Here is a 72,089-nt window from a genome sequence, read left to right on the forward strand (position 1 = left end):
CACCTGGGTATGAGTAGACGGATCAAGATGAGGGTATGGGTGGATCCATATATGCAGTAGCGTCTGTCAGGGAATGAGGGTGGAGAGCGGGGAGAGGAGAGCTGGGGGGACATAATAAAAAAAAAATCACACTTACCTCTTCTGCAGGCGTCTCTCCTCACTTCTCCGGCGAGTCTGGGAACCAGGAAGCACCCAGGCTCCCAATAGCCAATTATAGCGTTGCATTGCAGCAATGTGATTGGCTGCCCTAAGCAAATCACAACACTGTAATGCAGCGTGGTCCGAGCGCCGTTAATCGGCACACAGATGGGTACTGGGGACCTGGACATGTTTACGACCAGGCTGTATAATGCAGCCTGGTGAGGAACATGCTAAGTGTGCATGACTGTTTGGCCAGTCCCAGACGGCTGGCCAAACAGTCATGTGCACTTAGTGTGCATATACAACTCCTCCCCCTGTACCTCCAGCCCTGCCCGCCCTAACCCAGCCCTTAACCAGAGTAAAATTAAATGATAATAACTATTATTTTATTTTTCCTGCTCATAAAGTAGTGGGGCCACACTCCTTCACCTTAGCGGAAGATCCACCCCTGCATATGTGCATGGTAGAGGGTGGTTGATAAATTGATGGGTATGGATGGATGGATGGACAATCATAGGTAGATTAATGTGGATGAGTGAACTGGTAGATAAGGATGCATGCAAAGATGGCTGGACAAATGACTGCAGGTGGATAGCTGGGCATATGGGTGTGTGTAGGATGCCTGGATGTAGTTATATCTGTGGATGTGTGAACTCATATGAGTGGGTGTGGCTACCTCCTTAAACTTTGAATATCGATACGTTCTGATTTGCTGATGAAATAATGGGCACTGAATAGCTTACTCCCTCAACCATTAAAATAATATTTAAACGTATACCTTTCTGTTCAAATAGAGAAATCCAAACAGAACATATTTTGTAGATGGGGCAGCCTAAATGTTCAAAGCTGCACGATTTCTGTCAAATTAGATATATGTGCCACCCAATTTTCAAAATTCAGCCTAACACAGCTAGAAGCTGAAACAGTGAGTGACCTGCTGTTGTGTCTGTAAAATATGAGGGTGGCGTGTGCTGTTTTCTGTAGACAATCCGGTGGGTTGTGGATGACTGAAGGGGTTTGGAGAAGGTTGTTTGTGCAGGTCTGGGTGTGTGTGACGTTGTTGGTAAGGAGGTAGATGAATTATTGCTTAAAGGGATCTTTCTTCATGGGTGGGATGTATGTGAATCAAACCTATAAGAAACCAAAGCATTGGAAGTTGCCTCTATACATGGTCCATAGAATTTGATTAGTGTGAGGTGTTCTTTGTGACAGATATGTGTAGGATGGCCGTCAAGATATTGGTTGGGAATGCTTGGTCTGGGTGGGGATGACCAATGTGTGCACATCGATGACAGGCTGTGGCTGTATTTTCCCCAACCATATACTAAACTAATGGGTCCTTGATGTAGGCAATTTTGAAGGGTTTGTGACTGCCAGTTGGGGGAGGGGGGTAACTCAGTGGTGGTTTGTGAAACATGTTAATGTGTTCTCTATGACATGCTTGGTCATGTTCAGTGTAATGTCTGGAGGTAGTATACAGTATCAGATCTTTGGATTGAAAATTCAACATGTCTGGTGCTTTCAGGCTGATGCTATGATTATTTTTATTGCAAGCACATGACACAGAAATAAAAATAGAAATAAAATATGCTGCCACTTTTACTGTCTGTTACATGCTTGAAATTAACACTCTAAATTTAAAAAATAAACTTTGCTTTGAATTTTAATAGAACAGTACATGTATTTTGCAGCAGGCAAGTGTATTTGGAACAGGTATAGAACCCACAAGACAATATGATTCTTATAAACACAAAGAAAACGTTCTATTGACTATGAATTTCTGTGATCTGAAGGCACAGGATAAGAACACAAGTATCATTAAAAGCAATAAAATAGGATAGAGAATTAGAGAAAAAGTATTGGCAAAGTGTAGTATTGAGTCCCTAGTAGGTAAGAGAACCTATTGTTAGGCATATGGGCACCGGTAATCAGACAAAATGTGGTCACTCGTTCAAGAGATCCAGGGGCTTAAGTGGGTCGACCCACTTCCCCACACTTGATGCATGGGGGGAGAAAGTAAAATCTGAATGGCAGGTTACAAGAGGGATTGTGCAGGTACCGAGCGGGTGCCTAGCAGTGAAGGGGGTGTGCCATTTTGCTACCACCTCCCTCCTGATACCCATGGTGTAATTAGTGATTATACCCCATTGTAAACTCTGTTCCTCCCAACACGAGGTTCACTAAACTAATATTGTTTTTAATATTTTTCACATTGATAACCTAAGGTTAGGATGGGCCTTAGTGCTTCCACACCACCGAGATATACCTTTCCCTGGTCCTGACGAATGCCTTATTAATCATTACACATAGGCAGAAACATGTTGACCACACACTAGTGGATATTGCTCAACAATTTATTCAGTATCTATATCCCACACTCTATTTTTATACATGTCTGATTGGCTATTAAGACAATTTGTTTTTGAGACAATCAAGACATTTTTAAGTCACTCTCACTTATCACTGAACATACAATACCAGCTCTGCAGTAATTCTGGCATTGAAGCACACCAGGGTGGCATTCATCCTATCCTGGTGGGGCCCGATGATGAAGCATGTCACCAACCAGGTTGGTGAGTGAGGGCTTTATTAAGAACCTAGTTGGATTCTTCATTTGTGCTCTACTCTAAAAAAAAACCAAAGGGGATGATGGATGGAGCGCTTGCGCAAATCAAACATTAAAACCCCAGTCGACTGATATGGGTTTAATCCATCATCATTATTTAGCTCACTCCACCACCCCAGTTCAGACATGGCCATATGCAAATCAGTCTGACCCTGTGCCCCATGGGACAGTTCAGCCCGAACTGACAAGCCATGTCTTCCCATGACCAGAAACAAGCATCCTGGGACCGGTTTCTGGCTGTTCAGCTGTCATCAGCCAGGCTAGCTTGAATCCAGTGGCAACGTGAGCAAGAGACCCACGTCTGGGCATACCCTGCCAACTTAGGGCGAATGAAGCGATAGCAAAGGGGATGATGGACGGAGTGTTTGAGCAAATCAAACACTCACCCCCGGTCAACTGATCTGGGTTTAAACCATCATCATTATTTAGCTCACTCCACCACCCCATTTCAGACATGGCCATAGGCAATCAGTCTGACTCTGTGCCTCATGGGAAAAGTCCAGCCTGCACTGCCAAGCCAAGTCTTCCCTGGACAGGAAACAAGCATCCTGGGACCGTTTTCTGGCTATTCAGCCATCATCAGTCAGGCTAGCTTGAATCCAGTGGCAAAGTGAGTAAAGGACCTACGTCTGGGCAGACCCGTTGATTCCCATAGGAAACTTTAGACACAGCTACAGCCCGAACTGCTGAACGGAATTACACCAAATTTGGCAAAAAGGTAGTGCTTGGTTCAGAAAGCAACCGTTTTTTAAAAATGGTGTCAATCCATTCAGTAGCTGCTGAGAAATTCGAAAAATAAAAGTGAAAAAAACAATTTCCCATATGAAACTTTAGCCAAGGCTACAGCTCGAACTGCTGAACGGAATTACACCAAATTTGGCAAAAAGTTAGCCCTTGTTTCAGAAAGTACTCTTTTTGTTAAATGGATATTAAAACACCCTGGAGGAAAAATATAAGGTACGGTGTGTAGTGCAAAAATAACACTTTCACTTTCAGAGGCGTCAGTATTATATGGAAGCATCTTTCTAAAGTGCGTACTCTGAGTCTCCTTTTCAAGGATAATAATTAGCACACAGCAGGCCAGGGCCATGCAGACGGTCAAGGCAGGCACCACTGAGTGAATCAACCTCCATGTAGCATACCTCTTTGACACAGACAGACAAAGCAGATCTAATTTTACACAGCAAGCCACATAGCCGCAATTTTACATGGACTGCTGACTGGACTCTGGCATAATAACACTACACTGGCTCAACCATTCCATACCACGACTAGACAGAAATGTAGTTCTGCTGTGGTTTTTGTTGACTTGTTTACCTGTTTGCCACTCACAAAATGGCCATTGTTCTTCCGTAAACCGGCGATGATGATCCATCCATCCCAGTGAGTGACTGTAAAGATATTATGTAACTTTGATCATCAAGACTCATCATCATCATCATGGTATTGGCAAACTCAATGTTGTTCATGCAGTCACAGTCTACACACAGTGAGTCCAAGGACATTTTCCATATTAAAAAATGCAACATAGTGGCCCCTGCAGTAGAAGTACAATTTGCATAAAACAAGGTAAAAACAGAGTAGACTTGAGTTACATTTAGTGTGTAAAAGATTAAATAATAACAGAACACATAGGATTCATTTCATGCACAGCAAACAAACAGCAATTGCTTTCATCAGAGCCAGACAGCCAGTGTTGTCCACTGCATGCCATCTCATCATTCATTACCTGTTCCACTTTTTGTCAGCATCTTATTCTTAAGTGAAGGGCCACAGGGCAGCCTCTCATGTCAATTTCAGAAGTAACAGTCAGCATAGCGACAGTTTCTTGATTCTGCGTATTCCGGCCATCTGCCGTGAGGGAAACAAATTGATAGGGGGAGTGTTGGACTTGGCCCTTTTCCCGGAAATGTTTCGCTTTTTGCTCCCCCTAATTCCAGATGTCCCCCCTTGTACTGTAATTGTATAGGCCCTGTGAGGTTAAAATGCCCTGGGTTATATTAAAACCCATGCTAGATGCAGGTGCTTGACTTCCCTCAACATGGCTGCCACTGACCCCTGCTACTGCAGCGTGGTCTGAATAGGCGCACTCTAGTAGCCAGGAGCTGGCTGGAACCCTTAAACATTGTTGCCATTCCAGCCCGCCAGCCTGCCCATAGCCAGAATGGTGGAACCTCCTAGAAGCTCCTGGAACCTTCCAGAACAGGGGAGGTGACACCAACTGCCACTGCCAACTGCCAACTGACGCTATATGAGGAAAAGGAGGGAAACCTTCTAGTCAGTTAGGGCAACACTGACCTGGGGAACCCACGCAGGGGTTTTAGGCGGGAGGGGCGGGAGGGCCTAGTGAGGAACCTATGCTACTGGGAGTGACAGGATTTAGGTGCTGCCTCTTAAGCTGGGTGAGGTGTCCTAAGCTAGCCCCCTGATCTGGCCCAGTGGTAGGGAACCCCAGGGTCCATCTGAAGTGACTGAGGAAACTCCTTAGGCCTTCAACTCATCACCCCCCCCCCCCTCAGTAACTACAAGAAACAAGCAACCAAGGGCGCAGAGCCAACCAAGCGGCAAGAAGACTGCTTTCTGGGATCAGGTACTGGACTGTGCTGCCCTGCGCATTCCCTGCCTACAGTTGGGCTGACTTGTATGCCCCTGTCAAGCGCTGTGAAGTAATTGACTCTACCAAGCGCTGTGAAGTACTTGACTCTGCGAAGTGCTATGAAGTAATTGCCCTTGTGAAGCGCTGTGAAGTAATTGACTCTGCCAAGCGCTGTGAAGTACTTGACTCTGTGAAGCGCTATGAAGTAATTGCCCTTGCCAAGCGCTATGAAGTAATTGCCCTTGTCAAGCGCTGTGAAGTAATTGACTCTGCCAAGCACTATGAAGTACCTGACTCTGCAAAGTGCTATGAAGTAATTGCCCTTGCCAAGCGCTATGAAGTAATTGCCCTTGTCAAGCGCTGTGAAGTAATTGACTCTGCCAAGCGCTGTGAAGTACCTGACTCTGTGGAGCGCTATGAAGTAGTTGACCCTGTGAGGCGCTGCTTGCCGTCGTCGCGCTGCGGCCTGAGGCGCTGATTGCCAGGCCAACTCACCGATACACCGAGTTCACCGGGCTGTGCTAGGCCCGAAGTCAGGATCCCCTCATCACGTGACGGGGGACGCGTGCCGCGTCATCGGCCGCGTCCCCGCCTGAGACGCGCAGCATTCGGCTGCAGTCCCTGTGCCTCTGCTTATACGCGGGGAAGCCCAGGATCATCGCGGAGGGGGGCCGAGGAGCCTGAGAGCCCCCCTCCAGTTTGCCTGCATCACGGATCCGCCTTGCCCCAGCGCCGGTGCCTGCATCCCCTGAGCACCGCGCCGGGCGGCGAGAGGTCCCCCTAGCCGGCGGAAGCTTCTCCTGCCAACTCCAGCCGACGTGAGGGCCCCGGAACGCTGAAGGTACCAGGTAACCCCCGGGGAGGAGGGCGGTAGGCTGAGTGTGGCCCGAGGTCGCCCCTCCCCAGGGGTGGACTGAGACTGGGCCCCATTGCCCCCTTTCTGAATGTGCCTCCAGAGTTTGGAGGTTGGAGGGTTAAACACGTTCCCCTCTACCATATTTACAAGCCTGAAATGTTCCTAGTGCACCATATTTACAAGCCTGAAATGTTCCTAGTGTACCATGGTTACAAGCTGAAATGTTCATAGTGCACCATATTTACAAGCCTGAAATGAGAGGGAGTTTCACTCTACTGTACTGAATTTTCTTGCAGAGGTGGGCTTCCCTATTATTCTGAGGATCTGTCTTAGGTCGCAAGCCGACCCACATTCACAAGAAGAAAGGCTTCTCACAAATGATTAAAGGCTATGTTCTTTGGAGTTCCTTGTTAGACTAATAAGTACTTGCCGTAATGTTGTATTACCTTCTAGGAAAAGCGTCCATGAGAGGTTTGAGGTGTTACTTCAACGCATTGCTATAGTCGCTTCTTGTAGGATCCTCCAGGTTAATACAAGTACCCCTTTGCCTGTCAAAGAGTCTGATGAGACAGGCGGGGTTAGTTAGCGTTTCACTGCTAAATGAGCTGGTTATTATTTTAATGAAATGCTCACCTATTCATCAGAAATGCATCCTGAATATGATCCATGAAATGTCTTAATGAAATGCTTACCTGAAATGTTGATGAATTAATACTGCATCGCTCTATTTGAAAGCCTATATAAAAGATCTTGATTCTTAAAAATACAACTACTGGTATGGTCTCCATTATTGCGCCACTGTGTGTTTCATTCGATGTGTGCGTCAAGTAGCTGCTTTACACACAAGCCCCTGGCTGCATTCCTGCTCGTGCCATGCTACCCCCTTGAGAGCTGGTGACCCCAGGTCTCACATTGCTGGCGAGCGGTGGGATCCAGGACCTGTAGCTACTTGACACCCTCCAGTGGAACAGGGTGTGCTGCAATTAATTGGACACCTATCGTGCTTCAAGCAAACCCAATTACTTACCACTGTTTAGCCTGCAACAAAGTGTGTTGAACCAGAATTGTTGCCCGCATCCTAGAATTTTTTCTTCCAGGATATCTAGGTCCTCACCTGACAAAATGGAGTTCCAGCTGGCTGACCTTGATAAGTACACGGTAGTGCAGTTAAGGGAGTTTTGTCAGGGGATGGGGATGCCTGTGGGGACGAGAGCTGTTAAAGAAGAGCTCTGTGCCGCCTTGAGGGCATGGGTAAGGACCCACCCAGAAGAGGAGGAAGAGGATGGGGAACAGGTCACACACGGGGAGGCGGACACTCAGGAAGACCCAGACCTACTCAACATTGACATGTCAGACCATGTATTGCCAGGAAGATGTTCCGGGGCGGGGAGTAGTGTATCTAGGGGGAGTGCATCGTCGCAGGAGTACGAGGACAGGAAGGAGGAGAGGCAATTAAGGTGGGAGCTTGCCAAGTTAGAGCACGAGAGGGAAAGAGAAAGGGAAGATAGAAAGTTTGCTTTGGAGAGAGAAAGATTAGCAATGGAGGAAAGGAAGCTGGTGCACGAGCTTCAGCTCAAAGAAATGGAGCTGAGGGCATTACAGTTGAGTGCGCCAAGGAGTCCTAATGGTGGCAGCATACCCGAGGTTCAGGGGAGTGATCCTGAAGGGAAGGGTGCAGGGATCTTCCGACCCAGCGAGGCGGGAGAGGTGAGGAGTAGCCCAGCTAGGTCCCAGGAAAGTGGGAGGGTTGTAGGGCCTCACATCCCATCTACAGGAGGGAGTGAGATGGGGAGGTGTCCCCAGGTGCCCCAACTGCAGTCACAGGGCCTGGAGAGTTCCATAAGGGGACCCCAGGTTGGGAGCCTAGGCTGTCCTGTTGTGCCTTCCAGTAAAGAGGATCCCCTCATGCCAGAAGAACCCGGAGCATCAGTAACCAGAGCTCCAGTGGTTCAGGGTTCTGACAAGTCGCAGGGTTTAGATCCCGGACTGGGGGTTCAGGTTCAGGAGTTGCCTGACCTGGAGGGTGGGGTACCTGTAATTAAGGTCCCTACCGAATTGACTTCCAGGGGTACTTCTCCCGGTGGGAGGGTGCAGAACTCTGAAAGGGGGTGCGGAGGGAGGAAGGACTCTCCTCTGTCACCGGCTCAGCCACAGGGCGCAGATCCCGGGTTGGGTGGCCAGGTTAAGGATTTGCCGGACCTGGCGGGTGGGACCTCTGTAACCAGAGTCCCCCCGGATGTGACTCTCAGGGGTACTTCTCCCGGTGGGAGGGTGCGGAACTCTGGGAGGGGGTGCAGGGGGAGGGAGGACTCGCCCCTGTCACCAGTGCAACCTAAGGGTCTAGACTCTAGGTTGGGAAGTGAGTGGTGTTCTGAGGGGGTCCCGCTTAGTAGGAATGGGTGGAACCCCAGAAGGAAAGTTAGGGGGAGGAGAGCCTCGCCCCGGGTGGCTGGTCAGCCTGAGGTTTCGGACTCCAGGTGGGATGACCAGTGGCCGTTTGGACTGCAAGGAGGAGAAGGAGAGTGGTCCAATGGTACTACGGTCCTGGGGCTCCTGCCCCCCACTCTCTGTCTGTGAGAGAGCTAGGGCCAGAGACTTTTGGACTGTCTAGAGGCCAGTCCTGGCCACATCCCACTAGGGAACATCAGTGGGGTGGTTTGAATGGTGAAGAGCTGGCAGATGCCATGGAAGTTACGGGCCCACGTCCACCTTTTTCCGCCCCAAGCAGGGAAGGCCATCACTGTGATGATTGGTCTACCCTGGCTTTTGGCTGGGGGGGAGTTTTGTTGGACTTGGCCCTTTTCCCGGAAATTTTTCGCTTTTTGCTCCCACTAATTCCAGATGTCCCCCCTTGTACTGTAATTGTATAGGCCCTGTGAGGTTAAAATGCCCTGGGTTATATTAAAACCCATGCTAGATGCAGGTTCTTGACTTCCCTCAACATGGCTGCCACTGACCCCTGCTACTGCAGCGTGGTCTGAATAGGTGCACTCTAGTAGCCAGGAGCTGACTGGAACCCTTAAACATTGTTGCCATTCCAGCCTGCCAGCCTGCCCATAGCCAGAATGGTGGAACCTCCTAGAAGCTCCTGGAACCTTCCAGAACAGGGGAGGTGACACCAACTGCCACTGCCAACTGCCAACTGACGCTATATAAGGAAAAGGAGGGAAACCTTCTGGTCAGTTGGGGCATCACTGACCTGGGGAACCCACGCAGGAGTTTTAGGCGGGAGGGCCTAGTGAGGAACCTATGCTACTGGGAGTGACAGGATTTAGGTGCTGCCTCTTAAGCTGGGTGAGGTGTCCTAAGCTAGCCCCCTGATCTGGCCCAGTGGTAGGGAACCCCAGGGTCCATCTGCAGTGACTGAGGAAACTCCTCAGGCCTTCAACTCATCACCCCCCCCCCCCCCTCAGTAACTTCAAGAAACAAGCAACCAAGGGCGCAGAGCCAACCAAGCGCCAAGAAGACTGCTTTCTGGGATCAGGTACTGGACTGTGCTGCCCTGCGCATCCCCTGCCTACAATTGGGCTGACTTGTATGCCCCTGTCAAGCGCTGTGAAGTAATTGACTCTGCCAAGCGCTGTGAAGTACTTGACTCTGCGAAGTGCTATGAAGTAATTGCCCTTGTCAAGCGCTGTGAAGTAATTGACTCTGCCAAGAGCTGTGAAGTACTTGACTCTGCGAAGCGCTATGAAGTAATTGCCCTTGCCAAGCGCTATGAAGTAATTGCCCTTGTCAAGCGCTGTGAAGTAATTGACTCTGCCAAGCACAGTGAAGTACTTGACTCTGCAAAGTGCTATGAAGTAATTGCCCTTGCCAAGCGCTATGAAGTAATTGCCCTTGTCAAGCGCTGTGAAGTAATTGACTCTGCCAAGCGCTGTGAAGTAATCGCCCCTGTCAAGCACTGTGAAGTAATTGACTCTGCCAAGCGCTGTGAAGTACCTGACTCTGTGGAGCGCTGTGAAGTAGTTGACCCTGTGAGGCGCTTCCCGCCGTCATCGCGCTGCGGCCTGAGGCGCTGATTGCCAGGCCAACTCACCGCTACACCGAGTTCACCGGGCCGCGCTAGGCCCGAAGTCAGGATCCCCTCATCACGTGACGGGGGACGCGTGCCGCGTCATCGGCTGCGCCCCCGCCTGAGCCGCGCAGCAATCGGCTGCCGTCCCCATGCCTCTGCTTATATGCGGGGAAGCCCAGGATCATCGCGGAGGGGGGCCGAGGAGCCTGAGAGCCCCCCTCCAGTTTGCCTGCATCACGGATCCGCCTTGCCCCAGCGCCGGTGCCTGCATCCCCTGAGCACCGCGCCGGGCGGCGAGAGTTCCCCCTAGCCGGCGGAAGCTTCTCCCGCCGACTCCAGCTGACGTGAGGGCCCCGGAACGCAGACGGTACCAGGTAACCCCCGGGGAGGAGGGCGGTAGGCCGAGTGTGGCCCGAGGTCACCCCTCCCCCGGGGTGGACTGAGACTGGGCCCCGTTGGCCCCTTTCTGAATGTGCCTCCAGAGTTTGGAGGTTGGAGGGTTAAACACGTTCCCCTCTACCATATTTACAAGCCTGAAATGTTCCTAGTGCACCATATTTACAAGCCTGAAATGTTCCTAGTGTACCATGGTTACAAGCTGAAATGTTCATAGTGCACCATATTTACAAGCCTGAAATGAGAAGGAGTTTCACTCTACTGTACTGAATTTTCTTGCAGATGTGGGCTTCCCTAGTATTCTGAGGATCTGTCTTAGGTCGCAAGCCGACCCACATTCACAAGAAGAAAGGCTTGTCACAAATGATTAAAGGCTGTGTTCTTTGGAGTTCCTTGTTAGACTAATAAGTACTTGCCGTAATGTTGTATTACCTTCTAGGAAAAGCGTCCATGAGAGGTTTGAGGTGTTACTTCAACGCATTGCTATAATCGCTTCTTGTAGGATCCTCCAGGTTAATACAAGTACCCCTTTGCCTGTCAAAGAGTCTGATGCGACAGGCGGGGTTAGTTAGCTTTTCACTGCTAAATGAGCTGGTTAATATTTTAATGAAATGCTCACCTATTCATCAGAAATGCATCCTGAATATGATCCATGAAATGTCTTAATGAAATGCTTACCTGAAATGTTGATGAATAATACTGCATCGCTCTATTTGAAAGCCTATATAAAAGATCTTGATTCTTTCAAATACAACTACTGGTGTGGTCTCTATTATTGCGCCACTGTGTGTTTCATTGGATGTGTGCGTCATATAGCTGCTTTACACACAAGCCCCTGGCTGCCTTCCTTCTCGTGCCATGCTACCCCCTTGAGAGCTGGTGACCCCAGGTCTCACAGGGACTCTGGAGGAGGAGGATAGAGGATCATGACTGAGTTGTGAACTTGTGAACTTCAGAAATGCAGACAGCGTCACCTTCAGTATGGAAATAAGACGAAGACAGTGCTGCTGATGGATGTGTTGTGATTAGAGTTTTGTTGTGCTAAAAGTTGCAAAACAAAGAGAGACACACAGAAATAAAAGTGAATAAGGGTGGGAAAAAAAAGTGGTCCTCAGCTGCTTCCGGGCCTTAAAAGAATGGCTGAAATGTGTGCAGATTCTTCGGCAGGTGGTCAGTAACTTGCTGACTGTGTTTTCTTTTTACAAGAGATCTTGAACAACAATGTTAATACTGTGCGCTAAACACGGCACTCTGAAATAGCCACCATCAGACATGGTCTTAACTATATTACTGCCATTATCCGTGGAAACATAACCAATCATGCGCTTTCTTGGATGCAGCCATTCAAAGACCTTACTGTTAAACTCCTACAAAATGTTTACTGCAGTATGAGATTTCTCCATGGCAAACATGGCTACTGTTGCATGTTTTCGAGTAGCTTGAAAAATTGTGACACTGTCAACACCTGCAGCTATCTTCTCTCTAACCCCTGCAAAAGAGACCCAGTGGGCAGTAATCAACGGCTTGGCAACTGGTCCACATGTCTGTTGTCAGGTGGATAGTTTGAACAGCACTCTTCTGCAAGCTGCCCCAATCACGTCCAGCACATCGTGATGTAGTGCTGGAACCACAACTCTGGCAAAATAGGACCGGCTAGGAACCTTCCATTTAGGGCAGACTGTTGACACAAATTCTAGAAAACCCACCCCTTCCACGAAAGGAAAAGGTAGACGGTCCAGTGCTAACATTTTAGCCAGCATTGCAATATACAGACGTGCTGTTGGATGGTTGTGTTCAAATGGCGCCTACGACCAAAACATGCTTTTAATGGTGGTCTGGACAGTTTTCATATGTGATGAGGATCCAGACTTCTTCAACCCAGTTAGGCTCATTGATGTACTTTTTCTCATCGGTGTCTCTACCAGACTACTGTGCCTCCTAGATGTTGCTGGGGTAGAGGAGGGTGTGGGCGCTACCACTGCATTGCTGCTGCCAGGGGTACTATGTGTACCAGAAAAAATGTCTTTCGGTTCTTCACCTCCCCCCTGCATGATCAGCTCCTCGTCATCAGGTGTAATATCAATGGATGGATTTGGATTTGTACTTTTGGCTTTCCGGATGTTACTTAGGTGCTCCTCCCACTGGATAATGTGGGTTTTTTGGAGATGACCTCTCTGGCCTCTGGTACCATAGTTGGTACCAAGCTTACCCCGAGTAACTACTTGTTTACATATCGAACAAATGAATAGGTTTTCTGCCTTTTTGCTAATACTAAAGAAGTCCGAAACTGTGGAGTTGAGATTTCTGGTGGTGGGGGAGGTGCTACTTTCAATGCCAGATGAAGTGGAGGATGGACGTGGTGGAATTTGATTCTGTTGTGCACTTACAGCACCATTACTTGAGGTAATGGAGGTGGAGCTGGATGAAGGTCCCTGCCGGCCCTCCTGACAAGAAAATATGGAAGCTCTAGGTCGTGTTGGTGTAGTACAGGGGTCTCCAACCTTTACGGTAGTGAGAGCTACTTCTGATCAGTGAAAATCGTCGTGAGCTATTAAAGGTGAAGCAATGCGCAAATTTTTTCGAGGGACCCCCCACACCCAGCTTCATTGAGTTTAAGTCTAATTTCTTTGGAGCTCATACTGTAGTTTGAACAAAATACTTAGAGTTCCCTAGAATATATGTTCATGTGGTAAATTTTACTCTAGGGCACATGAAACGCTTAAAAAAAGTCTGCTTTATTTCAATGTTTCCATAGTACTCATCCCATCTTTGATTTCTAAAACATCGCAAGTCTCTTTCACACTCAAGTGGTACACTCTCAGTCCAGTTGATCCACAAACAAAGCAGAGCGTGTTGGAGGGGAAAGGAAAACACCTGGTTGCTGTTATAAAGGGACAAAAGCTCCTCCCTGATTAGACTGGGCAGAGGAATATGGGGTTCGGATCCCTGGAAATAGGAAGATGGAGGCTGGTACTGAACGTGTTTCAGTATCCCCATATTGAGTTCAATGTGCTCTTAAAAAAATACCTTTGAGCACAACACTTATTGAACAGCAGGAGAAACAGGGTTTTCCATGTACCCCTCAGGTACAGCCTCATGCGTATTACAAACCAACAATGAGCCTGATCATTAATAGTTACACCAAAATCTATGTATCCAACACTAGAGGGGTAACCTAAACCTTTTGTAACTCCCTCCCAGACATATCTAAGTCGCTGTGTTGTGGTGTATCCTAATTAAAACATTATACTAACCCTGGGCGAAGAACTACGCTCCGTTCGCGGAGTTTGCGGAGTTTCGGCAACTCCGCGCTCTGCGGAGAACGCGAAGTTGTCGAATACTCCGCAAACTGCTGCGTAGCGTAGTTCTCGCGCGCTCAATAGCATTTTCGCGTGCGCGAGGATGCTTGTCGGTAAGATCGAGTTGCCAAAGACACGCAGAAACTGCAATCTGGCACAGAATAACTCGCGAACACGTTAGTAGTGACCGGAAATAAGGGGACGCGAGCGGGCGGGACAAACCTCATGGGTAACTTCGCGCGCTACACATCCCGAGCATGCAGGCAATCAATCAATCAATCAGGATATTTGTATAGCGCGCTACTCACCCAGAGGGTCTCAAGGCGCTTGGGGGAGGGGGGTCCGCTACTGCTCGAACAGCCATGTCTTGAGTTGCTTCCTGAAGCAGAGGTGGTCTTGGGTCAGGCGGAGGTGGATGGGGAGGGAGTTCCAAGTCTTGGCTGCCAGGTAGGAGAAGGATCTTCCTCCCATGGTGGATCTTCGGATGCCTGGCACGGCGGCGAGGGCGTGGCTGGTCGATCGTAGCTGGCGGGTGGGAGTGTAGAAGGTCAGGCGGTTGTTGAGGTACCTGGGGCCCCGGTCGTGGAGGGCCTTGTGTGCGTGGGTGAGGAGTTGGAACGTGATTCTCTTGCTGACGGGGAGCCATGTGAAGGTCTCTCAGGTGTCCGGAGATGTGGCTGTGTCGGGGGATGTCCAAGATGAGTCGTGCGGAGGCGTTCTGGATGTGTTAGAGTCTTTTCTGGAGTTTGGCTATGGTTCCGGTATAGAGGGTGTTTCCGTAGTCCAGTCGGCTGGTGACGAGTACCTGTGTGACCGTCTTCCTGGGTTCGGTGGCGAGCCATCGGAAGATCTTTCGGAGCATGCGTAGGATGTTGAAGCATGATGATGAGACGGCGGTGACTTGTCTGGTCATCGAGAGGGAGGAGTCCAGGATGAAGCCCAGGTTGCGTGCGTGGTCCGTTGGTTTGGGTGCGCTGCCCAGGGCAGGGGGCCACCAGGAGTCGTCCCAGGCGGAGGGTGATGATCCAAGGATGAGGACTTCCGTCTTGTCTGAGTTCAGTTTCAGGTGGCTGTTCCTTATCCACTCGACTACATCTTTCATCCCTTCGTGTAGGTTGGTTCTGGCGGTTCCTGGGTCGTTGGTGAGGGAGAGGATCAGCTGGGTGTCGTCAGCGTAGGAGATGATGTTGAGGTTGTGTTGGCGTACGATGGCTGCGAGGGGGCTCATGTAGACGTTGAAGAGGGTGGGGCTGAGTGATGATTCTTGTGGTACGCCGCATATGACTTCGGTGGCCTTGGATCTGTACGGGGGGAGGCGGACTCTCTGGGTTCTTCCGGTGAGGAACGAGATGATCCACTCCAGTGCCTTCTCTTGGATTCCGATGTTGCTGAGGCGCTGCACTAGGGTGCGGTGGCAGACCGCATCGAATGCTGCGGAGAGGTCCAGGAGGATGAGGGCCGCTGTTTCCCAGTTGTCGAGCAGGGCTCGAATGTCGTCAGTGGCTGCGATGAGGGCGGTCTCGGTGCTGTGGTTGGCGCGGAAGCCGGACTGCGAGTGGTCGAGGCTGGTTGGGCGAGGGCAATTGGTGATCCACTGTGTGAGGTTGTTGGCTGCTTGGTTGGGGTCCATTGAGCTGGCGGGAGGGTTCTGGCTCAGTGAAGTGGTGAGCTTGTTGGTGGTGATCTTGTTCCAGTTCCTGCGGGGAACCTGTTGCGGGTGGTGGTGAGTCGTGGTCTTTCTGAAGCTGAAGTGGACGCAGCTGTGGTCTGTCCAGTGGAGTCCGGTGGAGTGGCTGAAGGAGATGTACTTGCTGGAGGAGAAGACTGGGTCAAGCGTGTGTCCGGCGTAGTGGGTGGGGGTGTTCACCAGTTGCATGAGTCCGAGGTTGGCGAGGTTGTCCACCAAGGGTGGTGGTGTTGTCGTTGTTGTTCTCCAGGTGGAAGTTGAGGTCCCCTAGGAGGATGTAGTCAGCAGAGGCGAGGGCGTGCGGGCTGATGAAGTCTGCGTTGTCTTCGCTGAATTGTGTGCGAGGTCCTGGGGGTCTGTAGATGAGGGTGCCTCTGAGTGTGGTCTTGGAGTCGGTGTGTATCTGGAAGTGAAGACGTTAAGCGGCTGTGAGGGTGTCGTCTGAGTTGGTCGTGATGCGGATGGTGTTCTTGTGGACGATGGCGATGCCTCCTCCTGTCTCGTTGACGCGGTCTCTCCGGGTGATCTTGTATCCGTCCGGGATGGCGACGGCGATGTCGGGCGCTGAGGAGGCGTTCATCCATGTTTCCGTGAGGAAGGCGACGTCTGGAGATGTGGTGTCAAGCAGGTTCCAGAGTTCCACGGCGCTCCCGAAGACGAAAAATGGCTCGCAAACGGGTCAAGCAAGCTACTACGCATGCTCGCGGAGCTATGCGTAGTTCGCGGAGTGCAAGTGCATCTTCGCGTAGCTCCGCGGAGTGCGGCTACGCGAACTACGCCCAGGCTTACATTATACCATCATAGAACCACCCAAGTATCGAATGAAAAAAATGAAAAAATGTGTGGAACAGAGAGAAAGCACCTCACGGTAACACCACCAAGGGGACCAGTGACTGGTACTCGTCAGCAGGTCCACTTATCATCATCGGTTATATTCTCTCTGAAAGAGAAAGAAAAGTAATGTGTGTGTGCGTCAATAACAAAATCTCAACCCCATGAAATCAAAATCACTATAGAAACCTAAATGTAGATAATCCTCACATCTAAAAACTGGTGAAGCTAACTAGCTAGAGATACCTTTATTCAGTGCTGATAGCTTCCCAAATTAAAAATGGTTCACCCCGACTGATTGTTGCAGGTATGCAGTATGGACACAACCAGATGGTTTGATGTGAACCTCCCATGAAGGATTGATTTGGAACACCAGTAGCCCTGACGAAGTTCCCGAATTGTATTTGGCAACAAAACATGTTGGCTCTTAAAGAATTGATCATGGTTTGAAGGGAACCATTTTTTTAATTTGGGAAGCTAGCAGCACTGAATAAAGGTATCCCTAGATAGGGGGCGGGCGGCCTGACCATTTTATCCCCCTGTAGCTCCTATTGTGTGGTTGACAGCCTCGTGCGGGCCTGCTTCCTGCATCTCACATGTGATGTCATAAGTTTGATCCCTGTATCTTACATGTAGTCGTCTGATTGCTTCCTGCTCATCGCACGCAAAGCAGGTATGCACCTGTTACAACGCATTTTTTACTCCGCACTACCATTACAACGCGACTTTTACAACGCATACCATTACAACTCATTGCGCTGGGGGGGCGCTCTAGGATAGGGAATAAGTATAATTTACTATCCAACACCTTCCCTAGGGTCCACGGGGACTGGAGTTAGAATAGTAAATTATACTTACCACTATCCAGCACCCCAAAGCGCTATGCGTTGTAATGGTATGCGTTGTAATGGTCGCGTTGTAATGGTAGGTAGTTGTAACGGTATGCGGAGTAACGTCATATATCCCGCAAAGCATCATGCCAGTTTGTCCTTGTACTTCAAATGCACAGCCTCAGGTATACCTCCCTGCTTTGCACATGTACAGCCTCTGTAGCTGCACCTCATTCACTGTCATGTAAATTTGTTCCCTGCACCTCACATGCACAGTGTCATCTCTGCTTGTCATCATCATATGTGCCAGCCCCTCAACGGCAGATTCTTAAGTGACCCCCTCCCTGTGCCCCACATTTGCAATATCAGAGTGTTCCCTACACTTCACACAGCTCATGTTTATCTGACCCTTCACCTCGCATTCAGAGCTCCCGCCCTCTGCAGCAAATAATCAGCCATCATGTCTGCCTGTTTCAGAAGCCAGCAGCTCAAGTGCAGAGTGGCATGTCTGCCTATTCATTGCATACATTTTTTTAATTCACGAGTGCATCATCAATCTCTTCTCCCCCTCCTCACCCTCTCCATGACATGCCCTCTCCTCTTTATTGACAGTGGCTCTGGAAAAGAATATATTTGGTGCCTGGGGCTAAGAAAGACTAAGGCTAGGGCAGGGGCTAACAATTATTTATCAATTAATTCAGTGGCCAGGGTGCAGCAACTAGTTCAAGACAGGACTTACCTACCAAAATACTCGGAGTCGGATTGGAAAAGACAAGTGGTGCAGGCACTGATAGGGGGGTAACAGTTTAATCCTGCCTGTGCCACGCCCCTTGCACTGCAACAAGCTTTTCAGCCCCTGCTGCTCCGCACCGGCAAAGGGGACGTCGCGCTGGATGTAAGTGAGGAGCAAGGCTCCTAAAGGCAGTGGGAGCAGCTCCATTCCTGCAGTGCACACGTTGCGCATGATGAAAAGCAAGGTGCCAGGCTCTTAAAGGCTGGGAGTGGATGGGCTATGTCGATGACTCAGATACGTAAAACGTCATCCTCTTCAGCCCGCCCCACCCGCCCCAGCTAAGCTCTTAGGCCTATCACAGCAACTGGTTAGGGTGAGGGTGGGCAACGACTCTTAAGAAACGGCCCAAACAACGATAAAGACTTTAAAGGGTTAAAACTGAAAATGCCATTGCGAGCTACTCACGGGGCCTCAGGGAGCTACCGGTAGCTCGTGATCGACCGGTTGGAGACCCCTGGTGTAGTAGTTACCTGTGTTGGTGGTGGTTCTAGTGGTGCCACACTGCACACATCCTGCACAGCAGCATTTTTGGATAGGGTAAAAATGTCTGTCTGCTGCATGCCCACTGGGGCTGAAGTGACGACTGTGATGACTGGGTTGTCATCGTCAGACTGTTCATCAGCAGCAGAATACACCACTTCTACTTCTTCTTCGTCATCACCCATAACTGAAAGCCTTGCGGGAACCTTCCTTTTACCTAGCTTTGTCGGCTCATGGCGTGCCTCCCTCTCAGACTGCATTGGTGGGTGCCAATCAAGATCTAGATCATCAGAAGGAAGGGGGGGGTGAAGAAGAACTTGTACTAGCCCTCCTTGACCTTTTCCTTGCTGGGGATCTGGAAGACAATGGATCATCAGGAGGAGTGGCTTGCTCAGCTGATATCTCCGCATGAATCTCGATTTCCTGATGTGCCCCTACTTCTGGAGGAACAAGCATTGTGGGCAGTTGTGCCTCTCCATGCGCCTCTCCATGCGCCTCTCCTTGCGCCTCTCCATGCGCCTCTCTATGCGCCTCTCCATGCGCCTCTCCTCGTGCCTCTCCATGCGCCTCTCCATGTGCCTCTCCATCAGCCTCTACTTGCGCCTCTACATTTGCGCCTCTCCATGCACCTCTCTTTGCGCCTCTCCTTGCGCCTCTCCTTGCGCCTCTCCTTGTAGCACCTGTGGTTCTCGTTGCACCTGTGGTTGAACACTCGTCAGATGAGTTACACCCTGCGTTGATTGGATGCTACTTTGCGATGAGTCAAAGCTAATATCACTGGTTGATGGTGAAAGAGCAATTAAAGTGGGAGCCTTTGCGGCACTCATGGGCTTGGGCCTAACTTGGCGTGGTGGCACTGAGACCAATGAAGCGGAGGTGCTGGTCCCAGCTTGGTCCTCGGGGGACACCGCTGCTGCAGGTGTAGTTTTATTTCCCCAAAAAAAGTGTCTGTCGGCACACCAGTCTCCTTGGTAAGTGGCACCACTTGCTTCTTCAGCTCCTTCTTACTGGCAGTGGCACTGGCAACTTTCTTGGTAGAGGAGCTACGGCCACCTTTCTTTGGGCCCATCTTCTTCAGATGTCAGCAGGACGCAGTTGCACGAGTTGCAGAGTTGTCTGTGGCCACGAGTGACGTCAACTGACGTTGTGCACACCCAGCAGCAGGACTTCTTCCTGGCACTACAACAAGTGATGATGATGAGGATGATTCCTGGTTCTCAGTCTTTGTGCACCTAAAAGCAAAGGAAGCCAGAGGAACATCAGTTAGATAAATGTTGCATATGTCGTGCTTCAATTAATATTTGCAACTAGGCATTTATTATTATTAACACAACACACCCAAAAACGGAAAGAACCAAAATAAAAATTGCAATTCTAATCCAAAATGGATGTTTAAATTAATAGAAGAGAGACCACACACAGAGAGTTGTTTCATGCACCACTGAGTACCCCTGGGCATAATGGATGAAAGCAAGGCAGACTGGGTGCAGGCCTATGGCACAAAGCACACTGCCTGGCTTCAAAATAGGCCCCAAGACCCCCACCCACATGGCCAGGCCCTGGAGGAGGCCTCAAAATGGCCCACACCCACATGGCCAGGCCCTGGACCAGGCCCCAACAACACCCAAAAAATCGAAATACACACAAAAATCACCCCAATCCAATGGCATCCATGCCCTAAATGATGTATACATCCAAGAGACCCCACAGAAAGACTTGGCCCATGCACCACTGAGTACCCCTGGGCATAATGGATGAAAGCAAGGCAGACTGGGTGCAGGCCTATGGCACAAAGCACACTGCCTGGCTTCAAAATGGCCCCTAGACCCCCACCCACATGGCTAGGCCCTGGACCAGGCCTCAAAATGGCCCCCACCCACATGGCCAGGCCCCAACACCTACCCAAAAAGTCGAAAAACACACAAAAATCACCACAATCCCATGCCATCCCTGCCCTCAATGATGTATAAATTATAGAGACCCCACAGAAAGACTTGGCCCATGCACCACTGAGTACCGCTGGGCATAATGGATGAAAGCAAGGCAGACTGGGTGCAGGCCCATGCCTGGCTTCAAAATGGCCCGTAGACCCCCACCCACATGGCCAGGCCCTGGACCAGGCCTCAAAATGGCCCCCACTCACATGGCCAGGCCCTGGACCAGTCCCCAAAAACACCCAAGAAATTGAAATACACACAAAAATCACCCCAATCCAATGGCATCTAACCCCTAAATGATGTTTAAATTCAAGAGACCCCACAGAATGACTTGGCCCATGCACCACTGAGTACCCCTGGCCATAATGGATGAAAGCAAGGCAGACTGGGTGCAGGGCATCGCTAGAACTTTAATTAGGGATAGTGTGTGTATATCAACACCCCTTTTTTCCATTTCTTTTGTGTAAGAAACATTATAATATGCAATGTGCCGAAATAAATATGGCAATTGCCTTTCACTTTAAAGTAATGTGTAGTCCATTGTTTATGTTGATGTTTGCTATCCTAAGTATGTTTATTATGAATAAGCATGGGCGAATTTTGCGAATCTGGCGTTCGCGAATTTGCGTATTTGCGAATTCGCAATTCGCAAAATCCATGAACTCTTGTGAATTTGCGGATTTTTTTTTTGTGTGTTCGCAAGGGTTTCTGCCAGTTCGCGAGGGTTTTGTACCAGTTCGCAATTGCGAACTTACTTGTCGGCTCGCAACGGTCGCGACTTTGTTGTTTCTACGTCTGGTTCATCATCACAGGTTCACAGCACCTTCTGTTTCACCACTGCCACCCACTGATTCACCCATGCCACCCTCTGGTACATCACTGCCACCCTCTGATTCATCACTGTAGATTATGGGGGGGGGGAAGCAAGCACACCTTACCTGCTTCAACTGACATGAATTAATTTCTGGTTCATCACTGTAGATTATGGGGGGGAAAAGCAAGCACTCCTACCCTGCTTCAACTGACATGAATTAATTTGGGGTTGATTAATGTGTCACTGAATTTAAACTTCCTGTCTGGCACCTGCTTCCTTATCTGTAATTTGCTTTCTGTTGCAGTGCAATTTTTTTTCCCAGGACCTTTGTGGCCTACTTGTAGCTATTCTATGAGCCTGCTGTGAGGGTCAGAGCAGGGTCATAGAATAGTTGCAAGTAGGCAACTGAACTCTGGAGGGGCCCCTCAGGAAGCACTACAGGGAATGGTTACTAATGATGAGCTTGAACTTTTGCACCTGCTGAGTGCTTTCAGTTTTGCAAAACTTGTTTTTCTGTGGGGCACTTCCTTCCTCCCACCCCCCCCCCCCCAATGGACTCCTTGCAAAAAAAGTGCAGGCAAATGTCAACCTGAGGAGTTATTCTGATAAAAATCATTATTTTCAGAAGGTTTATGCTGCTTGCTGGTGGATTTCTTGTGCAGAATTGCAAATTTTGTAATTTCGCGAGTGCGAGATTGTTGCTGCCCGCCGCATCAACATGTTCGCAATTGCGAGCTCTCGCGATGCGTTGTCAAACTCCCGCGGGATCCCGCAGCAAGATCCAAAATGGCGCAGCACTCGCAAAATATCGAGAAAAACAACTCGGCAAATGCTGAATGACGGAAAGTGAACGCCGCACGCCGCACGCCGCAATATTGTATCACCAAGCAAAAAAATCCGCTGCGTGCGAATTTGCAGATTTTCGGTAAATTCGCGAGAGTTCGCAGATTGCGAATTTACCGAAAATCCGCAAAATCCCCGAGCGGAACGGATTTTCCGTCCATGCTTAATTATGAATAAGTCACGCTGACGAACATACTGGTATGGGGGTCATGGGGCAAGATATGCTGAAATGACATTGTGTGCATATTAACACTTGTTTTCTTTTCTTTATTGTATCAATTCCTGAATTTTGACATCATGACCACCAGCTTTTTGGATTAAAGTAATATGTAGTCCTTTGTTAATGTTGGCAACTGGAGGCATTTGTACATTTAAATAAGGATGCTACAATTACGTCTTGTATCATTATCAAGGTTCGGAAGAGCCGAAACACGTGGATCACGTCCTTTGCAGATTAAATACTTCCAAACTACAACCTGAGTGCTGATTCCTTCCTTGTAAGAGTGAGAGGAGACTAAATGCATATATATAAAGTTCACTGAAAAAAACACAAATTTAGGGACATTATAGTTAGTTAGACATTTCACTCATACAAAACAAGAGAAATTCGGCCGTTATGGGTAGTTGTGCTAACTATAACTCGCACCCCTGCAATGCACTGCTGATGACGTCACCTATTACATCCCTCATGACATGGTCAGTGACATCAATGATGACATCTCAAATGACATCACTGATTACATCATCCACGTGATCATCTGACGCACCTCCTCACACCCTAGAATACAGACTCCCATTCTCAAAACCATAGACACACCCATATCCTGTGCACTATGCATGCAGACCTCTAATCAGCTATATAGCATTGATACAGTCATTTAAATACTCAGTTAGTACCTATACAGTCTAGGAATCCTTCAGTCTGTCCCATGCACTTCTCAATTCAACCATCCAGCACCATCTATGTATCCCATCACTCCACCAATACCTAAGCACTTACAAATTCAGCATGCATTTTCATTGCAACACTGAAATTACTCCAGTTATTAGTCGTATACTTAAGGAATGGTGCAGTCACTAACACAAGTGCAGGTACAATATTTTTTACACTATGCATGCACACCTCTAACCAGTTACAAACTATTGATACACTCTTCTAAATACCCAGTTAGTACCTATGCAGTGTAGGAATCCTCCTGTCTGTCCCATGCATTTCTCCAATCATCCATCCAGCACTATCTACTTATCCTATTACTCCACCAATACCTAAGCACCTATAAATTCACTATACACTCAGTTTGTAAAACTGTAGTTATTCTAGTTACTAGTCATGAACTTATGGAATGGACACGCTACTAACACAAGTACAGCTATAATAGTTTGTGCACTATAGCATAACATGTGTATTTGTAAAATGCACATTCACCCATAGGTCTCTTGGCGCTGAATAACAGATGTTTATTGTTACCCAACTCAATGGTACTCATTTTATCAACCTCAGATGGATGAAAGGCTGAGTGGACCCGCCAGGATTTGAACTTGTGAGCATGAGGTCAAACACAGGCCCTTGGAGTGGATGCATTAGTCCACTGAGTCAAGCAGACTTCTAACTAGCTACATACTACTTATATATTCTTCTAAATACCCAGTTAGTACTCATGCAGTGTAGGAATCATCCATTAAGTGTTCACTCTGTTTACAGCACTGTCATCATTCCAGTTACTAGTGGTATTCTTATAAAATTACCTAGGCACCAACACAAGTACACATAAAATATTCTGTGCATAATCCCTACACATTTCTAAGCTGATACATACTATTGGTCCACTCCATTAAATACTGAAGTAGTACCCATGCAGCGTAGGATATTTCTGGTAAGTCTCATGTGATTCTTGAATCACCCATCCAGCACTGTGCTCCTATTGTATCAGTCTGCCAATACCTAAGCACTTATGGGAAAGATTTACAAGCACCCTGTGCCACCAGTACGTCACTTTTTGTAACGTAGTGATGGCGCCAGGCACTCCTTCATATTTACAAGGAGAGGAAAACCCACTCTGCTGGACTTTTCCTCTCCTTGTATATACAACCCCTTCATACACAGAACTTTGCATTGAAGGGGCATTCCATAGGGGTTGCTGTGGGTGTTCCCACGCAACACCCATAGAACAAGACACATCTCCAGATTTATGAGAAATCGTGAATCTGGAGATGTGTGTGAATGCTGTGCCATCCTAGAGTTGGTGTAGCAAGGCACAACAAGGAGAATTGTTTTCATCGCTCCTCATATTTTACTCTTTCAATGCATGCTGCATTCCACAGCATACATTGAAAGAGGAAAATGCCTTTACTGATTGTTTTTGTGCAGGAAGGTGTCCCTGGAATAAAAAAAAAGAAAATAATATAAATATATTAAAATAAAAAAAATAAAACAAAAAAATTCAACAATATTTCAGTTTGAATTTATTTGTGTTTTTTTTCCAATATTCAGAAAAATATATAATGGTATTTATTGAATAAAATATTTATAAACAAACAGTTAAAAAAACTGTAGAAAATCAGTACAAAAAATAGGTATAACTGCTATTACACTTAAAAAGTAGCAGTTAAAAAACCTTTGAAATTCACTGAAAAAACCAGAGGTTTCAGAGACGTTATATTTAGAAATGAGCATTTACAAAAGCTTTGAAATTCACTGAAAAAAACATAGGTTTCAGAGATGTTACAGTTAGAAATTAGCATTTAAAAAACCTTAGAAATTCACAGAAAAACCCTTAGGTTTCAGGAGTGTTATAGTTAGCTGGACATTTCACTCGTACAAAACCATAGAAACTCCTCTGTTACAGTTAGTTCTGTTAACTATAAATTGCACGCCCGCAATGCTCTGCTGATGATGTCACATATTACATCATTCATGACATGGTCAGTGACATCACTGATGACATCACAGATAGCATCTCAAATGACATCACTGATGACATCATCCACGTGACAATCTGATACACCTCATCATACACTAGTATAACCTTTCATCACTCACTGTAAAATACAGAGCACCATATTTGAAACCATTGACACACCAATACTAGTTACTACATACCCACCCACTGTTTCCTAAGTCTACACACGCAACTACCCATTCAACAACAGAATCACTTATACATGCAGTCACTAATTAATAGAACACTATCACTTATACACATATATAGGCATTGACACATCAGCAGTCATCTTAGTCAGTTATGCAGTCATCCTACTCACTCATGAAAAAAATTAATCACACTTACATTTACTCACTTACACAATTATACACACAACACCTCATTTATTAAAACACATAGTAACTCATAGTTAATATGTTAAAAAATCACCATTACAATTATACACTCATTCATATAGTTACTCTCACGATCACTGACTCTTACATATACTTATTTATATACACCAACTCTCACATACAATGACTTTTATTTTTTCAGTTTGTTGATGATGTACAACTAAAACATATATTCGCTAACCAACACACAAATAAATACACTCAGTCACCCAAACAACTGTTTCCACATGCGCTCTTAAACCTATACACTTAGTCAATCAACCATTCACACATCTATGCATAAAGTTAAACACACCCCGTCCAAACGCACACAAACTCAGTGTCCCATACAAATACTCACCCAACTAATCAATAACTAATATACACACTTATGTAGTTAGTGACCAACTGGTGCAGCATGTTATACAACACCAGAGACAGTGATGCACACATTCACATAGTTTAGTTACTAATCCATGTATTGAGTGAGACACTTTTAATTACTCACTTAAACAGACAGTTACTAAATCCTCCATCCAGATAGTTATATTTACACTCAATCTTCAATACAGATTAGTATATATATAATACATATTTAAATTTCAAACTAAAACACATTCACTGTATGATGTCATCATTATGCCATCAGTGATGTCATTTGAGATGTCATCAGTGATGTCACTGACCATGTCATGAATGATGTAATATGCGACATCATCAGCAGTATAGACACAGGCAGAGATAGCTGAGTAATGGCTGTTGGGTTGAATGCATGGACAACATGATTGCCTGTATGTGCATATGGTGGTTGATGGCTATGGTTGCATTTCCAGCTCGATGCACGTGTGAATTATAGATGAACACCTGGGTGTGAGTGGACGGATCAAGGTGAGGGTAAAGGTGGATCTATATATGCAGTAGAGGCTGGCAGGGAATGAGGGAGGAGGGCGGGAGAGGAGGTCAGGCGGGGATATAATAATAAAAAAAACACACTTACCTCTTCTGCAGGCGTCTCTCCTCACTTCTCCGACGAGGATGCCTGGATGAAGTTATATCTGTGGATGAATGAACTCATGAGTGGGTGTGGCTACCTCCTTAAACATTGAATATCGATAAGTTCTGATTTGCTGACGAAATAATGGGCACTGAATAGCTAATACCCTCAACCATAAAAATAATAATTAATCATATACCTTTCTGTTCATATAGAGAAATCCGAACAGAACATATTTTGTAGATTGGGCAATCTACATTTTCAAATCTGTACGATTTCTGTCAAATTAGATACATGTGCCACCCACCTTTCAAAACTTAACCTAACACAGCTAGGAGCTGAAACAGCGAGTGACCTTCTGGTGTGTCTGTAAAATATGAGGGGTGGTGTGTGCTGTTTCCTGTAGACAATTGGGTGGGTTGTGAATGACTGAAGGGGTTTGGAGAAGGTTGTTTTTGCAGGTCTGGGTGTGTGTGTGAAGTTGGTAAGGAGGTAGATGAATTATTGTTTAAAGGGTTCTTTCTTCAGGGGTGGGATGTATGTGAATTAAACCTGTAAGAAACCAAAGCATTGGAAGTTGCCTCTATACATGGTCCATAGAATCTGATCAGTGTGAGGTGTTCTTTGTGACAGATATGTGTAGGATGGCCGGCAAGATACTGGTTGGGAATGCTTGGTCTGGGTGGGGATGACCAATGTGTGCACATCTATGACAGGCTGTATTTTCCTCAACCATGTACTAAACTAATGGGTCCTTGATGTAGGCAATTATGAAGGGTTTGTGACTGCCTGTTGGCGGTGGGGGATAACTCAGTGGTGGTTTGTGAAACGTTTTAATGTGTTCTCTATGACATGCTTGGTCATGTTCACTGTAATGTCTGGAGGTAGTATACAGTATCAGATCTTTGGATTGAAAATCCAATATGTCTGGTGCTATCAGGCTGATGCTGTGATTATTTTTATTGCAAGCCCATGACACAAAAATAAAAGAAAGAAATAAAATATACCGCCACCTTTACTTGTCTGTTACATGCTTGAAATAAACACTCTAAATTTAAAAAATAACCTTTGCATTGAATTGTAATAGTACAGTACAGGTGTTTTGCAGCAGGTAAGTGTATTTGGAACATGAATATAACCCTTTTTTGTTTTAAGATACATCACAAGACAATATGATTCTTATTTCTACAAAAAAAGTTCTATTGGCTATGAATTTCTGTGATCTGAAGGCACAGGGTAAGAACACAAGTATCATTAAAAGCAATAAAATAGCATGGAGAATTAGAGAGAAAAGTTTTGGCAAAGTGTAGTATTGAGTCCCTAGTAGTAAAGTGAACGTATTGTTAGGCATATGGGCACAGGTAATCAGACAAAATGTGGTCACTCGTTCAAGAGGTCCAGGGGCTTAAGTGGGTCGACCCACTTCCCCACACTTGATGCATGGAGGGAGAAAGCAAAATCTGAATGACAGCTGAACAGGCCAATGAATGAAGAGAAATGACCAAAATCACCTCTATGAATTTATGCATAAAGTCATCTCAAGAAACGATCTGTTGGATTCCACTATTAAAAGTACCCTTAAAGTACGATTTCCCCTGTACTTAAGTGAGTAATTATACAAGACATACCGTACCTCAGGTAAAAAAAAATACTCTCATAATTTTGTTTACTACAAAATACATGCCGACATTTCAAAACTGTATAGTTGGAGAAGTAAAGAAAAAAAATCAGAGGAATGTATTTTTCCCATTGACATATGAATGCAGGGGCAATTTCAGGTGGGAGACACCTAAAAATAAGCTAGTTGTGGCTTAAAAATCGGTAGTCTCGTGTCTGAATCGAGTCTGTCGGCATGTATGTAAAAGCACTTTTGAGAGGTCCAGCAGGGGCGTAACACAGGCCCCCCGCAGTCAGGGCGGTGCCGGGGGCCCCTCACGCTCCAGGGGCCCCTCACTCAGCAGAGGCAGCAAGCAAGAACTCTTCAAGACTACTAGTGCAAATTAAATGGTGCGCACATGGGGCCTCATTTATGAGGCTGTGCGTCACTTTTACGCCACCGGTGCGTCACTTTTTGTGGCGCACCAGTGGCGTAAAAAATTTGCTTGTTGCGCCATATTTACAAAGTGACGCATCTAGGTAGATGCGCCACTTTGTAAACCCCTGCACCACATTATACCTGTGCCAGGTATAATGTATGCAAGGGGGGCGTATTGACGCAAGGAAGGGTCGTAGAATTGACGTAGTGAAATCTATGAGATTTCACTGTGTCACTTTTAGGATGCCGTTACGTCAAAATCTTGCGCCTGCCTCACAGCTGGCGTAAAACTGACGCAGGCCCTTTCACATGGGGCTTGCCCCATGTGAAAGGACGCATTGCTGGAGTTGCTTCACTTTTGTGACACACTCCAGCAATGCGTCACTTTTGCGCTTACAGATACGCCAGAAATACTGACGTATCTGTAACTCCTTGCGACATGATGCGTCATAGATTAAATATGACGCATCAGGAATTTCGCAAGGAGTGCGCACTGAGAAGTGACGCATCGCTGCTTTCACGCAGCAATGCGTAATTTCTCATAAATGAGGCCCATGGTGCTCAGAGTTGCGCAGGGCCTAAGGCTGCAGTCTCCATAAATTAAATAAATAGTGTGCAGGTGTGCGGTGCACACACGCCACAGCCAGTGGCGCACTGCCCTTCATTAATTATATACATAGTGCCGTGCGCACTCCCGGGCCGGGCCTCTGATGCTCTTGTGCTCATTATTTAATGAAATGGTGCGCGTGCGTGGAGGCGCGCAGTTGTCACCGCCGAACCGGCGCGGGTGGGGCACTATGCTATTATCATGCGCCTTGCAGCTATAAGTGCCTGTGCGTAATTAAGGACTCGTGGCGAGGTGAAGTATCCCAGAAGACCCGACCCGACCCAGCCCAGCCCGAGACCACTACTGGAGTGTACCGTCATCACCATGCGGCCGGGCCGCCAAGCATAATTTAATTATTATAGTGCTAGCCCCTGCCTGGCGGGCTAGCCTTGTCCTGCTGTCCCCTCGGGGCTTGTGTCTGCCTTTGAAGGCTGAAGCCACTGCCAGGCCAGGCCTCAGGTGAGTGAGTCTCAGTCGGTTTTTCGATACGAGTCAGAGGTCGGGCAGGAGACAGGCCTCCACTCGCCCCTGACCCCCTTCAATAGACACCAACAGCAACAGCCCTGGAAACTCCAATGGCATTTTGTTAGGAGTAAGCACTTGCGTTTCTTGAGTGCTGAGGTTGTTTAGCTGGGGAACTGTTTATATTCATGAATGCATTTCTTTAGCTCAAACTACTGCAATGAATTCCACACATTTACACATATAATGTAAAGAAGTGTAACATTACATTGTATCCTTATGTCTACCTTTGAACTATTGACAGAGACTAAAGAAACCAAACACTCCCAACTGTTAATGAGAGTTAATGGTGTATTTATAGCAGGCCTGGGTGCAGTGCTTAATTTATATAATATTAAGGGCCAGGGCCCTGACCAGGAGGCCACTGCAGCTTGTATCACCCATTGCCACTGTCATCACTGTCAATGACAGTATCAAAACAACAACTAACCACCTCTCTCCTGCAAGTGTGACCGTTCATAGTATTCCAGGGACCCAAAGTATATGAATGGCTAGGGATGTAGGTATTAATATTTTTTAATGTATATTGTATTTATAAACAAAAGTTGTTGTGCTTGTCTCTAAATTAGAAGAGCAGCATCACAATTAAGGGCTGGGCAATGGAAATGCTTTTTTTGTGCCTTGCTTCTCTTTCTCATGCACGGTAAGGTTGAGAGGGAGGAATATTTTAAAGTAAGCTGCCACCACCCCAAACAGCACCTTACGGTTTATGGAAATGTAAAGAACCTTCCATGTTGAAGATGGTTCTTTCCAGCACTTTAGGAATGTGTGAGACGGTCCTCTGCACGTGCGCTTCTTTGTTTCGCACAATTTCATTTTCACAAAGCAGCACTAAGACTAGTCACCTCAGAGAAAGGTTTGTGGACTTTGAGATCGTCTAAATCCTCTCTGCTAAAGATTCCTGGGTTTAGACTAGTTAAAGGGGGCATTTACCCACCTGTCCGCTAACACCTGGGACAGTATCCAATCTTCATAGGTCCATCTTCCTAAGAGTGAGACTTGCTTCAGAAAGCAGCTGAGAACATGCCTTTTTAATGAAATTTCAGTAATAGTGCGTTATATAAGTTGCTACTTTACATAAGCGCTGGGACAGGCTTTTGTGCCGCTATTCTGCTTTAGAAATGTGGCTATTAATTCATTCATTCATTTTACTTGTACAGATACTACAATCCTCCTGGACACAAAATTAATGGGATTGGAAATGGAAAAACTGAACAGTGACCTGGTGTCGGTCAGTGGCAGCAACCATGAAAAGAGACACTCTGTCACCTACCTTTAATCTAACCAAACCCTGTGATGGGCATTCTTTTCAGAAAACATCTTTGTGGGAAAGATATTAAAACCTGGAAAAGTTTGGAATAGTTGCTAGATTTTCATGAAAGTAAAGATTGTAGATGAACTGTTGATCTCAGGGCCTGTGTATGCACCTTACTATAAACCCGACGTGAGCGGCCAGTGAAAAGAAGCAGGTTTGCAGCACCTGCTTTATTTTATCTATTAGTGCTTCCTGATGAAGCTAACTTAGTAACTATTTTAGAATGGCGCTGGCAGCTTGCTGGCGCCATTCTAAAAAAAACAGGAGTGGGGCAGAGGGCAGAAGGTCACAGAGTGGGGCAGAGGGCTGAAGGGCACAGCAACGAGTGGGGCAGAGGGCAGAAGGACACAACAACGAGTGGGGCAGAGGGCAGAAGGGCACAACAACGAGTGGGGCAGAGGGCAGAAGGGCACAAAAAACGAGAGGGTGGCAGTGATGAACCAGAGGGCGCATCGCGGTCTCGCACAAAAAAATCCCTGCGAACACGCAAAGCGCCCCGCGAACACGCCAAGCACCCTGCGAAAACGCAAAAATAAAAAAATCCGCAAATTCGCACAAATTCGCAAATTTTGCAGATCGCAAATTCACAAATCCGCAAATTCGCGGATCGCGAATTCGCAAAATTCACCCATGCTTATTTTACTTCTGCTAGACGTTGTGATGCTGTAAAACTTTTATCGGCAGTCCTGCACACTTCCAGGCTGCCTTGCCACAGCTCAGTCAAAAGCCCGCCCTCAGCCATTCTCCAACGGTCGGAAATAAACCAATGTTTAGTGAAAGGCTGGCACAACATGACATTACTAACCCGATGAGGACACTCCTTCAATATGACTGGACTAGGGAGGGACTGCCGAGGACATCCAGGCAGCCACAAAAGGAGGGCAGGAATTTATTTTTAATAATTACTGGGCCAGGAGAAAAATCGTATAGACCCGGCCCGGTAAAATAAGTGCCAGCGCTGAGCACCGGAAAGCACAGGCACAAATTAAGCACTGACCAGAAGTAGTAAGTGCCTTCTGTGAATACCAAAAGCAGTATGTTTAGAATTTTGGCTCATATTATTTTTTGTGAATCGGGCCCATAGTGTTCGAACTAGTAATACCTCTGGGAGAAGTAAGGACTAGCAACGCAGGTCTGATTGGCCTGAAAACCATAGATAAGGGGTGCAGAATTAGGTGGTAAAGCATACAGATTTATGAGTCATTTAAGTCCATAGTTAGCGCCAACCTGGATTTGCTAATGGATCCATTGCTTATGAACAATTCTTGTCTTGAGGAGGCAGGTTTTAGCTGCTTTTGGGTCCCTTACTCAAACCGCTAATGAGATCATGAAAAGTCTTTCCGCACCAGGGAAGCAGAGGAAAATGGGTGATTTGACCACGATTGTAGATTAGCAAATAAGCGTCTCAGAGAGACTCTTAACACTAGGCCTAAAATTAAAGCAGATGTTATTCATGCCAGAGCAAGCTATAAGGTGGCCATAAAGCATAGGGAGCAAATACTAAAGGAAGAAACATGGGATAGATTAATGAATGCATGTGCTATGGGGGATTCTAGGTGCTTCTCGAAGATAGTCAAGGGGAAAGATATGTCCTAGATGAAGCAAGATGACATAGGGCCAGATGTAGGTCACCAAATACTGGTCGGTAACGGCCGATTTCGGCTGTTACCGACCGGTATTTGGTGATTGAGATGTGGGTGCCTAAATTTTACAGAATCAGTAAATTTACCGATTCTGTAAATCTATATGTAGGTGGCACTGCAAACAGTGCCACAGGCCCCTAAGAATTCGTTATTTACCATGTAATACTATTGCATGGTAAATAACGAATTCCTGTGTACATGCACATCTGTGCATGTACAGCTGTGCCATGTGGCACACAGACATGCCCTAAGGGCGTGTATGTGTGTCACATGGCACACAAGCCAGAAACAGGGGTGCAACAGGGTGTCAAAGTGACACCCTGTCCCCCTTAGCAATTCTGTATTTTTACCGATTCAGTAATTACCGAATCGGTATTTGCCATTGATTCCTATGGGCTTCAAAGCCCATAGGAATCAATGGCAAATACCGATTCGGTAATTACCGAATCGGTAAATACCGAATCCTACAGATTTGGTATTTGTTACCGAATAATTACCTACATCAGATTTACCGATTCATGAATACCGAATCGGTAAAATTCGGTATTTATGAATCAGTAAATCTGATTTACCTACATCTAGCCCATAGAGATTAACATCTCGCGAGAACCGTGTTTAAACCACATTTCTAATATCTATTCAGAGGATCCAAGCAGGTACAATGAAAAGGATGAGAAGCTAATTTAGCTCCCCCTACCCATAAAATTTGAAGGAAGGATGGAAGAAGCTATTAGGATCAGCCCTGCCAAAAAGGCTCCTGGCCCTGACGGGATCCCAATAGACTTATATAAATCAAATGTTCCATTCTGGGCCCTCAATGCATCTGCAGCCAGCGGTATCCCAAAGGAGTGGAAGTCTGCCACAATGGGGTGTTAAAAAAATTGGACCGTCAGAACCCTAGATGCCATAGGCCCATCTCCTTGGTAAGTTCAATTTTAAAGGTGGCTGGAAGAGTCATTTTGGGGAGAATTGAGGAATGGGCCCAAACTAATAATATCTTAAGTCCTGTTTAATATGGTTTTAGAGAGGGCAAGGGGACAATGGAACAATAGCTAAACCTAAAGTTGTTGTTCGTTAAATATGTGGTTGTAAAGAAAAGCACTATCCAACTAGCTTTCATGGACCTAAGCAGCGCCTTTGACTGAGTCAGCAGGTCAAAGATTTGGACTTTATTAACGGATATGGGTTTGCCTAAAACCTTGTTGGATTTTTTACATTCTATGCACTCTGAGATAGCTGCTGCTGTTAGATTTGGCCAGGATGGAGAGTGAGCGGATCCCCTTAATCTCCCGGGGTGTGTTTTGGTCCCCCTTTTATTTTTATTGTATGGTAAAGGATTGAATATATTTTTATTAGCCAATGAGAAGGAAATGCCTAGGGTTAACTTTGCTTTTGTAACATCTGTGCTTTATGCAGTTGTGCTATTCCGCACACCTAGTGGTCTTAAGGGATTGGTGGACCTGTTTGTAAATTTTATGAATGATAGTGACCTGGACACCAACATCTCTGAGACTCATTTAATGGTTTACTCGAAGATAACCTCTAAAGTTAGGCTTTTATCCATTAAGGGCAGAGTAATTTCACGGGTCAGCTCTTTTCTTTTCTTTTAATCAACGTCACAAGTCAATGGTTTAATAAAGCTTGTGGTGCCCTCTTTAAGTTTTCTGCAACAATAGGCAAGAAACCCATAACTCCTCTTCTCCAAATTTAAAGGTTGGGATGTCTGCCAGCACTTACATACATTTCAGCCATTTGGGCCTATCAAAATTGTAGAAAACTAAAGCGGAAAGAGAACAGGTTCTGTCGAAAACTATTTGGGATTGGTCCCAACAACCCAAGCACTTTTATTCACAACGAACTTTGTAGAAGATTCTGTAAAATTAGCCCAACTGATTTTATGGATTTCTGTTTGGTGTGGGGACCACACAGCTTTTAATAGGGCTGTAATCCTGGATTGTCTTGATTGTGACCTAGGGCATGAGATACCATGATTGTCCTATATCAAGAATTTGGCAACTAAACTGGAGCAACCTGAATTGTATGATACTGCCCAGACTATTGTTAAAGCTGACGGGAAAACAATGAAGGAGACTTTTTTAGTCTACCTATGGATAAGAGAGAAACTAGGACCCTGTAAAAACTGATCATGAGAGTTTGTAAGATAATAAAATCTAATATAGGACTTGAACCCTATATTACTTTGGTAAAAAAAATCAGTGAGAGAGATCTTTACTTACAAGGTTTCGATTGGGCTCAATGCGGTGCAGTTTATGTTTCCATCTTAGACAATATGAACTTAACTCCATTTTAATTTGTCAATGTCACAGAAAGACCCTACAGACCTTGGACCTTCTGGTTCTAATATGCCCGATGTATCACCACCCGTGTAAAAGCTAACCAAAGTTATGAATTTTTAAAAAATAAACTGAAATGTAGTACTTAAAAGTGTAAAGCACCAACCAGGGCTATCTGGTTTCCCTAGACCTGGTAAAATCCAAACGTTCAGGCCGACTGTGATGGACAGTGAGTCGGATACCGGGGCCAGCCTTGCCCCATTGCAAAGTAGCTTGTTTGCATAAAAATTGAATGGAGAAGACCTTTATACCCACCTTCAAGGGCTCAGGACTGGATTGGCTGGCAGGGCAAGACTCACAGATGGCAGAGTCCAGGTGCTGTAGCAGGCGGATTGGCAGTCTTTTATGTCCCTGAGACTTTAATCAGGAGGCAAACCAGCAGGCCCTTAGAGTCAATTTGGTTCTGAGTCGGAGAGATGCAGATCCATTCCGTCCCACTCTCCGGCAAGAGGGCAGAAGCACAGCACAGCAAAGTATTAGTACAGCAGAGTAGCAGTCCAGCAGAGTAACAGTCTTTGTAACAGCACAGCAGTTCCCTTCCTGACAGAGTGTTCATAGGTCCAGAACTGTACTGAAGTGGTGGTGTCAGAGGTCCGGTACTTATACCTAGTTGTGCCTTTGAAGTGGATGAGACTTCAAAGATATTCCTTTGAAGTGCACATAGTCCCTGCCCAGGCTCAAGACTCACAGCAGGAGTATATGCACCCCTTTGTGTGGGCAAAGGACACAGCCTATTCGCATTTAAGTTTCAGCTACTCCTGCACATCCTGTCCAGGATGGCACATCAGGATGTGGATGACCAGTCAGTAACATTTAAGCCCCCTGTGTCTGTGTGTTTGACTGTCTAGAGGGAATGCACAAAGCAAGCTGTCATCCACCCCAGACGTGCATTTAGAGTTGGGCAGAAGACACCGAATGGCTAAAGTAAAAGTGGCATTTTCAGAATTACAATTTAAAATATGACTTCACCTTAAGTTGTGATTTTAAATTGTGATTCCAGTGACACCAAACTTGGGGTCCAATCTCTTACCAATTGGAAATTACACTTATAAATTATAATAAAGTAATACCAATGTTAGCCTATAGGAGAGATAGGCCTACCTTATGGGCGTCTTATGTGTATTAAAAATGAAAGTTTAAGCCTGGCAACAGGGTTAACTTGCCGGGTCCACTTGGTAGTTTTAAACTGCAAGCACGGGTTCTTCAATGGCCAGCCCGAGACATGTTTAAAGGGCTACTTAAGTGGGTGACACAATCAGTGCTGCAGGTCCACTAGTAGCATTAAGGTTACAGGCCCTGAACACATGTAGTGCACTTTACTAGGGACCTATAAGTAAATGAAATATGCCAGGTGTGGATAAGCCAATGTAGCCATGTTTTAAGTAGAGAGCAAATGCACTTTAGCACTAGTTAGCAGTGGTAAAGTGCTGAGAGTCCTAAAGTCCGCAAAAACGAAGTAAGCAAAAATAGGAGGTCTGAACTAAGGCAAAAAGTCTGGGGATACCACTCCAAGGATACCTGGTCTAACACAACCCCAAAGCCAGAATATAGTGCGTGAAAGCAGGTATTGGACTGCCTTCTCTGTGCTAGGCTTTCAACATCGCTTTGTTCAACTCCCCATGGCCTATAAGAACAGTCCAGGATGGCTTGCTGCCTGTATTGTGTCAATTCTACCTGATATTGACCCAGACGCATTGTCCTATGTATAAGATATCTACCTGACGGATGATGATTTAAACACACATTTAGCCAGAGTGGATAACATTTTATTGAGATTTACTGAATCTAGCTACAAGTTCAACTTCAAGAAATCGAATGTAGTATTCCTAAGTGTCCTATTTCTAGGATTTAAACTTACCCGTGAGAGGAAAAGCCTTGCACCACACTTCCTTGAGAAGTGTGCTCTGCTACAACTGCCAGACACTCTTAGGAAACTAGTATCCTTATAAGGATCCCTTAATTTTGGCAGAACTTTCATACCTTTATATGAATTAATTAATTCTGATTTTTCCAGTTCACATTGGACATCAGCACATACAGACATTTTCACATCACTACAATCTGACTTGCTTGCTACAAATTACTTACATACAGATGTAAATACTACAAACCTGGTTAGCCGTGTAGTTGGGTATGTAACTGTTACCACGCATCTTTTACCACGCATACCATTACCACGCATACTTTTACAACGCAGGACATTTTACAACGAATACCTTTACAACGCATTACACTACAACTCACATACTATTACAACGCATACCATTACAACATAAGTATAAGTATAGGTAAGTTTATCTTTTTTTTAAAACATTTATTAGGGGTATTGGGTTATGGGGTACAGGGGTCTTTTTAGGTTTCAGGGTTGGGATTGGGTTTTGGGGTACAGGGGTATCTTTAGGTTTCAGGGTTGGGATTGGGTTTTGGGGTACAGGGGTATTTTTAGGTTTCAGGGTTAGGATTGGTTTTTGGGGTACAGGGGTATTTTTAGGTTTCAGGGTTGGGATTGGGTTTTGGGGTACAGGGGTATTTTTAGGTTTCAGGGTTGGGATTGGGTTTTGGGGTACAGGGGTATTTTTAGGTTTCAGGGCTGGGATTGGGTTTTGGAGTACAGGGGTATTTTTAGGTTTCAGGGCAGGGATTGGGTTTTGGGGTACAGGGGTATTTTTAGGTTTCAGGGTTGGGATTGGCTTTTGGGGTACAGGGGTATTTTTAGGTTTCAGGGTTGGGATTGGGTTTTGGGGTACAGGGGTATTTTTAGGTTTCAGGGCTGGGTTTGGGTTTTGGGGTACAGGGGAATTTTTAGGTTTCAGGGTTGGGTTAGGGTTTTGGGGTACAGGGGTATTTTTAACATATATATTTACAAATAATTAAATTAAAATTAATAATATTAATTAAATTATTTAATAATAAAAAAAAAATTTTTTTTACAAATTAATATTTACATTATATATTAATATTATATACTTACCTATACTTACGTTGTAATGGTATGCGTTGTAATAGTATCTGCGTTGTAGTGTTTTGCGTTGTAAAGGTATTCGTTGTAAAATGACCTGCGTTGTAAAAAATGCGTGGTAATGGTATGCGTGCTAAAAGTATGCGTGCTAACATCATATATCCGTGTAGTTGTGGGTGCTATTGCCTTTACATATATCACCTTTATTGAAGGGAAAACAGTGGCAACGGCATATAAATGGCATTATATTCGAATGCGGAAATGCATTTTGCAAGGTTCCTCTGGGTGTGGTCACAAGGTTCAGCTGATGCTGGCAGTGTAATTAAGGATTTGCAAGTCTTTATCAGAAAACAATGTTACTTGGCTATGAAGTTACCTTGAAAAAATGAAAAGACAAGAGGTTTATTGCAAAATAGGAAGAAGTTGATTTAATTGAACGAAGTTGCCCGGAGAGCATTGACAGACTCACGTCTGAAGATATTCTCAATGTAAGAAGTTTTGACTGATCATATATACAGTTCTTGAGGTGAAATTGAATAATTTAAAATGTATATCTGGGCCTGGTCATAAATCATAGCTACAACCATCTGATGAGGGGTATACAGGTGGCTCTCGACCTCGGGGAGAGCCAGGGTTGGCCAGTGTTTTTGTATCCAAATGCTCAATGCGTGGAGTGCGTGATCACTACATGTGTTGTGCATGCTGCATCTTGATTGACTGAGTGCTCTTAACTATATTTGGCATCTGACTTAATGGTATTTTGGGAATGTGCGCCTTTGGCCAAATGTGTTTTATTGGGGCCAATCTCCTTGGACCTGTCTGCGGTGTAACTGCCTATCTGTGGGGTCGATCTGGGTTTCCCTGGTTATGCATTTGTCTCCAGGCTGAGTGTAACTCCACCTGTGACCTGTAAAGCAGTAGGCTTGGATTCGGGTCGTAGGGCCTGTCTGACCACAAATCTTTGACATCAGTGTTGATGGGGACACATCTTGGGTTCATTTGACAGCAATGATACAAGTTCGTTATTACGTGTACATATAACATGGTGATCACTCATATCATATTTATTGACATTCTCAATATTATGCATACAGTTGTCATAGCGTACATTTACATTGGTTTTACAGGTGTTGACATTGTTATGTGTGCATTATTTATGGTGTACATCGACATTGCATTTATTGATATTACCATTACTGTGAAATCATATATCATGGTGTACATTGATGTTAACACATGCATGCATTACATTCCACTCAGACCAGGGCCCTGCTTTTCCCTATAAGGCTTACAGGGATACTATGGCTTCCCTGGGTGTAGAAGAGCATTACTCTTCTCCCTACCCTCCTGAGGGAAATTCAGTAGTGGAGAGGGTGAACTGTGCCTGAAAGCACTCCTTAACAGCTAGGGTATTAGGTTTAGAGCGTAGCTGGATCCATCACCTATATGGGGTACAAAGAGCAATTAATAATCTCCCTAAATGAGACATTGCGGCAGCAGCCACACCCAGTGATGTAAAGGAACATTCTGTTATCTTACAGGATTTGCAAAACATCTGCGACGTCCAGGCCTTGGTAAAATTGGGGATCTCGTTCGAGAAAAGGCTGCATCCAAGAATGACTTTGGCCATCATACTGTGCACCGGTGCCATTCCTTGGCATTCAAGATATAAGAACTATATTATTGTCACTGCTTAGAGTTCTAAAGAGAATGGTATGGTGTCCATTGAGCACAACAAGTTAGATTATGTGGCCGAACAGTAGGCCATGAGAAGTCCTTGGTAGTTCTTTAACTCCTCTTGCTACTATACAGAAAATTCATCTACAACTTGTGAGCAACATCAACGCTATTTCTCCCCATCTGGGGGATGGGGTGAACCAATTTCAGTTAATTCCTAATGTCACTACAAATGCCAGCCATACAACAGAAATGAGAACTGTACTTGCTGCTGCATCTCTTGCACATTAAATTGTTTGTACCAATCCACTTCTTGTGGAAGCTAACACTTCTTCTACTACACCTGTGGCTCCTGTTGTTCAACAAATGGGTACTTGACTCTTTTGACAGTATCACTGTCCTAGACACTCTGCCTACACAAACCTGTGTTTTCCTTTCATGGCTGAAATGCACTTATCTGGTACCTCCTTGGATATATGTTTGGATAACACTTTTCTTGGTTTTCCTATTTCTTTGGATTAGATTTGTGTCTGTTTTCTTTTTGCTAATACATGGCCATTACCTTCTAGAAGACTATGCCACAGAACTGGTATGCAAGGTGTTAGCGCCTCACTCATCTTCACATAAACTGCATTGAGACCTGTCCCTTGTGAACATTGCAGCTCCCCTAGTAACTTATGGAATTGTTTGGGATACGGTTCCCTGTGATATCTTCATTCCTACAGAAATACTTATGTTTTCAAGGTGTCTATGGGTGATGTTATTGTGCCTCTATTACATTCTGAAGTTTGGGATATTGACTCTGTAAATTCAATGCTCTCTTAGCTGAAATATTATGTTGTTTTTGAAGGTAAAGGCCTAAATCTTAATTTTGCTAATTATGGTGAAATGTTCAGTTATCATCATTATGGACATCATTATTTACATTGAGATAGTGTTCAACGCAAACTTTTTAATTGCACACAATGGAAATATTGTCCAACTCTCACACAAAGGGAGCTCAAAAACATAGAGGGATATATTTACATATTTTTCTGCCTATGATTCATTAGAATACCACACAATACCTCGGGTCTACAAAGAAAGGTGAAAAATGAGGAAAGGTAAGGATAAGCATACGTGAAAAAGTTAAGACACTAACCTCCTCTATTCGAGAGGAGAACCTCTTTTGCCAGAACCCATCATTCACAGATTGTGAGGTTTCATCATTTGGGTCTGCCCTCCTCTCACCAGGGAACTCAGTCTCAAGAATTGACTGGGGTACCCTTAGCTGATTGATGAACTAGAGGATGGCTGATGACTCCACAGAGTACAACATAGAACCCAAAGGCATATATTCATGCTATGTGAAAAGGGTTTCCAACAAAAGAAGAAGAAACGTGCAGCGCTAAATAATATGAAAAAGTGTATTAAAAATGACTCTTACCAATTTTATTCCAAGAGTACCCTTGTCATGTTTAAAAAGCAGTATGCTAACATTTGAGATTATCAACTGTTAAGCAGAGAAATTAGGTCGATATGTTTCTGCCCTCGCAAGGATCTACTAATATCGGGGCATTCTTCAGGACCAGACAAACAAAAAGACAAAGCTGCTGCTAATTATCGAAAAGTGAAAAACTATACAGTGATGAATGTCAAATGAAACATTTCATATACTACACCGGTAATGTCCAACTAGGCAGAAGTGGAAGAAATTACCGGTTACCTGCAAAGACAATATACATATATTAAAGTATTGCTTACCCATACCTAACATATTCACCAAAAAGCTAGCCTCTCTCATATGAAAGGACTAAAATGATACCCTGAAGTGGTTTCAAAGAAGTCTATATAGTACATACACTTACCCATATCAATTGGGTGTCACCCTCACCTCTACCTTGTCACTACTCAGAGAAGGCGGCCCGCTCTGTAACAGAAAGTGATGTCCATGATGCAATTTATCATGGCATGTCTATCTATCACAAGATTCTTATTTATTAAACATCCCACACAATAGCAATGCATTCTCAATACAAACAGTGGACTCCTCCAATGATTCAAAAAGCAACTCTATTGATTCGCATATTAAAAGATGGTGTAATGCAATCCAATGTAACCCATGGTTACACTCATTCATGGCATGCAATAAAGGCCAGAAACAACATTCAGATCAATTCATAGTTTATGTGACTATTATTGAATATTGTTTTTAAACAGTGTGTATAGTTGAGTTAAATAACGAGTGAATCTTAAAATAGAAGAATATTGCCTTCATCTATGATTATCATTCTATCTCTGCCATTGTGGAAACAGCGTGTCTTATGCGGCAGAGAAACTATACAGACATGAATTTCTAAAGCCCGTTAGGTTGAAAATCCCGAACTAAGGCTCAGTCCTTCTAGAGACGCAGCATCTCCTGCGGCAGAGAAAACATCCGGACAAGTGATTCGAAAGCCTAAAAGAATAAGAGTCACAAATTTTATCAAAATAGGCCTTACCTCTCCGTCGGTACCCCAAGACGGTCATTGAATAATGACCGGCGGTAGAGGTGGCGGCCATGACACGATCCTTTAACCCGGGCATGGGGTGGCGTCTGGGGTCCTAATAGGTCTCTGATCTACTGCCTGTAAGGAAACCCGCCACGAGGTCCTAATGCGCATGACAACTAGGGAAAGCGCTCCCCGGTTGAGCATAGTCACAACGATCAAATGATTGTGTGTTATTAATAGCCTTAGGCGCACGAGCTGTATTATTATACTTGTCTTTACATAAACTTTATTGAAAACATGCAACAAGCATTGCAGAACAATCAAATGGTAGTGTGTTGTTAATAGTTATAGGCGCACGCGCTGTTTTATTATACTTGTCTTTACATGAACTTTATTGAAAACATGCAACAAGCATTGCACAGTAACGAATTAGCACAATGATTATTAGGTGTTAAGGTTAGCCCTGCGTATTTTCATTATCGTCTGTATCGATACATTCTTTATTAATATCAAGTGTTTTGACAAATACAATAAAAAATGAAAATAAGCTTAGCACAATGCAAAAAGCTAAAGTGTGTACAATGGTTATTCAACACCAGTTAGTGATGCCCAACCATTCTCCCTGGGCCATAAGTACGTACATACACATAGGTGGATTCTGTATGTCCTGTTCTAATCTGCAATCAGATGTTCAAGGGACACTTCCCTTGCGGAAATTGCTCAGTATGCCCTCTGACGAGTCACCAGACAGAGGTTGACATAGGTACTTCTACCCCCTGGGTGCTTAACAAACATACCAATTGTAATTCCGACCGGGTTATCTATTTGATAACATGCCCATGCCACAAGAGATATGTGGTACAAAAGGGGGTGGTGATGGACGGAGCATCTGAATCAATCAAACACTCACACCCAGTCAAAAGATCTGGGTTTAATCCATCACCGTTCTTTAGCCCACTCTGCCACCACAGTTCAGACATGGCTATATGCAAATCAGTCTGACCCTGTGCCTCATGGGAACAGTCCAGCCCGAATTGCCAAGCCATGTCTTCGCTGGACCGGAAACAAGCTTCCGAGGACCGGTTTCTGGCATTCCAGCCGTCTTCAGCCCGGCTTGCTTAAATCCAGTGCCTACGTGAGCAAGGGACTCACGTCTGAACATACCCTGCCACACTTATGGCGGCCAAAAGCGGTACAAAAGGGGGTGGTGATGGACAAAGCATCTGAATCAATCAAACACTCACACCCAGTCAAAAGATCTGGGTTTAATCCATCACCGTTCTTTAGCCCACTCTGCCACCCCAGTTCAGACATGGCTATATGCAAATCAGTCTGACCCTGTGCCTCATGGGAACAGTCCAGCCTGAACTGCCAAGCCATGTCTTCCCTGGACCGGAAACAAGCTTCCGAGGACCAGTTTCTGGCATTCCAGCCGCCTTCAGCCCGGCTTGCTTAAATCCAGTGCCTACGTGAGCAAGGGACTCACGTCTGAACATACCCTGCCACACTTATGGCGGCCAAAAGCGGTACAAAAGGGGGTGGTGATGGACAAAGCATCTGAATCAATCAAACACTCACACCCAGTCAAAAGATCTGGGTTTAATCCATCACCGTTCTTTAGCCCACTCTGCCACCCCAGTTCAGACATGGCTATATGCAAATCAGTCTGACCCTGTGCCTCATGGGAACAGTCCAGCCTGAACTGCCAAGCCATGTCTTCCCTGGACCGGAAACAAGCTTCAGAGGACCAGTTTCTGGCATTCCAGCCGTCTTCAGCCCGGCTTGCTTGAATCCAGTGGCAACGTGAGCAAGGGGCTCAAGTCTGAGCATACCCTGCCACACTTATGGCGGCCAAAAGCGGTACAAAAGGGGGTGGTGATGGACGGAGCATCTGAATCAATCAAACACTTACACCCAGTCAAAAGATCTGGGTTTAATCCATCACCGTTCTTTAGCCCACTCTGCCACCCCAGTTCAGACATGGCTATATGCAAATCAGTCTGACCCTGTGCCTCATGGGAACAGTCCAGCCCGAACTGTCAAGCCATGTCTTCCCTGGACCGGAAACAAGCTTCCGAGGACCGGTTTCTGGCATTCCAGCCGTCTTCAGCCCGGCTTGCTTGAATCCAGTGGCAACGTGAGCAAGGGACTCAAGTCTGAGCATACCCTGCCACACTTGTGGCGGCCAAAAGCGGTACAAAAGGGGGTGGGGATGGACAGAGCATCTGAATCAATCAAACACTCACACCCAGTCAAAGGATCTGGGTGTAATCGATCACCGTTCTATAGCCCACTCTGCCACCCCAGTTCAGACATGGCTATATGCAAATCAGTCTTCAGGGAAGACATCGCTTGGCAGTTCGGGCTGGACTGTTCCCATGAGGCACAGGGTCAGACTGATTTGCATATAGCCATGTCTGAACCGGGGTGGCAGAGTGGGCTAAACAACAGTGATGGATTAAACCCAGATCTTTTGACTGGGTGTGAGTGTTTGATTGATTCACATGCTCCGTCCATCACCACCCCCTTTTGTACCACAAGAAATATGTGGGCATGACTTAACGCAAAATCAAAGTGAGAATTTCTGAGCATAGGAGCACCATTCGGTGCAAAAAAAGCGCGACTAAACTCACAAACCATTACATATCTGCAGGACACACAGACTCCATTGGGTTGTTCTAGAGAAACCATATATCCCTGCACATGTTACAGATATTCAGCATTTTCTTCTGCGCAGTGAGCAAAGATGGGTATATAGATTGAAAAGTGACCTCGTTGGGCTCAATGATGAGATACCATGGTTGTCACTTTGAACATCTGATTGCAGATTAGAACAGGACATACAGAATCCACCTATGTGTATGTACTTACTTATGACCCAGGGAGAATGGTTGGGCATCACTAACTGGTGTTGAATAACCATTGTACACACTTTAGCTTTTTGCATTGTGCTAAGCTTATTTTCATTTTTTATTATATTTGTCAAAACACTTGATATTAATAAAGATTATGATTTATTAGACCCAAAATCTTTTATTTTGAACTTGCCCCTACACCTGCAAAGAAATATATGCTGGCACAAACCAAACTAATACATACAGATTTCTTTGTCAAACAATTAGCAATGAAAGGCTTTGAGTACTGGAAGAATACCATTGAAATTAAATCAATTTGGGGCACAAACATTGGCAGGTTAAGGGAAGAGACACCTTATTTAGAGCCTGCTTAATTCCAACACAAATCATTTATCTAAATGACACAGTTCAACAATCTACTTGTCTAGGACTCGCTAAAATTAAAGACATGAATTCACTTAACATTCCTTCCATTACCCGATTTGATAATTGACAACATTTAACAAACTATACTGAAGAACAGCTCAATAGTAAGGTGCGAAATGGTACATTTAATTCCACATTTTCAGGTCCAAACGAGTGATTATTGCGGCAAGTGGACACAAATGGTTTTATGCTTGTTTTTTAACTTTAAGGCAAGCAGACCCAACCCTTGTTATTCCCAGTCTCAACACTTAGGGATAGTCACCACCTATCCGGTATCGAAATTGTGCCACCAATGGTTACTGAATGAAGGATTGCTATATGGAGTGCACAGTAAAACATCATCTCTCCCTCCTGTCGGAAGACATGGACCTATCTGATTTGGTAACTACAGAAAATATTGGTTTTAAAATATCGAATGACATTAATATCGAAGTAAAAATATAGAATGGAATGATTATCGAATGGACAGAATATAGTCACCAAAAATATTGAATTTAAGGTAAGTAATTTAACATCGATTTTTATAAATATAGAAAGTCAAAATATCGAAGTAGGCAATATAGGTATTAAAATATATCGAATTTTTAATAATATCGAATTTTTTAAAGTGTTTTCTATGTTAGTATATGTGTGAAAAGTGTATATTTTTATTATAATTTATTTTAAGTAATGAATTTTATGTTATTTAATGTTTGCATACTTCAATTCTGTAGCGGGTTGTGGGTTTTTAGGGGAAAAGGGTGTTAAGTAATTTAATTGTAATTAATTAAATATTTTAATTAGTTTTTTGGTAATTATTTTGAAATAATTGTTAATTAATTTTTAATTGTTAATTATTAATTTTTAATTGGTAATTAATTTTTATTACTTGATTAAATGATAATTATGTTATTTTTAATAATTTATTTTCTGTAGCGGGTTGTGGGTTTATAGGGGAATAGGGTGGGAAGTAAATTAATTGTAATTAATAAATATTTTAACTTATTTATTGGTATTTATTTTGAATTATTTGTTAATTAATTTTGAATTGGTTAATAAATAATTTTTAATTGGTAAATAATTTGTATTAATTGGTTAATTGATAATTATGTTAATTTTATTAATTTATTTTGCGTAGAGGTTTGTGGGTTTATAGGGGAATAGGGTGGGAAGGAATTTAATTGAAATTAATTAAATATTTTAATTCATTTATTTGTATTTATTTTGAATTAATTGTTAATTAATTTTTAATTGCTAATTAATTAATTGTTCATTGGTAATTAATTTGTATTCATAGGTAATGGATTTTAATAATTAATATGTATTTGTATTTTTGATTGATTAATTATTATATCATATTAAATTGGTAATTACTTTTCATTCATTTTGTATTGGTATTGATATTTAATTTATTTTTATTAATATATTAAATATTTACTTTCCCTACTGTTGCACTCACTGGAGTGGGAAAAGTAATTTTGACCCCAACGCTATCCAACGCGTTCCCTATTGTTGCACTCTCTGGAGTGGGAATAGTAATTTTAACCCCTACGCTATCCAACGATTTCCCTACTGTTGCACTCTCAGGAGTGGGAATAGTAATTTTTACCCCTACGCTATCCAACGTTTTCCCTACTGTTAAACTCACTGGAGTGGGAATAGTAATTTTGACCCCTACGCTATCCAATGCTTTCCCTACTGTTGCACTCACTGGAGTGGGAATAGTAATTTTCACCCCTGCGCTATCCAATGCTTTCCCTACTGTTGCACTCACTGGAGTGGGAATAGCATTTTTTACCCCTACGCTATCCAACGCTTTTCCTACTGTTGCACTCACTGGAGTGGTAATAGTAAATTTTACCCTCCCGCTATCCAACGCTTTCCCGACTGTTGAACTCTCTGGAGTGGGAATTGTAATTTGTACCCCTATGCTATCCATCGCTTTCCTTATTGTTGCACTCACAGGAGTGGGAATAGTAATTTTTAGCCCTACGCTATCCAACGCTTTCCCTACTGTTGCACTCATTGGAGTGGGAATACTAATTAATACCCCTATGCTATCCAACGCTTTCCCTACTGTTGCACTCTCTGGAGTGGGAATAGTAATTTTTACCCCTACGCTATACAACGCTTTCCCTACTGTTGCACTCACTGGAGTGGGAATAGTAATTTTTACGCCTACGCTATCCAATGCTTTCCCTACTGTTGCTCTCACTGGAGTGGGAATAGTAATTTTTACCCCTACGCTATCCAACGCTTTCCCTACCGTTGCACTCACTGGAGTGGGAATAGTAATTTTTACCACTACGCTATCCAACGCTTTTCCTACTGTTGCACTCACTGGAGTGGTAATAGTAAATTTTAACCTCCCGCTATCCAACGCTTTCCCTACTGTTGCACTCTCTGGAGTGGGAATAGTAATTTTTACCCCTATGCTATCCAACGCTTCCTCTACTGTTGCACTAACTGGAGTGGGAATAGTAATTTTTTATCCCTACGCTATCCAAGGCTTTCCCTACTGTTGCACTAATTGGAGGGGGAATAGTAATTTATACCCCTACGCTATCCAACGCTTTCCCTACTATTGCACTCTCAGGAGTGGGAACAGTAATTTTTACCCCTACGCTATCCAACGCTTTCCCTTCTGTTGCACTCACTGGAGTGGGAATAGTAATTTCTACCCTTACACTATCCAACGCTTTCCCTACTATTGCACTCACTGGAGTGGGAATAGTAATTTTTAGCCCTATGCTATCCAATGCTTTCCCTATTGTTGCACTCACTGGAGTGGGAATAGTAATTTTTAGCCCTATGCTATCCAATGCTTTCCCTACTGTTGCACTCACTGGAGTGGTAAATGTTACCCTCCAGCTATCCTACGGTAAGAATATTGTTTTTTTTTTAATTAATACTATGTTAATATTTATTACCTACTGGCGGTCGCCAGTAGGTATATATAGTTAGGATTTTTTCCCTATGGGATTTTTGAAAATTCTATGTCTAATAACTTTGGCGTTTGTGGACGGAATCGGCTGAAATTTTCAGGAAAATGGAACATTTTGTTTCCGAGCAGCCCCTGAAAATTTGGGGGGGGTTCGTCAAGGGGGGGCGGAGAAAAAAGGGGGGTCTCAAAACGCGTTTTTCCAATGTTAATTTCCATAGGGCGGTTGGCCTCACTTTTTGCCCGAACGGCTGAATGGATTTGCACGAAACTTGGCAAAATTGTAGGGACTGTTAGCCCGATGTGCCTTTGCTAGGTCTCAATATATGTACTCCAGTGGATTTTGAGAAATTAACGTTCAAAAAAATATATATATCTGTAAGCGCGCTCTGGGCAGTGCTCCGGTTCGCGTACTTGACGCGTAACGGAACTTCGTGAAGCGAAGCTGATTGGCTCTTCGGTGTCTGTCAACATTCTAAACAGTCCGGAGCGGCCGCCATCTTGTCTCTCGGTAGGATCGAGAGACAAGAGGAGGCCAAAACAAAGGGGGAAATGACCATAAGGGGGTATAGTAGATCCTCCCTGACCCCCTAGGTTTTATGTGGAGGTTTTAAAAGGGCCCCGCAGGGCAAAAAAAAACATACATACTTTTCAAATACTGTATGTTAATTGATTGTTGGTTTTGTTGATTATTTTTTAATTTCTTTATTTTTTAAGCAATTATTTATTATTGTGATTGTGTTTCAAAATGTAATAAATTTTCTAACATTTCACTGTCTGAAATGTCATTATTTTCATTGAACATAGTTTGTAATCTCTGAGGGTGTAAAATGTCCTCATTTTGAAGGAGGTCATCTACTGCTTGCACACATTGCAGTAGTTCTTGGTCCCAAGTTTCATCCATAAATTCTATATAATTTGGATCAATTATTTCTTGGCTGCTCTCTTGCAGGACAATTTGAAATGAAACTTTGTGTTCGCCTTCCATTTTGCCTGAAATTTGGATAAAAAAAATATATATTAGTAGAGATAGGGCACTGTTGGGATTAATTTTAGATAGGCAGTTTTTATCAGTGAATTTATCTTTGGGCAGTGTATAGTATCAGAGTGGAAGTAGGAGTATAAAAAAGTGTATGTGATTTAACGTAAGTAAATTCCTAATTGTACAAGAGAAGCCTAACTCCATCCATAACTATAACAGAGAAGTCTATCTAAATCTATAACTACTACAGAGGGATAGTATATAACTATCAGAAAAAGTTTACCATATTAACTTATAGTGCACAATATACTTCAGTTTTAAAAATAACAACTTACCTTTACAAAGAAGTTGAAGTGATTAGTGAAAATCCAATTGAAATGTACAACAAGAAGTAGTAGTCAAAATGGCTGTGTTTCCTTCTCTTCCTTTATATATATTCAGGTATATAACCAATCAAATGTCAGGTAATAAAAGTAGAAAATGAAAGTAACATTTTCATTGGTTGTCAATTCCAACACTTCAGATGTGTTTTGTGAAGTAATTTACCTCACGGTATTTAGAGAGGTCTACAGGCTAAATGGCTAAATGGAATTTCAATCAAATTTGTGAAAATGAAAGGGATTGGTATGTAGTATGAGCTAATCTATATTTGGTGAGAGTGTCTCCAGTCGTTTTTCTGTAAATTACTTTCCCACCTTTTTTGATGGTGCGCTTCCCAGGGAGCGACCCGGTACGCGAACCTGAAGCGTTACGGGAGTCCACCATTTTGTGTTTCGGTCGAATTAAGATACAAGATGGAGGGCAAATAATGTTCAGAATGGGTAGAAGGGGGCACGGTAGACTTATCTTGACCCCCTAGGTTTTCTGAGGGTGGCTGAGGAGGCTTATATGTGCGAAAAAAAACATTTTGTTATGAAATTCCGCGAGGTTAGCTTCCGGTTCGCGTACCGGGTAGCGCCCCGGGGAGCGTACTTTGTTGAAAATTAGTGAAAAAAGTTAGAAAAAAATAATAATTGTGAGTGATCAGATGTAGGGTAGCTCTGAGAAGAGCTTTTGGGATTATGGTACATTTAGGTACTTATAAGTAGGTACCAATGCACAGTCTTAAATTCAGAATGAAAATTCTGTTGCCCTCATCTGAGAAGTGAACTCCATCTCCTCTGTAGATATCTTGCATGTAGTAACGCAAGTTATTGTTGTACATGGAGCCCATTCCATGGTCTCTCATGTAAGCTGAAACAGATTTGTTTACATGCTTCCTCGACTTCTCAATTTGTGGACAAAATTGGTTGGACCACCTCCATTTCTGTCTTTGGCATATATTTGAATATACCAAGGCAGTTTGAGGAAAAAGTACCATTAATTGCTCAAAGGTGTCCTTTAAAAGCATTTCCAGACCTACTCCAGTCAAAGTGCCCAAATCATTACCTCCACAGTGCACAATTAACAGGTCAGGTTTTGGCAAATGCATAAAGGTTTTCACCAATGGTATCAATTGGTGACATTTTAATCCTCTGTGGCCAAACCACTTAATTTCCACATCTTGTAAATTGAGGTTAGGTAAATTTCTGTTCTCAGCATACCTTTGAGCCCAGTAGATGTAACTATGTCCAACAATCCAGACAGTAAACATGGTGAGAGAAGTTTCTGCTGCAGTCAGATGAAGTGTGGTAATGAAATGGCAGATGAAACAGTAGGAGTTTGTAAAGAAAAAAAAACTGTGGAGTTTCAGTGCTAATGATTCACTAGCAGTGATTGGTGGATTTCCATTTCTGAAAACAGAAAGTTAGGGTGCATGGATGTGTTCTTTGAAAGATGTAATTTGAATGGTCAAGGAAAAAACATTTAATGAAAGATTGCACTGGATACGCAGGTGCACTGAGAGTTCAGAGTTCAATTGAAACATTGTTGTGTGAACTTGCAAACATCAGAGGTCTTTCAGGAGGTGGTTGCTATGCAAAAAAGGCAGAGAGGGCAGAGGGGGGAAGGGTTTTGATTTGAAAAAAGTGAGGGAAGAGTTTTGATTGGCTAACATGAGAGATATGTGTAATGAATATCATCATTTCTGTGCTTTCTATAGCTGCAGCCTCTGAGTGCATACTCTTTGTTCTGCTGAAGACAATTTGGTGTATTTCTGAGACTGTTTTGAAACTCAAAAAGTATTTGCTAAGGTGAGAAAAGATTATATATATATATATATATATATATATATATATATATATATATATATATATATATATATATATATATATATATATATATACATTACCTACTGACGATCGCCAGTAGGTATATATAGTTAGGATTTTTTCTCTATGGGACTTTTGAAAATTCTATGTCTAATAACTTTGGCGTTTGTGGACGGAATCGGTTGAAATTTTCAGGAAAATGCACATTTTGTTTCTGAACAGCCCCTGAAAATTTGGGGGGGTTTCGTCAAGGGGGGCCGAGAAAAAAGGGGGGTCCCAAAACGCGTTTTTCCCATTCATTTTTCCATAGGGCGGTTGGCCTCACTTTTAGCTCGAACGGCTGAATGGATTTGCACGAAACTTGGCAAAATTGTAGGGACTGTTAGCCTGATGTGCCTTTGCTAGGTCTCAATATATGTGCTCCAGTGAATTTTGAGAAATTAACGTTTTAAAAAACAGATATATCTGTGACAGCGTCCCGGGTAGCGCTCCGGTTCGCGTACTTTTCGCGTAACGGAACTTTGCGAAGCGAAGCTGATTGGCTCTCCGGTGTCTGTCAACATTCTAAACAGTCCGGAGCGGCCGCCATCTTGTCTCTCGGTAGGATCGAGAGACAAGAGGTGGTGAAAAACGAAGGGGGAAATGAAGGAAAGGGTCAAGGTAGACCCCTTCTGACCCCCTAGGATTGATGAGGGGGATATTAAAGTGCCCTGTGGGGCAAAAAAAAAATTTAAAAAAATTGCGATTTTTCGCCGTAGAGACGCGTCCCGGTACGCGAACCGGGCAGCTAACCGGGCAGCTAACCGGCAGCGTAACGGGAGTCTGAGGAGAAGCTGATTGGCTGTCAACATTGTAAACAGTCCGGAGCGGCCGCCATCTTGTCTCTCGGTAGGATCGAGAGACAAGAGGTGGTGAAAAACGAAGGGGGAAATGAAGGAAAGGGGGCAAGGTAGACCCCTTCTGACCCCCTAGGATTGATGAGGGGGATATTAAAGTGCCCCGCGGGGCAAAAAACAAAAAACAAAACATTTTGCGATTTTTTGCCGTAGAGACGCGTCCCGGTACGCGAACCGGGCAGCTAACCGGGCAGCTAACCGGCAGCGTAATGGGAGTCTGAGGAGAAGCTGATTGGCTGTCAACATTGTAAACAGTCCGGAGCGGCCGCCATCTTGTCTCTCGGTAGGATCGAGAGACAAGAGGTGGAAAAAAAAAGGTGTAAATGAAGGAAAGGGGTAAGGTAGACCCCTCCTGACCCCCTAGGATTGTTGAGGGGGCTATTAAAGTTCCCCACGGGGCAAAAGAAAAAAAAATTGCGATTTTTCGCGGTAGAGGCGCTTCCCGGTACGCGAACCGGGCAGCTAACTGGCAGCGTAACCGGAGTCCGCCATCTTGTGTTTTTGGAGCGTCCGGTTTGTGTACCGGGTAGCGTTCCGGTAAGCGTAACAAGGGGAAAACCAAGAGAAACAGTAAAATAAAATTTAAAGGAATAGATTTCCACCAAACTTGGCAAAATTGTAGGGACTGTTTGTTTGATGTACCTTTGCAAGGCCTCAAGATATGTGCACGTGTGGATTTTGTCTAATTAAGGTTAAAAAAATATATATATATATCTGTAAGCGTGCTCCGGCGCGCTTACGTTACTGGTTTTGTTTGCGCTGCAGAGCCGATACGTCACGGTTATGCGACGCGTCATGAGGCGTCTCACGTGGCTACGTGATACGTCACGTAATAAAGAATATATTTTACAGCTATAGATATTAGCTTTTAAAAAACCAATGAAATTCACTGAAAAAACCATAGGTTATAGACCATATATAGTTAGGAATTTGCATTTACAAAACCTTGAAAATGCACTGAAAAAACCATAGATTTGTGACCATATATAGTTAGCTGGACATTTTATTGATATAAAACCAATGAAATTCCATATATAGTTAGTTGCACTAACTATATATCGCGCACCCGCAATCCACTGCTGATGATGTCACATATTACATCATTCATGACATGGTCAGTGACATCACTGATGACATCACTGATGACAACTCAAATGACATCACTGACAACATCACTGATAATATCATTCATGTGATAATACGATGTACCTCTTCAGACTCTAATATAACCTTAGATACAATCAGTGTAAACAGACACTCACAGACTGTCACTCATCCATGGAGTTACTCATACATCTACTCAGTCATGCAAAGAATCAATCACACCTCCATTTCCTCAACTATACAGTTATACACACCTTACTAATTCAAACATATTGTAACACTTATTTAATCTCCTATACGATACCTAATACAAGTTCACAATGATCCATACAGCCGCTCACACATTCACTGGCTCTTATGCATGGTCATATATGTCAACTCTCACATGCACTGTGTTTTACATATGTACTTACTTTGACATGTAGCACTGAGATATCCATTCACTCACCAATACACTCATGCACACAGTCAACCGCCCATGCAGCTGTTTCCACATGCACTTTTGAACCCATACATCTAGTGAATCAACTGCTCACACATCTATGCACAGTCATACACCTCCCAGCCACTCATACACATACTTAGTCTCCCATACAAATACTTGGGCAACCAATGAATATCCCATATAGTTACTCATATAGCTACTGATTAACACATTCAGCAGTTTACAGAACAACAGACATAATGATGCACAAATTAGGACAGTTTAGTCACTAACCCATGCACTCAGTGAGACACATTTAATCACTCTCTCATACAGTCAGTCATGCACCTACTAAATTCTTCATCCAGACACTTATACATCCACTCATTCTTCAATATGTAAGACATATTTTAACTTTACAGAAACATACAGTCATTGGATAATGTCATCAGTGATGTCATTTGAGTTGTCATCAGTGATGTCATCAGTGATGTCACTGACCATGTCATGAATGATGTAATATGTGTCATCATCAGCAGTGGATTGCGGGTGCGCGATATATAGTTAGTGCAACTAACTATATATGGAATTTCATTGGTTTTATATCAATAAAATGTCCAGCTAACTATATATGGTCTCTAACCTATGGTTTTTTCAGTGAATTTTCAAGGTTTTGTAAATGCAAATTCCTAACTATATATGGTCTATAACCTATGGTTTTTTCAGTGAATATATATATATATATATATATATATATATATATATATATATATATATATATATATATATATATATATATATATATATATATATGTTTTAAAAAATAAAATTGTATCTTTTTTTATAACTTAAATTAATTATTTATTAATTTTAAGGTTATGTAAGTATATTTTAGTTAATTATTTTTAATTAACTCATTTATTTTAAGTTATTTTTAAGACATTTAAAAAAATTCAATATTTTGACTAACTATATATTTTTTAAACAATATTTTTGATTCAATATTTTTGTACTTACCTATTTGTAGGTAGGATTTCGATATTTTTGTAGTCAATATTTTATCCTCGAAATTTTTGTAATTCTATATTAGTGTAATTGATATTTTGTCAGTGATCCATCTGATTTCTTGTTGGTTCCTAAGTCTCCACGCTCTAAAAGATTTCTTTATGCAACTTACAATGAAATTTTTAAAGTGTCACAAATGGTAGCAGTTGCATGGTTAACACAAATTGATGAAGATAATTTGGATAAAGTACTTGTTGTTTTTGATAATAACATTAATACACTGTCTTCTCGCATTTACAGTTTGAATAACATTGTGTCGTCTCTTAACCATATTATGCAAAATTATACGTCTTTATTATATAATGGGAAAACTCAGCTTAAATCTATTATGTAGTTTAGTTAGACAATTCAGGTCCTAAAAAATGGCACGTGCCATTGTGTTACTTAAGTTCTATTCAACTATTCTTGCCTTTCAACCTGACACATAAACAGGGTCTTGTGGCTGAAAAAGATGCCACTTACTTAATGTTGCATTTCTGGAAGTTTTAACAATTGCCTTTCACAGTAGCTAAGACACCCTGTCCAGTGTGGCTAATACATGGCATATTATCTTTGCCAATGTCAACATTCCAGTTCAGATCTTGTATGAAAAATTACCTGATAATTAGATATGAAGCCCTGGGAGGCAGCTTTATTTGCGAGTTGTGGTCACTTCCTTTTGATTACCAATGTGAATGGGCGGACAGAGAGGTATTGCTTACGGGAAATTAATGTGGCTCTTCTGTCCGTACTAACTTGTTTGTAAACATATTACCATCGATGGAGCATGTAATACTTAGGTAGCAAATTTGGTCTGTTTTCCAAATGGAATACCAGTTCCTTCAATTCTCTCCCTTATTACTGTCCTTTCCAATGTCCTTTCTGTTTCCCAGATAGTGACCTGCTGCAATAACCTGCTTTTCCCTCCAATGATAGTTCGTTATGGCTTTTAATTCCAACTTTGAAGGAAGATTTTAACAAGCTAATCAGATTCAAAGCCTTATTGTTTCAAAATGATGTGGCATTAACACCTGCCCGAGAAACATTTGAACTGCAGGTTGTAAGGACGTCCAGCACAATGCAGTCACTTTTAAGCACAAATCTCCCACTGCATTTCGACGAGCTTGTGATCAACTTTTTAATGCTTCCCATACTACCAGTATAGTGCACTTTTTAAAAAACAATCGGGACTGGCTTAGAGGCAGGACCTTCCAGAAAATCTTCAGAATGATACATGCCATTATACATTCTCTGTTTCCAGTGTTTTGGGGGGCATATCCTTTGGTGTTATTCCTCAATTGCGACATTTCGGTTCTACTTTTTGTTACTCCGCAATAGATGTTCCTTTCCGAAGCCTACTGGTAATGGAACTACCACTGATCCAGCTGTGCTATGAGTACATGATACGATTCTTTGGAGTCCTTCTGCTCCAGGATCTGAACATGGACTGGTCATTGTTATTTCAACCCACCTGGTTTACCTGTGTACAACTCGTGTTTCATTGCTTATGGTGTCCCTTTGCGTGGCGCTAGATGTTTGCCTAGCTCTGCCATTGGCTGTTCCTATGGACTTGAGCCTGTTGATGAGTCCAATAACAACCCTTTTTCAGAGTTGTCCAATGACATTGCAGCTACTTCAAAATTCATGGTATGAGTTACTCCCTACTGGGAAGATAGGTGCTTGAGCACCAGTGTTTCTGACCTCTTGCTCTATTAACATGGATGCAGGACAACAGACTATTTCCTCAGCATTGGCTGATACAGGGAAGCATGTCTGTTCTTTGAAGTTTTTGAATGGGGCTATTGAGGATTCATTGTATGAGGAGATTGAATCCATTCTCGAATCACTAAATATTGATCTTGTGGAAAAAACTCTTGGGTGCCCCCACCTCAACCTAATTTGGCCACCTTTTCAAAATCTTCTTTTTATATTATGCCTATACATCTGAATATTATGCTTGTTACCATTGCATTGCCTTTGCTTAGCTTGTGTCCTTTATTATTTTGTTAGTCGCTAAGTTACTTTCCCGACCAAGGAAAGGATGTAGATATTTCCCTTCTTGGCCCACTTTGATTCTCCCTTTGTTTTGCTTTTTGATGTTTTATGCTGCCTGTGTAGTACACAGCCACACATAACATATTTGTTTTCATGACATTATTTTAGGATTACGCTGTACATGTTGTTTGTTATTCAGCGATTCTTCTTGGAATTCAGTCTACACATTTCATCCAAAGCTGCCAATAATTAAAAATAACATAGTGTACTGTTTTCTTTGCTCGAGTCAGTAACAGCTCATGATGTTTTAGACATAACATGATAGCACTGCTACATCTTTCCAACATAATGGATTTATCATATAAACTGTGTCTCGTCCCCTTGGGGTCAGAGATGAGAATTCTGACAGAGAAACCTGTCCTGGAATGAGTACATGCACAGCCTGACATTCAGCCTTGCCTAAACTGAGTTACACTAATGATGTTGACCATCTAACTACATACACCAGGAATGGGGTGTGTTGTCAATCCCAGAGATTACTTATATATCCCTGTGCTGTGCTCACACAGTAAGGGGAGAATATGCAAACACAACAGGTGATGGACCGAATGTTGATCAATGTCACACACTCACCCCAGTCCAAAGATCTGGGCCCAAATCCATCGTTATTTTTGCACGCCACACCACCCTGGGTTAGACAATGGCGATATGCAAATCAGCTCTGACCCTGTGCCCCATGGGTACAGTTCACTCCGAACTACAAAAGCCATGTCCTTCCTAGAACGGAATCAAGCATCCGAGGACCGGACCGGTTTCGAGGTAACACCTCTCATCAGCCCGGCTAGCTTGACTCCAGTGGTTTGGAGTGCCTGGGACCCACGTCTGGGCATCCCCAGCGCACTTAGGGCGGAATATGCAAAGACAACAGGTGATAGACCGAATGTGGATCAATGTCACACACTCACCCCAGTCCAAAGATATGGGCCCAAATCCATCGTTATTTTGCACTCCACACCACCCTGGGTTAGACAATGGCGATATGCAAATCAGCTCTGACCCTGTGCCCCATGGGAACAGTCCAGTCCGAACTACAAAAGCCATGTCCTTCCCAGAACGGAATCAAGCATCCGAGGACCGGACCGGTTTCGAGGTAACACCTCTCATCAGCCCGGTTAGCTTGACTCCAGTGGTGTGGAGTGCCTGGGACCCACGTCTGGGCATCCCCAGCGCACTTAGGGCGGAATATGCAAACACAATAGGTGATGGACCGAATGTGGATCAATGTCACACACTCACCCCAGTCCAAAGATCTGGGCCCAAATCCATCTTTATTTTGCACTCCACACCACCCTGGGTTAGACAATGGCGATGTGCAAATCAGCTCTGACCCTGTGCCCCATGGGAACAGTCCAGTCCGAACTACAAAAGCCATGTCCTTCCCAGAACGGAATCAAGCATCCGAGGACCGGACCGGTTTCGAGGTAACACCTCTCATCAGCCCGGCTAGCTTGACTCCAGTGGTGTGGAGTGCCTGGGACCCACGTCTGGGCATCCCCAGCGCACTTAGGGCGGAATATGCAAACACAACAGGTGATGGGCCGAATGTGGATCAATGTCACACACTCACCCCAGTCCAAAGATCTGGGCCCAAATCCATTGTTATTTTGCACTCCACACCACCCTGGGTTAGACAATGGCGATATGCAAATCAGCTCTGACCCTGTGCCCCATGGGAACAGTCCAGTCCGAACTACAAAAGCCATGTCCTTCCCAGAACGGAATCAAGCATCCGAGGACCGGACCGGTTTCGAGGTAACACCTCTCATCAGCCCAGCTAGCTTGACTCCAGTGGTGTGGAGTGCCTGGGACCCACGTCTGGGCATCCCCAGCGTACTTAGGGCAGAATATGCAAACACAACAGGTGATGGACCGAATGTGGATCAATGTCACACACTCACCCCAGTCCAAAGATCTGGGCACAAATCCATCGTTATTTTGCACTCCACACCACCCTGGGTTAGAAATGGCGATATGCAAATCAGCTCTGACCCTGTGCCCCATGGGAACAGTCCAGTCCGAACTACAAAAGCCATGTCCTTCCCAGAACGGAATCAAGCATCCGAGGACCGGACCGGTTTCGAGGTAACACCTCTCATCAGCCCGGCTAGCTTGACTCCAGTGGTGTGGAGTGCCTGGGACCCACGTCTGGGCATCCCCAGTGCACTTAGGGCGGAATATGCAAACACAACAGGTGATGGACCGAATGTGGATCAATGTCACACACTCACCCCAGTCCAAAGATCTGGGCCCAAATCCATCGTTATTTTGCACTCCACACTACCCTGGGTTAGACAATGGCGATATGCAAATCAGCTCTGACCCTGTGCCCCATGGGAACAGTCCAGTCAGAACTACAAAAGCCATGTCCTTCCCAGAACGGAATCAAGCATCCGAGGACCGGACCGGTTTCGAGGTAACACCTCTCATCAGCCCGGCTAGCTTGACTCCAGTGGTGTGGAGTGCCTGGGACCCACGTCTGGGCATCCCCAGCGCACTTAGGGCGGAATATGCAAACACAACAGGTAATGGACCGAATGTGGATCAATGTCACACACTCACCCCAGTCCAAGGATCTGGGCCCAAATCCATCGTTATTTTGCACTCCACACTACCCTGGGTTAGACAATGGCGATATGCAAATCAGCTCTGACCCTGTGCCCCATGGGAACAGTCCAGTCCGAACTAAAAAAGCCATGTCCTTCCCAGAACGGAATCAAGCATCCGAGGACCGGACCGGTTTCGGGGTAACACCTCTCATCAGCCCGGCTAGCTTGACTCCAGTGGTGTGGAGTGCCTGGGACCCACGTCTGGGCATCCCCAGCGCACTTAGGGCGGAATATGCAAACACAACAGGTGATGGACCGAATGTGGATCAATGTCACACACTCACCCCAGTCCAAAGATCTGGGCCCAAATCCATCATTATTTTGCACTCCACACCACCCTGGGTTAGACAATGGCGATATGCAAATCAGCTCTGACCCTGTGCCCCATGGGAACAGTCCACTCCGAACTACAAAAGCAATGTCCTTCCCAGAACGGAATCAAGCATCCGAGGAGCGGACCGGTTTTGAGGTAACACCTCTCATCAGCCCGGCTAGCTTGACTCCAGTGGTGTGGAGTGCCTGGGACCCACGTCTGGGCATCCCCAGCGCACTTAGGGCGGAATATACAAACACAACAGGTGATGGACCGAATGTGGATCAATGTCACACACTCACCCCAGTCCAAAGATCTGGGCCCAAATCCATCGTTATTTTGCACTCCACACCACCCTGGGTTAGACAATGGCGATATGCAAATCAGCTCTGACCCTGTGCCCCATGGGAACAGTCCAGTCCGAACTACAAAAGCTGTGTCCTTCCCAGAACGGAATCAAGCATCCGAGGACCGGACCGGTTTCGAGGTAACACCTCTCATCAGCCCGGCTAGCTTGACTCCAGTGGTGTGGAGTGCCTGGGACCCACGTCTGGGCATCCCCAGCGCACTTAGGGCGGAATATGCAAACACAACAGGTGATGGACCGAATGTGGATCAATGTCACACACTCACCCCAGTCCAAAGATCTGGGCCCAAATCCATCGTTATTTTGCACTCCACACCACCCTGGGTTAGACAATGGCGATATGCAAATCAGCTCTGACCCTGTGCCCATGGGAACAGTCCAGTCCGAACTACAAAAGCCATGTCCTTCCCAGAACGGAATCAAGCATCCGAGGACCGGACCGGTTTCGAGGTAACACCTCTCATCAGCCAGGCTAGCTTGACTCCAGTGGTGTGGAGTGCCTGGGACCCACGTCTGGGCATCCCCAGCGCACTTAGGGCGGAATATGCAAACACAACAGGTGATGGACCGAATGTGGATCAATGTCACACACTCACCCCTGTCCAAAGATCTGGGCCCAAATCCATCGTTATTTTGCACTCCACACCACCCTGGGTTAGACAATGGCGATATGCAAATCAGTTCTGACCCTGTGCCCCATGGGAACAGTCCAGTCCGAACTACAAAAGCCATGTCCTTCCCAGAATGGAATCAAGCATCCGAGGACCGGACCGGTTTCGAGGTAACACCTCTCATCAGCCCGGCTAGCTTGACTCCAGTGGTGTGGAGTGCCTGGGGCCCACGTCTGGGCATCCCCAGCGCACTTAGGGCGGAATATGCAAACACAACAGGTGATGGACCGAATGTGGATCAATATCACACACTCACCCCAGTCCAAAGATCTGGGCCCAAATCCATCGTTATTTTGCACTCCACACCACCCTGGGTTAGACAATGGCGATATGCAAATCAGCTCTGACCCTGTGCCCCATGGGAACAGTCCAGTCCGAACTACAAAAGCCATGTCCTTCCCAGAACGGAATCAAGCATCTGAGGACCGGACCGGTTTCGAGGTAACACCTCTCATCAGCCCGGCTAGCTTGACTCCAGTGGTGTGGAGTGCCTGGGACCCACGTCTGGGGTGAGTGTGTGACATTGATCCACAGTCGGTCCATCACCTGTTTTGTTCACACAGTAAGGGGAGGCCTAGACAGATAGATAATTTTCGATGGTTGGTTTATTTTATATAGTCGGATAGTAATGCTAATTAATTTGTTTAGTTTCATCTGCCTAGTGATCACAGCACATATGCTTCATAATAGACTACAATAGTTTCAATAAATGTATTGTAAACTTTCCTCATGTCTTTTTTTTGTTTACTAAGTGAAAGCGTGATTGAGTGATGAAAGGTGAGGATCTGTTTCCACGGTTCCCTTGAGGACTAGAGGGTCATGTGCTAGGTTGCCAAAATCACCTGCTACATTGGAAAGGTTAGGGGTTCAGGTGAAGCACTGTCACCTAGCCGGGATTTGGGCATACATTGTAGAGAGACTCAGTCCCTGCATTCTGTCGTCGTTTCATCCCAAGGCACAGTTATGCTTTGCCAGCAGAATCCCTGTGACAAAACATAAAGAATATAAATAGAATCACTAGTGCAAAATTAAACACATCATACAGTGCTTAATTTGAGCAGGTGCTTTCAGGTGCTCAGCACCTGCACTTCTTTCACAGGGCCGGGGCTACAATTTCTGAACCTGCAGGTGGTGGTCTCAATATTAATTGTACAATTCAAAATAAAAAGAATAACATACATTGCATGGTAACTGGCTTGTAAAGGTTCATAGGCAGGCCGGCATACGCCTGTCCAGTCAGGCATGATTGTGTATCACCACGTTAGTGATGATGTCATCACGCTGATCACAAATCCAAGAAGTCATCGAAAAACTATGGCTTGCATTCTATTCCCCTAGTCTGCTGCACCCTGCCACTGCCTGAGCCTAAACCTCCCATTGAATAATTGTAGCTGGGGGCTGGCTTATGACGAAGTTGAGGTAAGGAAGCTGCCAGAGCGCATTTGGAACTTGGGAGTGAGAGCTTTTGAGGAAGAATAAATGAAAGTAAGTGTGGACTTTCCACTTGCGTAGCCAGAGTAGCATATCTGACAGCCCTGCATTGCTGCTATCCTCAATGTGCTCGATGCTGCTGTGGCCCAACACAACTATAGTGTGCCATGGCGTCACCTGTAGAATCTGTGCGCTGCACCCCAGCATGGTAATTGCTGAGCGCGAGTGAGTCCAGTAGGCACCACAGCCATACTTACCGGCATTGGCAGTATTAATGCTGGGAACAATGCCTGCGCTGTAGCAGGCAGGGTCATATCAAGCTGAGCAGTGGATGCCGATGCCGTCGCCATCCCTGGATCTACTAATTACAGGCAGCACTAGCAGTGACATGACCTTCTGTGCTCAAGCAGTTACCTGTTCCGCAATAAACCCAGTCATACCACACTGATCAAAATATGCAAAAAAACATTTTCATTTGGTGTACATTTTATTTTTGCACTCGGTGTAGGTAAGAAAGTAAAACACGTCATCTTCCGCTTCTTTAGGAATGACAACAGGAGAACGCAGAGTTCAAAATAGCAGGGACATGTACAGGCTGACGACAGAGGTCACAGGCAGCAGTAGTATTAGAGGTGAGAGACAGCACGAGTAAAGAGGAGAAGAAAACAACAAGAGAGGAGAGAGATAAAACGGAGCAAAGTAGAAGAAAAGGAGAACAAATCAGATACAAAGAGAATGCAGCCATGATGTGAATAAGAGAGCATTAAGAAGAGAGAAGATAGAATGAAAGGATGTGGAGGATGGGACAGAGGAAAAAAGCAGACAAAGAATAAAATGGAGACATAGCTAATCACTGCTAGAGAGTGATAGTAAAGAGCCAGGATCAAGGGGAGAGAGAGCAGAGCATGGATAAAAGTGAAGAGAAAAAAGGGCAGGGCTAAAATGAATAGAGGGCAAATCAGAAATACAGGGTGTGACAAAGATGATAGCAAACAACTGGAGAGGTGAGGGGATAGACTCTTAGAGCAAAGACTTTGGGGACAGACAACAGATCAAGGTTAGAAGATAGAGACTGAGGCAGTGAGAGTGTTGAAAGTGGGACTCACCGGAGGAAGACGTGAGCGGTGGCCTCCTTGGCAACATTTTCAGCACCTGCACTTCTTTTTTTACAAATTAAGCACTGACATCATAAAAGCTGTTATATATTCATTGTAAAAATATATTTAAATCAGTTCAATGCATGTTGTTCTTTTTTTTTCTAAAAAGGTGCAGTAACTCGGAATGTGAATAAACATGCAGAAAGATTCTGGCTTTTTTATAATCACTGAAAGAGTGCAAAAAGATAAACTTGTTGCCATAAATATTTCCTTTTTTCTTGTCAGTTTACAACTAGAAACACAATGCAGAAGAAAGAAAAGCCATGTTTTGTTTCCATTCTTTAAATAGCTCCAGCTGCATAAAATACGCTCCTTGCCTGTGGCTGCTGGCTCTGACAGCAGACAATTTGATGTCAGACCTCAACTGTAATAAGTTATTACATTTGAGTTCTATTGTCCTCTCTTGTAATCACTGACTAAGTGTGTCACAAGCCGCCGAATATAAAGAAATTAAATATGGGTTTTTATACAGGGATTGCAGAATCAAATATATTATACAGTTGTAAGTAGTCTGTTGTGTTTTCTAATTCCAAGGACCACGTGATGTGAGTAGAAACAAGTTTTATTTTGCAGTTCGCGCAAGAATATATCACTGCTAGGCTGGCCAGATCTCCTCTTTTAAACCGCCTTCCACAAACTGCCGCTGCCAACATTCCAATCAAAATGACGTCAATGAATGAGTAAATGTTACATAAGCCAGCCACAACAAAGTCACTTACAATATGAGACAGCCAGGTACTGCTCCAAGAAAATCAACAATCACAGACACCTTTCAGCTGATTTTGAATCTTATCTGGGGGAAAAAACGGCTGCAGGGAAATTCTGTTCTGTTGGCACAATAACAAAGTTACCAATGCCGCCTGGAGATGTCTCTGGAATGTAGAGCAGTTTAGTGCATACCCCTCAGTGCCCTTACATATTTATGCAAAGGCATTGAAGGGTATCCTCTTAGTGCCTTTGCATACTTATGTAAGGGTGCCAAGCGGCATGCACTGCTGTGCAGTGGTCTTTAAATAGGGCTGTTGGTGGGAGCAGTCATCCTTTCAGTAGTCCATCCATCCACCCTTCATCCATCTATCCATTCACCCTTTCATTCCATCCACCCATCCTCCTTTTCACTCATCCATACACCCACCCTTTCACTCAGCCTTCCATCCCTTCACTCATCCAGTCATCCAACCTCCCTTGAACTCAGCCATCCATCCTTTCACTCATTCACTCATCCATCCATCATCTCATCATTCATCCATCCACCCACCCTTTCAATCAGCCATCCATCCTTTCACTCACTCATTTATCCATCCATCCTTTTTCTCATCATCCATCCACCCTTTCACTTATCATCCATCCTTTCATCCATGCACCATCCCTTTCACTCATTCATCCATGCTTTCACTTATCCTTACATCCATTCATTCACCTAGCCACTCATCCATCCTTTCACTCACCCATTCATTCACCTTTTCTTCACATATCCATCCAACCTTTTGCTCCCTCGTTCATCTTCGTCTGCCAAGTTGCAGACTGAATAGGCCACATCTCTGCAGCTGCTAAAGTTGGAGGTTCCTGACACCCCAGCTCCATCCTTTCACTCATCTGTCCATCCTTTCACTCACCCACCTACCCATCCTTTTAGTCCGTCCATCCATTCACCCTCTCTCTGAATCCATCCATCCATCCATCTACCCTTTCACTCATCCATCCATCCATTCACACATTCATCCATCCATCCATCCTCTCATGCATCCATCCACCCTTCCTTTCACTAATCCATCCATCTTTCACTCATTCATCCTTCATCCATCCTTTCCTCATTCATCCATCCATCTATCTACCCGTCCACCCTTTCACTCACACATCCATCCATTGGTTCTTTCTCTCAGGCAACACTTTCACGTCATTTATGAGACTTTGGGCCTGATTTAGATCTCAGCAGATGGGTTACTCTGTCACAACGGTGACGGATATCCCATCCGCCGATATATAAATCATATAGGCTATAATGGGATTTATATTTCGGTGGATGGGATATTCCTCACCGTTGTGATGGAGTAACCCATCTGTCAAGATCTAAATCAGACCCTTTGTCTGCCGAGTTGCAGCCAGAAGAAGCCCATTAAGAACTCCACCCCTGCTGTAGCTGCTAAAGTGTGTGTGGGGAGAGGTGGGGGAACACACCCTTGGTAGCTCTTAGAACAGATTTCTTGGGTCACATCATTCTCAAAGAGCAGCTATGCCATACTGTTGCTTATCCAGCCACATAAAGTGCATCAAGTTCCACAGCCCCATGTATACAACAGAATGATATATAAGACCAAGGGGGCATAGATCTACTGGACTTCCAATGAGTTAAACTGGAACAGTCCAGCCCGAACTGCCAAGCCATGTCTTCCCTGGACCGGAAACAAGCATCCTGGGACCGGTTTTGGATTCATAATCCTCATCAGCCATGCTATCTTAAACCGGAGTCTGACCATGAGGCACAGGGTCAGACTGATTTGCATATGGCCATGTCTGAACTGGGGTGGCTGAGTGAGCTAAAGATTGGTGATGGATTAAACCCAGATCAGTTGACTGGGGGTGAGTGTTTGATTTGCTCAAACGCTCCGTCCATCATCCCCTTTTGTATCTCTTTGTTCGCCCTAAGTTGCCAGGGTATGCTCAGACGTGAGTCCCTTGCTCACTTGGCCACTGGATTCAAGATAGCCTGGCTGATGAGGATTATGAATCCGAAACCGGTCCCAGGATGCTTGTTTCCGGTCCAGGGAAGACATGGCTTGGCATGTGGGCTGGACTGTTCCCATGAGGCACAGGTTCAGACTGATTTGCATATGGCCATGTCTGAATTGGGGTGGCTGAGTGAGCTAAAGAATGGTGATGAATTAAACCCAGATCAGTTGACTGGGGGTGAGTGTTTGATTTGCTCAAACGCTCCGTCCATCATCCCCTTTTGTATCGCTTTGTTCGCCCCAAGTTGGCAGGGTATGCTCAGACGTGAGTCTCTTGCTCACTTGGCCACTGGATTTAAGATAGCCTGGCTGATGAGGATTATGAATCCGAAGCCGGTCCCAGGATGCTTGTTTCCGGTCCAGGGAAGACATGGCTTGGCAGTTCGGGCTGGACTGTTCCCATGATGCACAGGGTCAGACTGATTTGCATATGGCCCTTTCTGAACTGGGGTGGCTGAGTGAGCTAAAGAATGGTGATGGATTAAACCCAGATCAGTTGACTGGGGGTGAGTGTTTGATTTGCTCAAACGCTCCGTCCATCATCCCCTTTTGTATCGCATTAATAAGGCATTCCCACAAACTTTGGGCCCGCTGGTATCATAAAAGACCCAGAGAAGGCGTGAGTTGTTCATATCAACATGCACTCTAAATATCATTATGCCAGAAGTCTCCATTGACAGGCCCATAGGTGACAGCAATATGGATACACTGACGGCCTATGATTTAACAGTAACAGATGGTTTTACCACCTTGATGAGCTCAGCGCGTCATGAGGCACGGTGCTCGTGTGCTCATGACGAGCTGAGCTCGTCATGAGCCGTGGAACGCTCACACGCGGGGATAATTCCCCTGCTGTGCTGAACGTTCCATGGAAACAAGTGTGGCATGAGCACGGGGGCGCTGTGCACGCCCCCAGCACAGCAGGGGAATTACCCCCACTGCGAAGGGGCTAATATTTGAACCTTTATTGAAACTACATTTATTCCCAACATTACATCACTTTATTTAAAAACACAGAAACATTTAAAGGACATTATATAATATACAGATGCTTACCCAGCCACATCAGGGAAGCCCTGCTGCTGCACCCACTGCTGCATGTAGACAGGTATCCCACAAGATCAACGGATCTGCTACACCCAACTGTGTTCATCTTTTCAGAGGATCCTTGCACCTTTAAAAGCATCACAAGCTCACTCCAGAAACAGTGCCTCACTCATGACACTGCTTCAGCACAATAACGAGGGGCTCACCAATTTGCCCATGGATTTACCATATTCTCCTTAGATTGGATCACCATGCAGTCACATTATCACCTGCAGCGATGATTTGCCTCCTACTCCTTGACCCATGCAGATCCCACCATCCAGAAAAACAAATTAGAGCTCTGCCATGTGACACATGTCCAATCCATGACGCTAAAGTTCCTACCCTAAGACTTCTCTTCCGGACCCCATAAATGCTTCAAGAAGATCGAAGACATCCTATGGCACCCATTCTCTAAAAAATACACACATAGTGAGAAACAATCATATCATGTTTGCTACAGATCCACTACACAGCTATGTACATTTATGCAAATGCCGTAATTTAAACGTGAGCAACACCAGATATATCAGGTATATTGTAGACATGCAATAATATTAAAAAAACAAATAAAACGAATCACCTGATGCTCTTTCCCATTTTAATTGACCTTTTCCACTTTCATCAAGCCTACAGAGAGTATGTCAAGAATGTCTATAAAGAAATATTTACCCTGTTGGATACTTTGACCTTGAAGTTTTAACTTTGTATGAAGTGCAACAATTACAAGAAAAATCCACCATTTGATACCATGTCCAACTTTACATTCTCACTACTTCCTGTACACTCACAAAGGCAAATATGTCAAAAGCATCTAAATCTTGGAATGCATCTACTGAGCACACCGCCTCTGACTCAGCTACATCAATGCACCATTGGTGGCTCCAACTAACCCATTCATGACACCACACATAACAACAAATGTGCACTTAAACAAATGAAGGTCATTGAGGCTAAATTCGGTATTTACAAAAAAAATCTGAAAAAACTATCATGTGGACTAAATATTGTGTCAGGAATTTTAAGGACAAAGATATCCTGAAAGTAAGTTTCAATAGGTAAGCAAAGTACTCCCCACCCATGTCAATCAATGCAAAAATAGTGGCAATCTAAAATACCTTTCTGCACTATATCGAAATCATCTATATTGACCTGCAAAAGCATTCCAGTCACAACATCATCTACATGTACATAATCAAGGTAAGTATAGGGAAAATAACATTTTCCTATTATATTATAGATCTTACTATAGTTTGACTTTTGACATGCCCTGGCCCCTTTAAGTTGCAGCATTTAAAATAGTGCTTGTTTACACGTGTGCACGAGCCTTGCACGACCATGTCTTCATTCTGTTTCAGAAAATCATTTTAATTCATCTTCAAACCATGGTGTCTATTTGCCTGTAACAAAAAATGTTTCAATATCTTTACCAAGAGAGGATACTCTCATGTTGTAACTTTGGGAGGCCACTGAGCTGAGCCTCTAATAGCTTTTCAACATAAATTATGTGCAGAAATTGTCATTGTGTTTTTCTCTTGTGCCTCTGTATTGATAACAAAATACGTGCACTGTTAGCACATGCAAGTACGTGTTCTTTTTAAAATAGTACTCTGATTGGTGCATGGCAAGTAACATTCAGTACTGCACATTTACATAATATCAAGCCATCAAAAGTATGTGTTTTCTTTGCATTATAAAAGACGTGCATTTTGGGAAACAGTCAGACTTTGGAGACATTCTGGTTTCTTCTTAGAGAGGGATTGATGTATGTGGTTATTTTTGTATTTTTAGGGCCTATATACTATCATTTGATTAACAGACAAGCGTTTATTCATTTTATTTTTAGCTACAGAGCAGTGACGGTAGGACTTATATTCAATGGACTTTGCTTACACTTTGAGCGAATCTTTATGTCAGTCTGCTTGACACTTAGAGATGGCTAGCTTATGCTTTCTATTATGATTTAATTATGCTAATTCACTTGATAATTAACCAATCTTTCTGTTTCTACCTAATGTTTACTTAGGTAGTTAAATACATTATCAGAACTGAGATTAATGCCTAAAGCCTTTTCCTTAATATTATTGGCTAACTATGAGGGGTGGGCTGTAAACTCCACCCTGCCGTCGGAGTCCACAGAGTTTTGCTCACTCTGCACTCCTCCTGGACTATGGAGTTCTGGAAAACTCTGCCAATCATCACATGGCAGAGTTTTTCTCAGGTGCTGCCTACCAACATTAATTTAGCGAGTGTGATAGAGAAAATCGAGCACTAAGACGAGTCTCGATGTAATTTCCCAATGTGGGTGGTCACAGAAGGTCACTACTGCTCTTGTTGTGAAAGATGCAATTCGTGTTGAGAAAACTGCCGCTGGAGTAGAAAATGTATCGAGTGGCAGGAAGAAGCAGCGCCCTCTGTCATGCTGCATGGTGCAGTTTGCTCTTAATATACAGCTGGGGTCAACCTTCTGGCACTAAAACTCAGTGCAAGCAGCACAACATACCGACATTCTACCTCTTGCAGAACTCTTTGGAACCTCACGGAGGTTTTACATAACTGCTCCGTTTCCCCCCACCCGTACCGTGACTTGATCCCCATGAAATTAGATGACTTTGGGCATCAATAGATTTTGGTGGAGAATAGTGGGAACATTTTTAACGTATTTATTTTCCCACCGCCTCAGTGAGGAGGGGGGCAAATCATATTATAATTGACACTGCTCAAAACAAAGGCATAGCCAGTCCTGAGCTCTCAGTGATGCATCAAGGTAGCTAGTAGAAAATTGCTACCCCTCAACAGAAACAACACAAATATCACTAAGTGCAACAAGTACCAATATGTACACCCTCAGCTGCAGAGGTTATCTGTAGTATTTCATCTAACTCGCCAGTGCCTTTGTGGGTTGCTTTTCATCCTTACTTCATGTAGCATTCGGGAAGTCTCTCTCACGTAGCATCGTGCTCACCACTTCTTTGCTCTCAGTGGCATTACTTAATCAGGCTCCAAGCTTAAGGCCCTCTCCATTTCTACAGTGATGGGGGGATCAAATTTGCAGGGTGAAGACCACCTGTAGTGCTTTTCATTTTCAATGTCTGCCCCTACTTACTACAGCTCTAATGGGCTCCCATCTCAGTGGGTGCATCCTGGTCTCAGGCCATGCCAGGCTTCCAAAGTCACGATCCATAAGGAAAGACCAACAACTCAGAAGTAGTGTCTCTGTCTTCTTCTTTAGATTGTGCTACCCAGGTAGGTCCTAGGTTTCAAGCAAATCTGTGATGTCTCCAGGGGAGACTGCCAGCCTACTGATCTTACCGTCAGAATAACTGAGAGTGAGACACCACCAAGGACATGCTGTTAAGGCCTGTGCTTAGTGCTCCGTGCATCCTAGGGCTCTGTACGTGCCCCCGGGTCCAGACCTCTTCTGGCAGCGACATAATACTGCCCACTCATTCAGTCAGATAGGCCCTCCACAGGTCCCCATTTTATCCACAGTTTCACTGCCTCCATGGCTCGAGGCTTACCTCCGCTTACACAATCGGCTAGCAGGAGCAATTTTTCAGAAAATGGGCCTAACTTCTTGATGGCAGCAGTAGGACAACCCCCAGGCAGCCATCTGGTCAGCAGAAGTTTGGAGGATGTTGCAGGATGGAGTGGCACGTGTAGGCAGCCATCTTAGTAATCAGACAATCTCTGCCCACTTGCATTCATAGCCCTCATCAATGGCTTTCAAAGTGCCTCAAATGTCTGTTTTATTTGTCATACCAACTTTATTGAGTGTTCTATATAGGATCTGTCTAATTAGTTAAGGAGCCAATGAGAAGAACATGTGGGATGTTGTGCGATCCATATTGTGGCCTTTGTGAGCTAAAACAGTCAGTTCCGGAGTGATATCTGGGACTCCTTAATATTTCCTCTCAAATCTGAGAACTGCATTGCCATAAAACAGACTCATTGTACAAAAAGCGAAATGTATTTAAGCCAAGCGCAAAGTGTTTAGCTGCAGAATTTTGATAGGTCATGATATATTTATGTGTCTTTGCATTCTACCATATGAACGTATGTGTTTCATACGGAAGTAGTACATTATTCTTAAGAGAGAGCACGCGGTTTGCCAACAAACATGATTTTTGAAACAGGGTAAAATCAATCATATATATCACATTTACCTTAAATGTGGCTGATGCGGATGTATGACGTTACAACGCATACTTTTACTCCGCATACCATTACAACGCGGTATTTACAACGCATACCGTTACAACGCATAGCGCTTTGGGGTGCTGGATAGTGGTAAGTATAATTTACTATTCTAACTCCAGTCCCCGTGGACCCTAGGGAAGGTGTTGGATAGTAAATTAAACTTACCTCTTATCCTAGAGAGCCCCCCAGCGCTATGCGTTGTAATGGTATGTGTTGTAATGCCTGCGTTGTAGTGGTAGTGCGTTGTAAAAAATGCGTTGTAACAGGTGCATACCGGCTGATGCTGATCTAAGGGTATGGAAAAAGGCAGTAGACAGTCTGGCTTGTGTCTCTGTTCTCACATCTATCCCTATGAGATGTACAAGTAAGGAGAGCTGTTGGACGGAAGACCATAGAGGAGGATTTAAGAGCACTTATGGATTTGTGTTGGTGATAGGAACACTGTCACAGAGAAGGCAGAGGCATATGTATCAACATTATCTCTTGTTGACTGTCTGATTCTAGTTCATCTTTGGCTGAAGAAAGCCAGCTACTTAGGGCTTGAGGATAGCAGAGTGAGTGGACTAATGGAATGACAACCTTGTTTTACCTCTG

Source organism: Lissotriton vulgaris, chromosome 5 (assembly GCF_964263255.1).
Source record: "Lissotriton vulgaris chromosome 5, aLisVul1.2, whole genome shotgun sequence".
Taxonomy (NCBI): Eukaryota; Metazoa; Chordata; class Amphibia; order Caudata; family Salamandridae; genus Lissotriton; species Lissotriton vulgaris.